Source organism: Phoenix dactylifera, chromosome 16, assembly GCF_009389715.1.
Source record: "Phoenix dactylifera cultivar Barhee BC4 chromosome 16, palm_55x_up_171113_PBpolish2nd_filt_p, whole genome shotgun sequence".
Taxonomy (NCBI): domain Eukaryota; kingdom Viridiplantae; phylum Streptophyta; class Magnoliopsida; order Arecales; family Arecaceae; genus Phoenix; species Phoenix dactylifera.
In genome coordinates, this window is record NC_052407.1 from 2,927,417 (window position 1) to 2,999,505 (window position 72,089).

Sequence of the window (72,089 nt, forward strand, 5' to 3'; positions counted from 1 at the left end):
AAGTAAACCTTTTCTTCCTTTTTCAGGTGAACGCTTATAGATCTATGATGCATGGTGACATGATGGTTGGAGCATTCTCTCATTCAACAGCTGTGGGCAAACTCCGTCAAGAACTTCCAGATGTTCCATTAGATGCCCGTGTCATGCTCCCTCGTTATAATTTGGATGAGGCTGCCACTGTTTGTCATTACTATCTTAGGTATGCTGATAAATGGAGAAAGGTGCCAACACCTTCAACTCTTGAAGTAATGTGTTTTCTTTATTTTTTTATTTTAGTCACAGACCATTCAAAAGTCATACAAGGATAGTTGGTTGACTGGTCTAATTCAATAAGCTTCTTGAATCTGTGCAGTTAAAAGTATTTAAGTGTGAAAGATTTTTGGTTGATGGCTAAAAAAACTTGGCTTTAAATTTGTTCTATAATTTAATTTTCTGCAATTTCATGGTAACTGAACTTGGGGGAAAAAGCGGAACTCAGAATATGCTAAATAGAAACACATAAGTAAGGTCTTAGAAGCTCAAGAAGTAATTTATCATCTATACCTTATTATCATAATTTTTTACCAGCCATAACCAACAAACCTGATCTGGTATATCTGGGGATTGTCTCTGTTGATTCCTCTTGGCTATTCATTGTAATTATAGGTTGTTTCCACAGTCACTGCTGGCTTTTTTGGTTGTTTCAAATCCTTTCTCATAACTTCCTGTTACCTTAGATTGTCAAATTTCATTTCTAGCCCTTTGACATAAGGCTAAGGTTCACTCATATATAATGGTCGCCATATTTTTCCTGCATGTGTTTACCATCTCAGTAATGTGTTCTCTATTTGTCCTCAACTATTGCAATCATACACCAACTATCATTGTAACCTTTTCTTCTCACCATGCATTACCTTGAGCATTAATATCCTCACCACACTCATTTTATTGGATTGTCCTTAGTACCCAGCATTTTGTACTAAACTTTCTGAATGTTATACTGCCTTAACTATGACTCTCTAATGCATGTGGTGGTTACGTAATTTCCAAAATGCATATCATCACATCTATAGTACAACTTATCATTGCGTATTTCTCTGTTCTTTTGTTTGAATGGTCCAATAAAATTAAAATGAGTTGTGTGGGAGAATTTTTAGCCATCAATTTGAAATATGACCTCGTTTTTTTATCTGCTTTTCCTGAAGTTGCATTCCATGCACTTTCTTTCAGTTATATTGATCTTTAGAGCCTTATTGTACTAGATTTCATTGCATTCCTTTAAAATCATTAGAAAGCAAATGACTAGGAGTGCTTGTACCAAAAAAAATGACAAGGAGTACTTTCTAAAACAAATTTAAAACATAAAATTGACCAAGCATCCTCTGTGACATTATGCTTTGGTGATGGCACACTCTGTAACCTTCAAGTTTTGCTGAAATTCAAAAAAATTCAATTTAAAGTAATGATGTTGGTTAATTAGAAAGATAAGATTGCTATGGCACAGCAATGTTAAATAGCATTGCCCAATGATGCTCCTTTTTAATCTTCCACAAAGTCTGGTCATTAATAGTGCTTAGTTTCATGATATTGCAAATCCTTTGTGGATACAGTGCTTATCCTATATGTGATTTCTAGTCAACCAAATGTTAATAAAAAATGCCAGTTCTTGACTAAGAAATTTTTTTGCAGCATCTTTCCTTCCATGAAAATCTCTCTTTGACACAACACATTCTTTTCAGGCAAAGGCTTATACGACATGAAACATTTTCGGAAGAAAAGTGGAAAAAGATTTACTACTTGTCCAATGGAAACGGCTCAGAGATGAGGTGGTTGGCTCCTTTTATATAATGGAGGCGTAGGAACCCTAAAATGGTGAGAAGCAATTTTACATCTCCTGTTGAATATGTGCATGCATACATATGTGCACGTGTGTGCATGTGCACGTGTATAGTGGCCTATGCATGTATAATACTTTTTGAATGTGTTTCCAATAAACTTAGTCTTGACAGAACTTTACTCATCATCTATGAGTTCTTTCAGATGTTGAATGTTGTTCCTTCCACGAGCTTCACCACTAATGTATTTTTACTTTCTTTGATTTCATTTTGAAATCTACATTTACAGCCCAATCAAGAAGTTATATTCCTGATAACCTTGGGATGTGGGCAGCCAGCTGGTGTACTTCATGTCATCTTGTGCTCATTCCACATTTGGCTAGTCTTGTTCTGTAGCCTGTTATTGTTTACTTGAATGGGCTAAGCTTAAGTTTTTCTCTTTTGGAATAATGAAATTTCATATACCTACACCAAGTCTTACAGCTTTTTCTTTTTTTTCCTCTTTCCAAAGATTGCTTCGAGTACATGTAAGACTATTAACATAGTGACTTGTGATTGTCAAGTCCAATTAGATGGTTATAATCCAGAGATGTAGAGAAGTTTGAGTGTGCAAGTTTGGATTTGGGGCTTATGGGCAAGAATGATGTATACTTCCTGTCAAGTTTTTTTTTTGTCCTCTTTTATGAATTTGTCTTTTACGATCTCAAGAGCAATGATATTTCTGCTGGTTACGAAGAACATCGGTGATGGGTTTGAGTTTTGTGGGAGTTTAAAAGTGTCTTAGGGGGTCGAGGAGTTCATAACAATGACTTTATGAATTATTTTATCCAATTTTGTTAGAAGTTATTAGGTTTCTATGAATTATTTTACCCCTCCACCCTAACCTAGTATCGGCCCGTGTTCTTTCTTTGCAAAATTTTTACAAGATAGAGAACCAAAAATCTAGTGTTTCTAGTGTGAATTTTTAAGTTTTTCGTTTATATTTAATTTTCGGGCGAGGCATAGGTCGTAAGGTTGATCAAAATATTATATTCCTGTTCATCAGCGTCAACATCTCTTGGGAGAAAATTGGAAACCTCTTGGCATTACATGCATCGGTCCAATATGACATGGGCGCAACGACATGAAGTTTTATGACAAAGCCAGTGAACATGTTACAGATCACAAACATTGGTGTGGCCGGTGGAGATCCTAAGAATCTTGTTGTGGCCATCCGATCTATGGCGAATGATCCAAGCCCGAGCCCTTTTTGTCCAGAACCAATTTGCCGTGCGCTTGCCGAGTCCTTCCACATCCAGCAAATGAATGATAAAGCAGTGATAGAAGGGAAGCAGTAAACTGGGACTTCATGGTACGCAAAACTTGAAACTGCAACCATGAGGAAGAACTGGAGTCTTGTTAGCTGATCCTTCGGGCTTTTCTCTGTCACATGAATTGCTCTGGATATATCAAAAGAAAGATGTCGCTTTTCATTTGCATAATATGAGAGAGAGAGAGAGAGAGAGAGAGAGAGAGAGAGAGAGAGCAACCCTTTCCTGTCAATGGGCACAAGTGAAAGACAAGGTGGACATGGATCTGAGAATGCCTATAGAAAGATACGTCCACAAGAGTCGCAGGCCACCGCATGTAGGGATTATGGATCTGAGAGGAAAAGAAAACTGTGAGTAACATATTTCATTCATCATCAAATATTCCTAACAAAATTAAGTTATGAAAAGACACCAAAACAATCCTGCAGATGTCCAAGAAAAGGACTTCCCAACAACTAAAAATAGCACATTAATGCGGAATCAGTAAGTTTCCCTGGTAGCATAGATAAGAACAATGAAATCTTAGTTGTAACAAAAGCTTTGCATAATTTTTTTCTTATTCACTAAGTTAAATTGAATTGGTTGTTATACAAAGTTCTTATTTCTTCAAAAGATTAGATGACGTTCGATGATTTTTTTTTTTTTTGGTAGAAAATATTTAGTCAATTACATTCCAAGACAACTGAACAAATGGATGCACATGAGTTGATGAATCTGCTTGTTCTTGTGCATGCGTATGAATAGACACTTTTAAGTACACAAAGTAGGCTATGTTACCAGATGTCTTCTTATTTCTTTGTGCCTGCATTCTTTTTTTGAGCAAATTAGCAGCAGTTCCGCCAGGTTTCATGATGTGACTTTGTATTCTTTTTTGAGAATAAAAGGATTATCCACTCCCACTCAGATTTGAACCTAAGATCTCTCACTTGAGGAGATGGGTACCAACAGAACTACTAAATGCTGGCGACTTGTGCTTGTATTCTCAAATCGCTATTTCTGACCTTTCAAAGGTCACCTTGAATGAAAACTGTCTTAGCATGATTTGCCATCTAAGAACCATTTGAGAACAAGATGTGCAATTTCCAAATCATGCACAATGTTGACCCTGGGGAAAACACATTGTTGCCAATTTTTCAAGCAAATCATGTCAAGGATTAACAGAATTACTTTTTTCTTTGGCGACTTGGTTTTGTTTCTAGTAACTGTAGACTGATTTTAAGTAGTCTGAGTGGCAGGAGTTTGATATATCACAGAGTAAAAGGAACTCGAAAGCCGGCAGAACAAACCACCAGAAAGACACTTCCTACTTCCATTGAGCTAGCATCGATTCCTGTAACAGGGATGACATACATAAAATTTGTTTCACAACAGACTGAAATTTATGAGGCAATAATCAATTATAAGCATGCTATAGTCGTTCTCATTCTCTAGATTGCATGGTATTTTTGGAGGAAAAGGATAATAAAGTTTTAAACCTCAGGATTTAGAGAAACATGATTTGTTTATTTCTTCTTCTTCCTGGTTGGGAGTAGGGTGTTGGGGGGAGTAACGTAGTAGTTTGGAATCTCCGAATGACTTGTCTTATTATTTAGGGCTAATTTGGTTCATAGGAAGAATTTTTCTTCACCGGCATATTTTTCTTAGAAAGTTGATTCTTGGAAATATGGTGCCGGAGAAAATAATTTTGGCGTATTTTGTTGACCATGGAAAAGTGGTACATTTCAAAGTGGCTTATATTTGATCGAGTATCTACTTTCTAAAAAAATTATGTGAAATATTTATTATACCCTTAATAAAGAAAAAGACCTTATCCATGGGTTGTGATGGATTAAGGATAGTTTTAGAAGAAAAAACAAAAATCCAATTTCTAACCAGTGGAAAAGTTGCTTCCCTATGTCCCTCGTAAATTTTTCTTTTCCATGAAACATGGAATTCTTATTTCCATGGAAATGTTATTTCCCCCTTCCTTTCTCGCAAATCAAACGAATCCTTAATATAAAACATTTAGGACGAAATTATGTCACTTTGCTAATAAGCATATCTGAAACATTGAAACTATTAGAAAATATTCAAGGAACTTTGCAAGCACTAGTTTGATATTATTTTGCACCTCGTTTTGGAACTCAGTTCAAGTATTCTAGTGCTGCTCTATACGAGCAAGGAAAGATACAAGAACTCTGCGTTAGATTAATTGTTTCTAATCATAATCATTCACTTTCCTAAGGAAAAGCATTATAATATAAGGAGCAAGGTCATCTAAATAGAAGTGCTATAAGCTAGAAACAAAAAAATTAAATGGTGCAGAAACATATATTATCATCATAGTCCAATCTTTTCCCACCAAAAATAGGGACAGCTGTGGAGGGCAACCATAATTCACGAAGGCTCTATTGATGCGTCGAGCATGGTTTCAATAAACCAACTCCAGTTCTCTCAGAATTAATGCCAAATTTCTTGTCATGAAACTTTAAGCACCACTGGCTCTCCACAAAACGCACGAGGTTGGCTGATGAGTTCGGAAACCAACTTAATTTGGCGGTAGTTTTGGCTCATAAACCAAGGAACAACCATGTGGAAGTCCCTGGATTTCATAAAAGGATCTAGTGGATAGAGAATGTGGATGATAAGGACCACAAGATTTGATACAAAAAACTGCATTCACCTTTTTCGGCAGAAACTATAGATCAAGTAATCAAATTGAGGATACAATTTAACATGATAAAATTAGCAATGTATTTTGGTTCGGGCCAGATGCGCATGAGTACACCCAGAAAGATTGGAAAGAAAAAGTTTACAGAGAGAAAAAGGAACAGACTCGAGACTCTTATAGAGAAACTCTTCTAAATGGCGCACAGCATGCGAGACAACCCAATCAGTAGCACTAGGGGTGGCAATCGGGTCGGATCAGATATAAATAGGTCGGGTTACATATAGATCGTATCAGAAAATCATAAATCTGAACCTGACATATTTATTAAACAGGTCAGAAATTACAATCCGAACCTGTCGTGTTTAATAAATAAGTAACTCGACCCGACTTGTTTAACCTGTTTAATCAACAGGTAAACTGTTTGCCCAACCCAATCTAACATGTTTAACCTGTTTAGCCCTACCTATCCTGACCCGACCGGTTTAACCTGTTTGCCCAACTCAACCCGACCTATTGAACTTATTTAACCTGTTTAAGCTGTTTGCCTAAAGCTATCAGTAATTAAGGAAATCAATTGAAAAAAGGGTTGCTTGGATATAAACACAGAAAATTTCAAAGAAATAACCGAAAAATATAAACCACACCCTGTTTCACCAGAGAGTACCATGGTACATTTTTAAAAAAAATGGAGGGGAAACCTCGCCCAATTCATTAAGATAATGATCTACAAGAAGATGCTAGGATAAACCCCACAGAGAATAGAAGAAGGGAGGAACAGAGAAAAGAAAGAGAAGAAGAGAGGAAAGAACAAGGGAAGAAAGAAGAAAAGATAGAGAAACAAAAGAGAAGAAGAGAACAACAAGGCTGACAACTCTATCCAGAGCCATCAAGAGTTCCCAATGCTGAAATTATTGGCTGCATGGGAACTTCATGCTGGAGCAGAAGCATCTCAAATAAATGAGCTTAAGATGACAAAAAGGCAAAGCTTCATCAACCATCCAGAATCCAACTTTCAAGAACTCCAACTTGCCATTAGTTGCGCCACATCAAAAAATCCCAACTTTCAAGAACCTGAACCCTAAATAGATGGATCTTTCTTACCTCGGTAGAGCAAAGGATTCGATATTCCGACCTCGCACAGATGAGATCGAATTCGAACCCTAAATAGCTCGTATGCATGGAAGACTTTGAACAGAAGAGAGAGAGGGAAGGCGACGGGACCTCGATGAACCGCTGCGGTCGCCGTCAATGGGGAGGCGGAAGTAGTTGGCAAGGGGGACGAGAGGGCGGAGGCGGAGGACTGGAGGAGAGGAGACTCAGGAGAGGGAGAGGGACACCAAACACTGAGGGAATAGAGGAATAGAGCTCGGGCGGCGCCATTTCACAAACCCTAACCCTAAGGAGAAGTCGCGGACAGTGGACCTCGTGCTGAAATCGGGCTGAGGCGGAGAGTTGGGCCGACCCTGGGCCTTATCTTGTGGGTTGTGGCCCTTATCTATCAGCCTAACAGTTAAACAGGTTATACAGGTTAAAGAAGTCAGATATTTAAAATCTGTATCTAACCCAATTAATAAATAGGTTAAACGGGTCAACCTGTTTACGACCCGAACCTGTTTAGGCCAAACCCAAACTTGTTTATGGCAGGTCGAATACGGATCAAGTTGGTGGGTCGGATCATGTTCTACCACTCCTAAGTAGCACTGTTCATCTACCGATAGAAATGAGTAGCTCGAAAGAAAACAAACCCAGCCTGCAAATATCACAAAGCAGCGGGTATTGGTTAATATGGTTGTACTGGCCCTGAATCTAGCCGATCACGGTGGCCTTGAATTCAGGCTTTACAACCCGTTTGGATGAGCAGGGAGAATTACTATGAGATCAATGTAGCCATCTTTATGCACACATACACTATGACATAATCTGGCATTACAACCAAACATGACTAGATCTACGGAGGAAGATCACCAGAGTTGCTGTCACCGCGAGAAGAGCAGGCAAGGGTCGAACATTCCTATGGTAGAAGGCCTTCACTACGGCCACAAGATCAAAGCCATAGGGGGCAACCGTGCCAGCGTTGGCAAGCATGGAGAGCAGGCAATGCTCTTTCATGTTGAAAGGCCCCGTGTTCAGCGAGAACAACCATGGCGTCCCCGGTACCCCCACCTGCTTTCTTGGAGCCCGTTGGCCATCAACTTTCCTGTGAGATACAGCATAATGGCGACGCACAGTGGAGGTATGTAGACTGGTGACTGGCGATAACAACATGGAAAGGATGATGCAGCCGGGGATCCCCAGAAGCCATGTTCGGAATGTCATCGTCGGTCGGCGGCACCGTCAGTCTCACCTCCTCTACCGGGGAATCGTTCTGAAAATTATGCCACCATGTCAGTCTTTCCTTTTTTTATTTAGAAAAACCGTCGCGTGAAGTTAATGATATCTGCGTACAGAGATCGAGATCGAAGGAAAAGAGACATCGACGTGAAAAGTTACCGCCGCGATCTATTTCCTTCTTCTTTCTCTGCCATGGAGGTTGGGGGAGATGGGATATGGCGTGTTCTTCCTGTTTGATTTTTTTTTTTTCCTTTTTCAAGAACTGGCTATTTAAGGATTTTGTTGAACGAGAGACAAACGTTCCAAAACTGGAGACGAAAGGTTTACGGGGACAGACAAGACAAACTTTGGCAAGAATGCAGCAGGCATGCAATGTATCTGGAGAATCTGGACTGGCTGTATTTCCAAGTGAGGCATCACGGTGATTTATTGGGATTGCAATATTTCCTAAAAAATAGAGTACATTGCAGATCCTCTCCAACCCAAGTGCCGGGGAATTTCTACAATCACGACATGTGGTAGATTTTTTATTCATTTGGCAACTTGATTGATTGTAGATTAAAATAAAATCAAGTCTAGGTCTTTTCATTTCACATAACAATTTTATAGAGTTGCAGTGCAGCAGATCATCCCCTTTTAGTCACCGCTTGGTTAATCGGTCTTGTATTGCGGTGTACCCAGAGCTTGATCGAGCTTGGATTTGATCAAGCTGAGTTTGAAAGAAATTTCAAGATCTGCCTAAATTTATTTACCATCATTAATTTCAAGCTAAATTTGAGCTTAATTTTGAGCCCATTTAATCAGCTAGATATTGATATTAATCAAGCGAACATCAAGCTAAATTTAATTGATGCAAAGATTAAAGTACACTGTTAAAGCCTCAATCCAATAATTCATTTTATATATATATATATATATATATATATATATATATATATATATAATTTTGTTATAAAATCTTGACTTTTCATCTTCATCTCTAGATGGATATTCATCTGAATTCATCCATGACTATTTAACTTCTCATAACCCTCCAATTTCATCATTAATAATAAATTAATGTATTTATGGCCTTTAATCTTATGGCCTTTGATCTTTCTCCTTTGGCCTATAAATGGGTGATATATAGTCTTGTATCGGTAGGAGAAAAGTAAGAAAGAATAAAAGAGCTATTTGTATCTCATGCTCTCTTGTGTTTTCTTTCTCTTTATTTTCTATTGCTTTATTACTTTTACTTTTAGTTTCATACCACGTTATCAGCACGAGACTCTAACCAACTAAGGGTCTTCACTTATTTGTGGTAATATATTTTTCTTTCCTTTTATTTCATAATGTCAAATCTCACCAAGCTTGAATTTGTAGCTCTTGACATATCCGGCAAAAATTATTTATCATGGACTCTTGATGCCAAGATCCATTTGGACACAATGAATCTTGGAGAAACTATAAAAGAAGGAAATGACGCATCCCTGCAGGATCGCGCCAAAGCAATGATCTTCCTTCGCCACCATCTCCATGAAAGCTTGAAAGTCGAATATCTTACAGTGAAAGATCCATATGTCCTTTGGACAAATTTGAAAGAGAGATTTGATCATCAGAAATATACGATCCTTCCAAAAACCCACTACGAATAGATTCACCTACGGCTGCAGGATTTTAAAACTGTAAGCGAGTATAATTCCGCAATATTCAAAATTACCTCTCAGTTAAAATTATGCAGAGAAAAAATTACTGAACAGGATATATTAGAAAAAACATATTCTACTTTTCATGCATCGAATGTGCTCTTGCAGCAGCAGTATCGAGAGTGGGATTTTAAAAGATATTCTGAGCTGATATCATGCCTACTTGTTGTTGAGCAAAATAATGAACTTTCGATGAAAAATCATCAATCATGACCAACTGGTTCAGATCCATTCCCTGAAGTGAATGCTGCATCATCTGTTCATCATAGACATGACCGTGGTCATAGTCAGGGACGTGGCCGTGGTAATAGTCGTGGTCGTAATAACCATTGGTATCACGGAGGCTACCACGGCATAAATTTTAAGAAATCAGCAAACAAGGAGGAGAAATCACATAACTTCTCTAAAAATAAAGAAAGTGATTGCTATCAATGTGGCATGAAAGGACATTGGTCACGTACCTGCCGTACGGCCAAACACCTTGTTGACCTTTACCAAGCTTCACTGAAAGGAAAAGGGAATGGTGTAGAAACAAATTTTGTTGAAGATCAAGATCCACTGAACATCACCAATTTAGATGTCTCTGATTTTTTTGAGAATGCTGACGGAAAGTTTGAACATCTGAGTGGTGATGGAAATGTTTAATATGATTAAATCTTGTTTTTTCTTTTAGAAATCTACTTTACTTTGAAGCATGTTATCTTTAATTTTTGTATGATGAACTCTTTTGTAATAAAATATATATGGTGCTCCATTTTCTTAATTGCTAACTTCTATGTTTTATGCATCTTTAATGTTTATACGTACTTTATTTTTATTTTTTGAAGAATATGGATTCATTTGGAATCAATGATGGAGACTTGTGTCTGGTAGACAGTGCAACAACACATACCATTCCCAAAAGTAAAGCATATTTTTTCCAGCTAAAACTAGCTGAAGCAAATATTGAACACAATATCTGGTATTTCAAATTCTAATTGAAGGCTCCGAAAGAGCCTGTATGGTGTTGCCTGGAGCAACAGTATTATCAATAAGCGATGCCTTGTTTTGTAGTAGATCCCAAAGGAACCTACTAAGTTTTAGAGATATACATCGAAATGGTTATCATATTGAGACCATAAATGAGAATGATAAAGAATATCTCTATATTACATCGCTTATTTCTGGCAAGAAGCATGTGGCGGAAAAATTGCCATCATTCTCCTCTGGATTATATTATACTTATATCAATCCAATAGAATCTAATGTTGTAATTAATCCGAAGTTAAGCAATCCAAAGACTTTTGTTCTTTGGCATGACCGCTTAAGTCATCCAGGTGCAATAATGATGAGAAGAATTATTGAAAATTCATATGGACGCCCATTAAAGAACCATAAGATTCTTTTATCAAATGAATTATCATGTGCTGCTTGTGCTCAAGAAAAATTGATTGCTAGGCCATCCCCAACTAAAATTGAGATTGAATCTTCTACGTTTTTAGAACGGATTCAAGGGGATATATGTGGGCCTATTATTCCATCATGTGGACCATTTCAATATTTTATGGTATTGATAGATGCCTCAACACGTTGGTCACACGTTAGTCTATTATCCACCCGTAACGTGGTATTTGCGAGACTCCTTGCACAAATAATCCAATTAGAGCTCAATTTCTGGATTATACAATCAAGAAAATTCGTCTTGATAATGCAGGAGAGTTTACATCCCAAGCTTTTAATGATTATTGTATGTCAATTGGGATTACTGTTGAGCATCCTGCGGCCCACATGCATCCACAAAATAGTCTGGCAGAATCTCTGATTAAACGCCTGTAGCACTATTTAGGGACATGCTATATTACTTATGCGAACAAAGTTGCCTAGTTCTATTTAGAGACATGCTATATTACATGCTGTAGCACTAATTCGAACTAGGCCAACTGCTCATCATAAATACTCCCCATTACAGCTTGTTTCTGGCAAAGAACTAGATATATCCCATCTAAGAATCTTTGGTTGTGCAGTATACGTTCCAATTGCCCCACCACATCGCACAAAGATGGGTCCACAAAGGAGATCGGAAATTTATATTGGATTTGAATCTCCGTCAATTATTAAATATCTTGAACCATTGACTGGAGATCTTTTTACAGCACGTTTTGCTGATTGTCAATTTGATGAAACAATATTCTCCGGATTAGGAGGAGAAAAACAAAAGCTGGAAAAATAGGAACTCTCATGGAATGCATCATCAATATCTCATTTTGATCCTCCTACAAATCAGTCTGAACTAGAAGTTCAGAAAATTATTCATTTGCAAAAGATTGCAAATCAATTACCAGATGCATTCACTGATGCTAAGAAAGTGACCAAGTCACATATACCAGCTGTAAATACTCCTGCTCGAATTGAAGTTCCAAAGGAACAAACTACTAACACATTAGCAAATGAGTCTCTTGCACGCCAGAAACGTGGTAGACCTCTTGGTTCCAAAGATAAAAATCCAAGAAAGAGACGGGAGCGAAATAAACAAGTTAGCACTATTTTAGTTTTTGATCCTCCTAAAGAGGCTATGGCACAAAAGCCAGTAGTAGACATAACTAAAGAAACAACTCCAGAAGAGTATCAGGCATCTAAAAATGATGAAAGAATTACAAATATTGAGAATAAAGAAATCTCAATAAGTTATGTCACTACAGAAAAAAGATGCAACCAAAATAAAGTTGTGGTTGATGAAATATTTGCATATGCAGTAGCTACTGATTTAATAAAAGAAAGCGAGGATGTTGAACCGAAGTCCATTCAAGAATGTCGACATAGAAATGATTGGCCAAAATGGAAAGACGCAATCCAAGCCGAATTAAATTTGCTTGCAAAGCGAAAGGTATTTGGACCTGTAGTCCAAACGCCTGAAAATGTACAACCTGTTGGCTACAAGTGGGTGTTTATACAGAAAAGGAATGAGAATAATGAGGTTGCCAGATACAAAGCACGACTTGTAGCACAAGGTTTCTCATAGAGATTTGGAATTGATTATGAGGAGACATATTCTCCTGTAATGGATGCAACTATATTTAGGTTTTTAATTAGTTTGGCAATTTCTAAAGGACTTCATATGCGTTTTATGGATGTAGTCACAGCTTATTTATATGGATCACTTGATAATGATATTTATATGAAAGTCCCTAAAGGACTAAAAATGCTTGAAGCATGTAGTTCAAAACCCCAAAAAATGTATTCAATCAAGATACAAAAATCTTTGTATGGATTAAAGCAATCTGGACGAATGTGGTATTATCGTTTTAGTACATACCTCCTGAAGGAAGGATATGTTAACAAAGCTATTAGCCCATGTGTTTTTATAAAGAAATCAAAATCTGGGTTTGTTATTATTGCAGTGTATGTTGATGATCTCAACATCATCGGGACTCCTGAAGAGTGATCGGTTCTTTCAATTTTGAAAATAAACCACGCAATAGCACGTATCTTGTAGGATAGTGATTACGGGTGTCGGTCCATAGGGATTGGAGACGAGTTATTTTTCTTTTAAAAATAAATCAAAAAGAAGGATTTGCTAACTTGATTTAACTAAATTAATCTATGAGTACGAATTGAAATTTTATCAAAGTAAATAGATCTAGGGTTTGGAATCCACCACATAGCATTGCATCAAGGATTGTGTTCTTAGTTTTTTATCTTTTGGAGAGGCATGCAATTTTGGCTACAAGCCTTTTAAAATAAAAGCATAAAGAGTGTTAGGAAGATCCATCTTCGGTGTAGCATGAAGTGTCTACCTAAGTATGCTAATCTAGGATGCAGCACACTTCATCTTCCTAGGCATGGATCATCTTAGACTACTTTAGCAAACATGATTAGTAACTAGCATGCTCAAAATTTAAATATCATGAAGAAATATTTCATTGGAAATAAGAATTTAAACAGACTCCAAAATAATAAAAAAAAAAAACTACAATTGCCCTGATACATTGCTAGGGCTTCATCCAGCCCTAGACTAGATGTTTAGCCGAGCATGGCTTCCGGACGACCTCCCATCTTCAAATGAAATTGAGCACCTCTCATTCTTCCCAAAATATCACAAATATTCTCTTTCCCCCTCTCTCTCTTCTTTTTTTTTATTTCTTTCTCTCGGCTGGTGGCTTCTTTTCTTCTTCACCGAAACAGAGTATCCTCTGTTTCTTTTCCCCGAACTCCCCTCTCTTGGACTCCACCCCCAACCGAGCTGCCCTCTCTCTTGCTGATGGCTCCCTTATATAGATCCCCAGCAAGCACGTGGATGGCTAGAATCACGGACTCGCCGGGAGGAGCGTGCGTTGCTGCATCACGGAAGGATGCCATTCACGGACGCGGTGCTGGGAGCTGAAGCGGAAGGAAGAAGGTGGATGCTGAAATCATCGGAAATCTGGGACGCTGGCAGCGATCGCGTTGATGGCTTGGAGGATTTGGAAGGCATGCGTTGCTGGCACGGGATCTTCAAATGGAGAAGGAAGATGGCAGACGAGCGCAGGATCCGTGGAGGGCGCCGTGGGACCGCTGCTGGAAATGGATGATGGCGTGATCCGTGGGATGCTAGAGCGGCTGTGAGGCGCGATGCAGGGGCTCGGAAGATGGGGACGTGGTGCGGGATCGCCGGGAGGAAACAGATCGATTTGCTTTGGTATGCTGGGAAGGAAAGAAATCATATCGGCTGGTTGATTGGGAAGAGGTCTCCCCTGTTTCAATGCTGGGAAGGAGAATGGAAAGAAAGGAATTTTCTTGCTCTGTTTTGACGTGAAATAGGCAGCTGTGAGGAGGCGGGGACGCGGGCCGATGCGGAAGGCTTGCTGGGCAGATCGCGGGATGAGATTCGGACGCTGGGAAGGAATGCAAGATCGGGTTGGATGATCTGCCGATTTTGGGAAGAAATATCCCCTGCTTCGGGCGCTGGATTGGAGGGGAAAATCATTCTTTTTCCTTGCTCTGTTTTGCTGGGAAAGTAGACAGCCGTGGATTTGAAAGAGATCTCCCTGTTTCGCTTGGTTTGGAAGCGTGATGCAGAGATGGGAATTTCTGAACCGTTGGATTACTTGAGGAGCCACGGACAGTGGACAATGTTTGATCTCAATCTGGATGGGTGAAGTTGGATGCATGCATGGCAGCTGGGCATTGGGCTCAAACCCAATGTTATTGAACTGAGACGTGATGGCTGGTATGCTCGGAAGGTGGGGACATATGATTTATTTACTTCTTACCATATTTTAAATTTATTTCAAAGATTGTTCAATTTTATGGTAAAATAAGTAGTTATCCGTTTAAGAACATTGATAAGTGCTGGAAAAAGAATATTAAATTATAGATTAATCAGCACTTATCACACCCCCAAACCTATGTTTTGCTAGTCCTCGAGCAAAATGAAATTAAAGAAAAGCTCTAACTCACTTTCGCAGGCATCGCGATTGCATTTACCATATGCAACAAGGCTTTAAACCCCTAGGTTATCCTAGTGGACGAGTTATAGTCTCGTGAGGGTTTCCAGTGAAGATACCCACAAACTTCAATATCATTTATTGTTATGATTAATTTGTTGTTGTTGTTGTTTTTTTTTTTTTTTTTTTTTTCGATTGATGAAACTTCAAATTCCAAGTGCATACTAGCTAAAAAAAAAAATTTTTTTTTTTTTTAAATTAAAATCTAATTTAAGATACATAAATGATAAGAATTTCAAAGCACACACGGTTTTATTTACTAAGTCAGCCCAAATTCTAGATTAGTATGCAATCTAAGTTAAAGTCATTAAGTTTCCGTTTAGGGAGTTGTAAGACTTATTTATACTGGAGTGCTCGGTGAAATCTGGACCGTACACAAGCTAAGGGTTCGGATCTCCAAAATATTGTTAATACTAGTAGTTTCCAAGGATTGGTCGAAAAGACCTACTCACTGATTCAAAATCATCTTATCTGCAGGATTTCGAGAGTTGTGGATGTTTACTTTAGTACCTCACGGGCTTTATCTGTAATATTCCAGTTTACTCGAATTTTTACAACGACGGCTTTCACACTATTGTTTTTTCGGTCAATACAACATTTTTTTTTTCTTTTTTAAAGAAAGATATATAAATTGTGCACTTTTACTCTTGTGGTGATTTCTCCGTGCAACGAGCAATCAGTCGACAACTCTCACACCAGTTGGCATAAGGTGTCGGGCATCAAGACTCCCCTACGGACTTATGCTCGGAGTCTTCATCACAAGCCCACTTGACCTTTGACAATAGGTAGCCCTTTTCGATGTTCCTGACTAAATCCATTTTTATTGATGTTTTTTTTTTTGGATTAGATAAGTATGATTCATCAGGGTCCAAGGTTGCTACCATACTCTCAACATAATGTCGAGCCTAGACCTTAGAAGAATCGGCCAGTGTGTAGTGAAATTCCAAAGTATTAATTAGCTTACAACTCCCTAAGAGAGACTTAACAAAAAGAACTTAAATTTGTATTACTTCCCACTAGTCATTGGGCTTTTTAGATTTTATATACCTTGTGTGTTTATCATTCTCGCATAAATGTATATAAATTAGGGTTTTTTTTTTAACAAAATTTTTTTTTTAAAAATAACTTTTTTTTATTATTTTTATAAAAGAATGAAAATAAACACATTTTTTTTAAAAAAATAATATTTTTATTTTTTTATTTTTTTTAAAAAAAATGATTTTTTTTAATTATTATTTTTTATTATTTTTTTTTTGGATGAAAATCAAGATGAATACCCCCAAACCTAAACCTAACATTGTCCTCAATGTTAAGAAATAATCTAAGAGAATTGGGTTGCCTCCCAACAAGCGCTAAGTTTATTGTCTTCAGCCAGACACAGTGGGTCCTTAATTATTTTGATAAACAGGGTTCGTTAAATTAAGGGATTCGATCAATTGCCCGTCGGCAACACAGTCTACATAAGGTTTTAACCTTTGACCATTGACTTTTAAAACATGTCCACCATTGAGGTGTTGGATCTCTACTGCACCATAAGGAGAAACCTTTTTCACTACGAATGGTCCATCCCACCTAGAGCGAAGTTTACCCGGGAAGAGTCGCAACTTGGAATTGAACAGCCAAACCTTTTGACCAGGTTCGAAGGACTTACGGTTAATATTTTTATCATGAAAAGCCTTAGTCCTTGCTTTATAAATTTTAGCATTTTCATAAGCCTCATTACGCAATTCTTCAAGTTCACTTAGTTGGAGTTTTCGGTGAGGACCAGCTACTGCCATGTCTAAGTTAAATTTTTTTATAGCCCAGAAAGCTCTATGTTCAAGTTCTACCGGTAAGTGACAAGCTTTACCAAAAACTAATCGGTAGGGGGACATGCCAATAGGAGTTTTGTAGGCAGTACGGTAAGCCCAGAGTGCATCATTTATCCTTTGAGACCAATCTTTCCTATCGGGACGTACCGTTTTCTCTAAGATGTGTTTTAACTCTCTATTGGACACCTCGACTTGTCCACTCGTTTGGGGATGGTATGGGGTAGCAACTTTGTGGGTGATGTTATATTTGCGAACCAAAGCCTCGAAAGATCGGTTGCAAAAATGAGATCCCCCATCACTGATAATGGCTCGGGGTGTACCAAAACGACAAAAGATGTTTTCATGTAAAAATTTAATCACAACTTTGTGGTCATTAGTTTTAGTGGCGACAGCTTCTACCCATTTTGAAACATAATCAACCCCTACAAGAATATATTCGAAACCAAAAGATGGTGGGAAAGGGCCCATAAAGTCAATACCCCAGACATCAAATATTTCTACAATTAAAATAGGATTGAGAGGCATCATATCTCTACGGGAGATGGTACCCATCCGTTGGCACCGTTCACAAGTTTGGCAAAAGTTATGGGCATCTTTGAACAGTGTGGGCCAATAAAATCCACTTTGTAAAACTTTTGCTGCAGTTTTTCTACCCCCAAAATGTCCCCCACAAGCTTGTGAATGGCAGAATGAGAGAATACTTTGAAATTCACATTCAGGGACACATCGACGGATGACTTGATCGGGACAATACTTGAATAAATCAGGTTCATCCCAATAATAGAACTTTACTTGTGAAAAGAATCGGTTCTTATCTTGAGTTGACCAATCATCAGGAATTCGTCCTATGGCAAGGTAATTCACTATGTTTGCAAACCATGGCGTTTTTATTCTTTGTACCTCAAATAATTGTTCATCTGGAAAAGAATCGTGTAAGGGTGAGGTATTTTTAGAAGTGGGCTCAAGAAGGATCCTAGATAAGTGGTCTGCTACGACATTGGCAGTTCCTTTCTTGTCACGAATTTCTAGGTCAAATTCTTGTAGTAAAAGAATCCATCGAATCAGACGGGGTTTGGTATCCTTCTTTGCAAGAAGGTGTCGAAGGGCAGCATGATCAGTGAATACGGTAACCTTGGATCCTAATAAGTAAGATCGAAACTTGTCTAGTGCGAATACTACCGCTAGCAATTCTTTTTCAGTGGTGGTGTAGTTTAATTGTGCATCTGAGAGTGCTTTACTAGCGTAGTAGATGACATGAGGTACCTTATCTAGCCGTTGCCCTAAGACTGCCCCAATAGCATAGTCGGATGCATCACACATTAGTTCAAATGGAAGTGTCCAATTAGGGGGCCGTATGATAGGTGCAGTGGTCAATTTCGAGCGAAGATTTTCAAATGCCTCCTCGCATGTTTTATCAAAGACAAAGGGAGTGTCCTTGGCAAGAAGATTGCACAAGGGTTTGGAAATCTTACTGAAATCCTGAATAAAGCGACGGTAGAAACCAGCATGGCCAAGGAATGATCGGATTTGTTTCACAGTTTTGGGTGGAGGGAGATTGGAAATAAGATCGACTTTGGCTTTATCTACTTCAATGCCCCTCTTGGACACGACGTGTCCTAAAACTATGCCTTCTTGAACCATGAAATGGCTCTTTTCCCAACTTAATACTAGGTTGGTCTCCTTACATCTTTTCAAAACTAAGGTCAAATTGTTCAGACAATCATCAAAAGATAGGCCAAAAACTGAGAAATCATCAATGAACACTTCTAGAAAGTTTTCCACCATATCTGAAAAGATGGCCATCATGCATCGTTGAAAAGTTGCGGGTGCATTACATAGTCCAAAAGGCATCCTCCTATATGCAAATGTCCCAAATGGGCAAGTAAAGGTGGTCTTTTCTTGATCGTCCGGGTAGACAGGTACTTGGTTATATCCAGAATAACCATCTAAGAAGCAGTAGAAACCTTGACCAGCCAGCCGTTCCAGAATTTGATCTATGAAAGGTAGAGGAAAATGGTCCTTCCTAGTCATTGAATTAAGTTTTCTATAGTCAATGCACACGCGCCAACCCGTGGTTGTGCGTGTTTGTATCAATTCTCCTTCCGTATTTTCAACCACAGTGATACCTGATTTCTTGGGTACCACTTGTGTCGGACTCACCCACTTACTATCAGAAATTGGATAAATGATTCCGGCATCTAATAACTTCACCACTTCTTTCTTGACTACCTCCTTCATGTTAGGATTGAGTCTTCTTTGCATTTCTCGAGTAGGCTTTGCATCATCTTCGAGATGAATTCGATGCATGCAAACAGAGGGGTCAACCCCTTTCAAATCGGCTACAGACCATCCTATGGCATGTTTATATTCTTCTAGCACCCTCAAAAGTTTACCCTCCTGTTCAGTAGATAAGTTGGCTGCGATGATTACAGGGAGGCTATCTTCTGGTCCTAGAAAGGCATACTTAAGATTTGTTGGAAGTGGCTTTAACTCAAGTTTAGGTGGTGAATCAATGGAAGGACAAAGTGGCGCGCTAGCAATGGGAGGAAGAGGTTCAGGTCGGCTCTTCCAAGGAAGGGAACTCACAGGAGATTGATTGTCAAGTAAGATGTTAACTTCTTCTATGGCCTTGTCTATATCAAAGTTGTCAATGTCAAAATGGGCCAGACATGCCTCTAAGGGGTCATTGGCAAAGATATAGGGAAGGGCTTCCTCTACAAGATCATCCATTTCGTCAATTAGGCAACACTCGTCTTCCCTCACATGTTGGTCAGCGGCATGAAACACATTCAATTTAATTTTCATGTTCCCAAATGATATATCCATTGCCCCAGTTCTACAGTTGATGCATGCATTGGCTGTCGCTAAAAAGGGACGACCAAGAATCACAGGGATTTGTTTTTTTAGGTTGGGCACATGTTCCATGTCAAGGACGATAAAATCTACTGAAAAATAGAATTTGTCTACCTTGACCAGAACATCTTCAATCATCCCCCGTGGTATCTTCACAGATCGATCAGCCAATTGTAAGGACACCGAGGTAGGTTTTAATTCACCTAACCCAAATTTCTCATAGACTGAATAGGGTAGAAGATTCACACTTGCCCCTAGATCTAAGAGCGCTCGGTCAATGGAGTTATCTCCTATGACACAGAAAATAGTGGGAGCGCCAGGATCTTTGAATTTTGGAGGGGTGTTGTATTGGAGAATGGAACTTACCTGTTCAGTAAGTAAGACCTTTTTAGGCACATGTGTCCTAGATTTCCGCTTTTGGGTGCAAAGGTCTTTGAGAAATTTGGCATAGGAGGGAACTTGTTTGATGGCATCAAGGAGTGGGAGGTTGATTTTAACTTGTTTGAACACCTCCATCATCTCTTCTAGTGAAGTTCCCTTCTTGCCAAAGGAAGTGGGTGCATTAAGTGCTTCAGGAAATGGAGCCTTTGGAGTATGGGTTGTGACAGATGGTGGACTAGCTGAAGAAGGTTTTGGGTTTTCATGTGAAACATTCCTCTCCTCTTCTTCATCTTCCTTATTGTTACCCTCCCCAACCTTATTATCTATTATACGTCCACTCCTTAGGGTAGTCAAAGCATTAGCTTGCTCATGATTTAGGCGAGTTTCTTGAGCCACATATTGTCCCCTAGGATTACTCATTGGTTGACTTGGAAGCTTACCTTCCTCTCGCTTGTTTAATGCATTAGCTAGTTGACCCATTTGGGATTCTAACTTAGCAATTGATTGCATGTGAGAGTGCAATAGTTGTGTGTTTGCCTCCAAACCTTGAAGGGCAGTCAACACCTTCTCCTCAAAGGCTGTATTTCTTTGGGTTGGAGGAGGAGGATGCTGAAATTGGGTTGAGGGACGGTAGGGATGAAAATTCTGAGGGTTTTGAAAATTTTGGGAGAAGGGTTGGGAGGTATTAGAAGCTTGCTGCCTCCAAGAGAAATTTGGATGATTCCGCCATCCCGGATTATATGTATTGGAAAATGGATCATTACCCGGTCTGGGCTGTGTTTGGGCAGCATTGATGTGTTCTTGCACGAGTTCGGAAAATTGGGGTGCTGAGGGGCACTCATGAATAGAATGTGATGGGCTAGAACAGATAGCACACACTTGTGCTTGGGAAGAGCTAATGACATGTCCCCCTACCATCAGTTGGTCAATCTTATGGGACAATGCATCTACCTTGCTAGACAGGTCCATAGAATTACTTATTTCACAAATGGTTCCTCTTCTTTGAGAATTCGGGGGTGCTTGACGAGAACATGAAGCATGGTGGAGGGAGTTTTCATTAAGATTTTCAAATAATTGCCATGCTTCATGCTCATTTCGAAGCATGAAAGTCCCCCCGCATGCAGCATCAATCATATGACGGTTTCGTTCAGTCAATCCATCATAGAAGCATTGCACTAGCTGCCACTTAGGTATTTGATGGTGTGGGCATTTACGGATTAGGTCACGAAATCTCTCCCAAGTTTCATGAAATTCTTCTCCCTCGGTTTGGGAGAAGCTTGTAATGGCACGTCTAAACTGGTTCGTTCTTCCTATGGAAAAGTATTTTTTAAGAAATTCTTGTTGCATTTGACCCCAGGAATTAATCGAATTGGCCTCTAAAGAATTCAGCCATTGCTTAGCTCTATCTTTAAGGGAGAAGGGGAATAATCTAAGTTTTAAAGCATCATCAGTGAAATTCTGAATCTTGACAGTGGTGCAAATCTCAAGGAATTCATCTAGGTGTTTATATGGGTCTTCATTGGTGAGCCCATAAAAAGATGGAAGCATTTGGATCACACTAGACTTTATTTCATATTGTACAGCTGCTACTTCAGGTATTCGGATGCAAGATGGGGAAGTGTAAATAGTGGGAGTAAAGTACTCCCTCAGGAGTTTGGGTTGTTCTTCAGCCATCTTAAGAGGTGGGGATGATCCTAATGTTTTGATCTTAGCTCGAATGTTCCTAAGGGTTCGTTCTATTTCAGGGTCAAAAGGTAATAGGTTTTGTACTCTAGAACGACTACCGTGCATACACTAGTACTCGATCAATCAAGCATGCAATAAAAGAGAAAAGCATATCAATCCTAGTCTTTGTCCTAAAATCACTAGACAGCTCCTAACTGGTTTGAAGAGAGCACCTAAGCCTCCAATCCGGTCTAATGAACCGAGTTGACCAGGTAAGCTCCCAGGTAAGTGGAGGGGTCACGATGCGTTCGCAAAGGTCCCACTTAAAACCCACTTGCCTCGAACAGATGAACTGTCTCCCTTATAGGGACAAAGCTTGCCTAGACATCAACTAAGCCACAGAGCGAAATTGGTGCAACCTTCGGTGATCTTCGTCCTATTGAGCTCGAATGTCCCTAGGGGCCAACGTCTAATTGATTTTAATTAAAGATGACACTATGTGAGATTGAGTTCACCTAAGTTGGGCAAGAGTCCGGTGATGAAATCCGGCTCTTATCTTGTTGGGGTGATTGCCCTTACTATGTGCAAATTGATTTGTGTATGTGTATCAAGCATGCATTCACAATTTTGCTATAATTAAAATCAAACAATCACCACAAAATTTCAAACCAATAATTAATTTAAATAAGAAAAGTTTAGAGGTTACCAAAGGGAATTTCCCCAGCAATTTATTTTTTTTTTTTTTTTTGCAAACCTCTACAGCATTTCTTTTCCGGCAGTTCTCCTTTTGATCATCCCAGATTTTTTTTCCTCAATTCCTGATAAAAAAAATAAATAAAAATTAGTAAGGGAGAAAAAGAAGATAAGAAAAGTAATAATAATAGAAATTTTTTTTTAAAGAAATTTTTTTTAATTTCTAAATAATTTTTTTTAATAAGAAAAATAACTATGCTAGCAATCCCCGGCAACGGCGCCAAAAATTGATCGGTTCTTTCAATTTTGAAAATAAACCACGCAATAGCACGTATCTTGTAGGATAGTGATTACGGGTGTCGGTCCACAGGGATTGGAGACGAGTTATTTTTCTTTTAAAAATAAATCAAAAAGAAGGATTTGCTAACTTGATTTAACTAAATTAATCTATGAGTACGAATTGAAATTTTATCAAAGTAAATAGATCTAGGGTTTGGAATCCACCACATAGCATTGCATCAAGGATTGTGTTCTTAGTTTTTTATCTTTTGGAGAGGCATGCAATTTTGGCTACAAGCCTTTTAAAATAAAAGCATAAAGAGTGTTAGGAAGATCCATCTTCGGTGTAGCATGAAGTGTCTACCTAAGTATGCTAATCTAGGATGCAGCACACTTCATCTTCCTAGGCATGGATCATCTTAGACTACTTTAGCAAACATGATTAGTAACTAGCATGCTCAAAATTTAAATATCATGAAGAAATATTTCATTGGAAATAAGAATTTAAACAGACTCCAAAATAATAAAAAAAAAAAACTACAATTGCCCTGATACATTGCTAGGGCTTCATCCAGCCCTAGACTAGATGTTTAGCCGAGCATGGCTTCCGGACGACCTCCCATCTTCAAATGAAATTGAGCACCTCTCATTCTTCCCAAAATATCACAAATATTCTCTTTCCCCCTCTCTCTCTTCTTTTTTTTTATTTCTTTCTCTCGGCTGGTGGCTTCTTTTCTTCTTCACCGAAACAGAGTATCCTCTGTTTCTTTTCCCCGAACTCCCCTCTCTTGGACTCCACCCCCAACCGAGCTGCCCTCTCTCTTGCTGATGGCTCCCTTATATAGATCCCCAGCAAGCACGTGGATGGCTAGAATCACGGACTCGCCGGGAGGAGCGTGCGTTGCTGCATCACGGAAGGATGCCATTCACGGACGCGGTGCTGGGAGCTGAAGCGGAAGGAAGAAGGTGGATGCTGAAATCATCGGAAATCTGGGACGCTGGCAGCGATCGCGTTGATGGCTTGGAGGATTTGGAAGGCATGCGTTGCTGGCATGGGATCTTCAAATGGAGAAGGAAGATGGCAGACGAGCGCAGGATCCGTGGAGGGCGCCGTGGGACCGCTGCTGGAAATGGATGATGGCGTGATCCGTGGGATGCTAGAGCGGCTGTGAGGCGCGATGCAGGGGCTCGGAAGATGGGGACGTGGTGCGGGATCGCCGGGAGGAAACAGATCGATTTGCTTTGGTATGCTGGGAAGGAAAGAAATCATATCGGCTGGTTGATTGGGAAGAGGTCTCCCCTGTTTCAATGCTGGGAAGGAGAATGGAAAGAAAGGAATTTTCTTGCTCTGTTTTGACGTGAAATAGGCAGCTGTGAGGAGGCGGGGACGCGGGCCGATGCGGAAGGCTTGCTGGGCAGATCGCGGGATGAGATTCGGACGCTGGGAAGGAATGCAAGATCGGGTTGGATGATCTGCCGATTTTGGGAAGAAATATCCCCTGCTTCGGGCGCTGGATTGGAGGGGAAAATCATTCTTTTTCCTTGCTCTGTTTTGCTGGGAAAGTAGACAGCCGTGGATTTGAAAGAGATCTCCCTGTTTCGCTTGGTTTGGAAGCGTGATGCAGAGATGGGAATTTCTGAACCGTTGGATTACTTGAGGAGCCACGGACAGTGGACAATGTTTGATCTCAATCTGGATGGGTGAAGTTGGATGCATGCATGGCAGCTGGGCATTGGGCTCAAACCCAATGTTATTGAACTGAGACGTGATGGCTGGTATGCTCGGAAGGTGGGGACATATGATTTATTTACTTCTTACCATATTTTAAATTTATTTCAAAGATTGTTCAATTTTATGGTAAAATAAGTAGTTATCCGTTTAAGAACATTGATAAGTGCTGGAAAAAGAATATTAAATTATAGATTAATCAGCACTTATCAAAGAGCTTGCAGAAGCAGTCATGTACTTAAATAGAGAATTTGAGATAAAAGATCTTGGAAAAACAAAATTTTGTCTCGTCCTGCAGATTGAGCATTTATCAGATGGAATATTTGTTCATCAATCTAATTACATAGAAAAGGTCTTAAAATGTTTTTATATGGATAAAGCTCATCCATTGAGTGTCCCAATGGTTGTTCGATCCTATGATATAAAGAAGGATCCTTTTCATTCTCGAGAAGATAACGAAGATATTCTTGGTCTTGAAGTGCTGTATCTTTGTGCAATTGGTGCACTAATGTATCTTGCTAACTATACGCGACCGGACATAGCTTTTTCTGTTGATTTATTAGCAAGATATAGTTCGGCACCAACATAGAGACATTGGAATGGTGTTAAACACATATTTCGTTATCTTCGAGGAACAACTGATTTGGGATTATTATATTCAAAGCAACCAAAATCGAAACTGGTTGGATATGCAGATGCTGCATATTTGTCTAACCCACATAAAAGGCGATCACAAACAGGATATTTATTCACATATGGTGGTACTGCTATATCTTGGCGATCTATAAAGCAAACTATCACTGCCACTTCTTCCAATCATGCCGAGATACTTGCGCTTCATGAAGCAAGTCGAGAATGTGTAGATTGAGATCTTTGCTTCAACATATCTATGAAGAATGTAATCTTTCAACAATCAGCGAGAAGTCAACTATAATATACAAGGATAATACTGCATGTATTGCTCAAATAGAAAGAGGATATATTAAATGTGATAGAACCAAGCACATCTCACCAAAATTCTTTTTCACACATGAACTTCAGAAGAAAGGTGAAATAGATGTTCGGCAGATTCGCTCAAGTAAAAATCTAGCAGACTTATTCACGAAAGCATTGCCTGCAACAATATTTAAGAAACTAGTACTGAAGATTGGTATGTGTCAACTCAGAGCCATTTGTTGACATGCTCACATAAGAGGGAGGCTTATACTCTTTTTTCCTTCGCCTAGGTTTTGTCCCATTGGGTTTTCCTAGCAAGGTTTTTAATGAGACCGTTTGAGAAGCGTATAATGAGAATATTGTACTCTTTTTCCTTCATTAGGATTTTTGTCCCACAGAGTTTTTTTTCCTAGTAAGGTTTTAATGAGGCATATTCTTAAGAGATGAATATCCTAGGGGGAGTGTTATAAAATCTTGACTTTTCATCTTCATCTCTAGATGGATATTCATCTGAATTCATCCATGACTATTCAACTTCTCATAACCCTCCAGTTTCATCATTAATGATGAATTAATGTATTTATGGCCTTTAATCTTATGGCCTTTGATCTTTCTCCTTTGGCCTATAAATGGGTGATATGTAGTCTTGTATCGGTAGGAGAAAAGTAAGAAAGAATAAAAGAGCCATTTGTATCTCATGGTCTCTTGTGTTTTCTTTCTCTTTATTTTCTATTGCTTTATTACTTTTACTTTTAGTTTCATACCAAATTTAAATATATTCAAGAATTTTATGGAACCAAGTTTGATGGAGCTTTTAAAAAATAAGCATGACTAGTAATTAATCCATTACCATTATGAGCCCCTCTCCCTCTCTCTCCCTCCCTCCTCCACCCCAATGCTCCCATGAGATCAATGGCTTGAATGCAAGACCTTCAATCTCTTTTTTTTAATGGTGGTGTGTTTCCGCAAACCTCTTCTGTGTAAGCTGTCCACCATCCAAACAAGCGAGGCATACCGTACTTAATAGCAATGTCACGTTCTTACTTCAAACATTTGTTTTTCACTCGAAAGGTTCAGAATGCTGCAAGAGTTCCATATTCTATAGCAAATCTTGGTCGCATGGCAGGGAAAGATGCACAGCAAAGTTATAGCCCTGATATCAATTAATAGATGATGGTCACTGATCACAAGCACTCCTCGCTTGGTATGTTAATGCATTCAAGAAATGTACATTGTAGAAAGATAGTTTGGGGAAGCCCTAGGCCATGACAAGAACTAAACCAAAAAAAGTGAACCACCACTATCTAATCTCTTTGGCGAGAATCAAACATAAACTATCCAAAACTTTACGCTGCAATCTTCTTTCCACAGTCCACCCTATTGATCTTCAGAGAAACATGAAGCAGAAGATCAGAAACCTGTCTCGAAGTAGGCCGCTCAGCAGGAGCTCTCCTGGTGCACTGCAAAGCCACGTCGAGAAGCTCGAACATGGATGACTCCTCGTGTGGTGCCGGAGGCTTCAGAGAAGGGTCCAGCAGCTCCTCGCGCCCTGAGGCCGGCAACCCAATCCGGGACTGCACCCACTTCACCATGTCCATATCTCCTCCGAAGGTCCTGTCTGTGGGCATCAGCCCGCTCACAAGCTCCATCAACACTATACCCATGCTGTAAACATCACTCTTCTCGGTAGCTTTCATGGAGTAAGCATGCTCTGTCCACATTGCAGAATAATAAGAATTCAGCGAACATCATGGATTCAGCGCATTCTGAATTAAAGTAGTTTGTAAAGTGTTTGTGGTGTACCTGGAGCTATGTACCCGTAGGAGCCAGCAAACCAAGAGCACGACTCAGTGTGTCCTTTCGAGTCGGCCTGGTGGCTCTCGGCGACTGCCTTAGCCAGCCCGAAGTCTCCCAGGTGTGCCTCCAAGTCTCCATCAAGTAGTACATTGCTCGACTTGATGTCTCTATGGACGATCTTCGGCACGCAGTCATGGTGCAGATACTCCACTCCCTTGGCAAGCCCAATGGCAATCTTTAACCTCCTCTCCCAGTTGAGCTCCCCCTTCTTCTTCCGACTCACTGCCGGCCTGTGCAGCCAATCCCAGACGCTGCCATTCTCCATGTAGTCATATATCAGCAGATTCTCACCGTTGTTGCTGAGAAATCCTAGCAGCTTCACCAGATGCCGGTGCCTGACCCCGCTTAGAATCTTCACCTCCCTTGCGAAGCTCTTATCCTGAAAGAAAAGGTCCCACTCCTTGTGTACAATCTTCTTTACCGCCAGGGTCTCGCCGGTAGGCAATTCAGCTTTATAGACGGTGCCCGACCCTCCCGACCCGACGGCGTACTCATCACTTAGATTGCTTGTGGCTTCCATTATGGCTTCCCACTTGAATTCCCGCCTCGCGGAACCTTTCAGCATCAACAAATGCCGGTAGGTTTGTGAGAAGCTCTTGGAGGAGTAGGCGGCACAATTGACTTCGCTTGACCTTCTCAAGTGATGCCTCCTGATTGATATCGCCAGGGCGATGAGGAGGATGACGGCGACGAGCGTCACCGAGGCAGAGATCAGGGCTATGAATACAGACTTTAGAGTCGAGCGGTGAGCGGTGGAATCGGACGTGGCACATGGTGGGAGGGGGCTGCCACAGAGGGCGAGGTTTGCAGCGAAAGACTGCGACGGCCAGCGAGAGAATTGTTCATCCAGTCTGCCTCGAAGCCCGTTGTAGGAGAGGTCAAGCCTCACCAAGCTGCTCATTTCGCCAACTTCGCGAGGGACTTCCCCGCTTAGCAAATTGTGAGAGAGGTTCAGCTCTTCAAGCTTGGAAAGAGATTTGAGAGACGATGGTATCTCCCCTATCAGTTTGTTGAAGCTGAGGTCTAATGTGCTCTGTAGCTCCTGCAGCTGTCCGAGCTCCACAGGAATCTCCTCAGAGAAAAGATTCCGAGAAAGCTGGAGCTCGTAGAGCCTGCTTAGCTTTCCAATGGAAGCAGGGATTGCTCCAGAGAACTGGTTATGGGCGAGGTTAAGGACATTGAGGGAAACAAGGTCGCCAATTTGATCGGGGAGTGAGCCATTCAGCAGGTTGTTATCAAGAGACAGCTTCAATAGATTGGAACAGTTGAAGAGTTCTTTCGGAAGCGAACCTGAGAAACCATTGGAAGAGAGTCTGAGCTCCCCTAGCTGAGGCAAGCTCCCAAACCATGTCGGAATGGAGCCACTCAGATGATTGTCATTCAGAACAATGTGGCTTAGCTTCCTGCATGATGCTAGCTCCTTGGGTATTTCTCCGGTCAGCGAATTGCTTGAGAGATATAGAAGCGAGAGAGATTCTATCTCTCCAAGCATGGGAGGAATTTCGCCAACCAATCGATTGCTCCCAAGACGAATCCTTTCAAGCATGGGTGAGTTACCTAATTGCGCAGGAATCTCAAAATTGAATGAATTGTTAGTGAGATCAAATGAAAGCAGAGAGCTCGAACCGCAGAGTGGAAGAATGCTCCCATTGAGTCTGTTGTTGGATAAATTCACTCTGGTAATGTTCCGGCAATTGAACATCTCATCAGGGATGCTACCTTCGAGTGAATTATTGTACAGCATGAACTGCTCGAGAGATTGCAGGAACCCGAAGGTGGCCGGAATTCGGCCAGAGAGTTGGTTATCTGCCAAGTCCAGGATTGTGAGCTGCCGGCAATTCCCCAGCGTCGGCGGGATTGCTCCTGACAGTCCATTCTGCCGAAGGTGCAGAAAGCTGAGCTGCTTCAGCCGCCCGACGGTAACCGGGATGCTGCCCGCGAACTGATTCCCAAAGAAGTCGATCATTCGCAAGCTCGAGCAATTGCCGATCGCCGACGGGATCTCGCCGGATAACTGATTCTCATACAAATAAAGAATTTCCAGCTTCCCGAGTCTGCCGATCTCCTCCGGCAGCTGGCCTACCAATCCATTGTGGTAGAGAGTCAACATCTGAAGATTGGTCAAGTTCCACAAGGTGCGAGGAATGGAACCCGACAAGCTGTTGTTGTTCAGCACGAGATCAGTCAGATTGGAGAGCTCGCCGAATTCGACCGGGATCGCACCGGTGAGGCTGTTGTTGGCCAAGTCCAGCTGCATTAAAGACCGGCATTGCGCCAAACTTGCGGGGATTCTGCCGGAGAAGTTGTTGGTGGACAGAAGCAAGTGCTGCAGATTTGGTGCATCCCGGCAGAGGTTTCTTGGCAGCCGGCCGGAGAGATTGTTTTGGGACAAGACGAGGAAACTGAGCTCACCCAGTTCCTCCAGCTCGTCCGGAATCTCGCCTTCGAGCTTGTTGACGGACAAGTCGAGCGTTTGGAGGCTGGCGAGTTTGCCCAGGGATTTGGGGATCGGTCCTTGTAGGTGGTTGCCCCCCAGGTTGAGGTAGACGAGTTGATTCAGCTCGCCGAGCTGACTCGGTATCGCCCCCTGGAGCGAGTTGTCCGCGAGGTTCATGATCCGGAGCCTCGCCAACCGTCCGAGTTCCGGCGGGATCGAGCCAGTGAGTTGGTTCTCCCGGAGGACCAGGTTCTCGAGATGAGACAGCTCGCCGAGTCGACGCGGCATCGAACCGGTGAGATTGCAGGCGGCCAGGGCGATCGTGGCGAGGTTGCGGAGGTTTCCGAGCGAGTCTGGAATCGGTCCCGAAAGGCCCGGGTTGTTGCCGAGCCGGAGGACTCGGAGGGCGGAGAGCGAGCCGACGGAAGGAGGAATCGGACCGGAGAGAAGGTTAGAGTAGAGGAAGAGAGAGGCAAGGTCGGAGAGGTTGGCGAGCTGAACCGGGATGGAGCCGGTCAACCGGTTGGAGGAGAGGTCGAGGGCCTGGAGGCGGGCGAGCCGGCCGAGCGCGGGCGACACCTGACCCCCGAGCGACGCGGCGGAGAGGTTGAGGCCCACCACGGCCGAGCCGGGGTCGCAAGCCACCCCGGTCCAGGAGCAGAACACCGGGTTGTCCGCGGTCCAGCCTTCCAGCACTCCGTACGGGTCGTCGAGGAAAGACTTCTTGACCTCCAGAAGGACATCCATATCTTCCAAGTACCGGCCAGAGGCCAGCACCAACAAAAGAAGAAGGAGTAGAAGGGAGAAGATGGCCATCGATCTCTAGAGCTTGTACTCTCTGAGGTAGTTTGCAAAGGTGCATGCATGAATATTTAGAGGAAACGAAGATGGTGAGAGAAGGAGGCTTCTTTGCTTGTAGTCCCCTCGGCAAGTGGAAAAAGGCCACCCTGTCAGGGGAACGTAGCCAACGACATTAAATGAGACCGCCCACGTTGGCCAGTAGAAAGACTAGTTGGTTTCGAGAGAGACAGAGAGAGATGATTTTGGGATATCGCGAGGAGATATAGCGGTTGGTACTTGGAGTCACACTTTGGGGAGATGTTAAAGCGACGTCGGGCGAGCTTTTGCGGGTTGGGTCTCAGAAAGGGAACGGTTGGGATCCTCCATTTGCATTTGCATCGCTCATTGTCACGCCACGCTCAGGCGGAGCGGAGTGCGGATTAGGTGCGATTCAGTTTCCGGCCTGATCTCCGGCAGGGTCCACGTAAGGCAATTGCAAGCCAGCTATAGGCTATAGCATGCGGGTCCCAGTTATAATTACATACCTGGCAGCCATGGGGCGAATTGTAAGTTTCTGGCCAAGTGGGCGCTCACGAGCTGATCCTTGGGAAACTCTGACTTGGTGACGTGGGTGAACGCGGTCTGACGTAATATGAGGATGTTTGGCCTGGAAGGCGTTGCAGCAAACCACCTCCATTATTTCGGTCAGTTTATTCTATTGGATTGGAGCCGAAGAGGCATTTAATATGAGGGGTGGTCAAGCAGAGCAGTCCGCGAATAATTCCGAAGCATAAAACAAGAGTCCAACTTGCTGTTTTGTGGTGTTACGGTTTTTAAAAGTCTCTCCGTTCTCTTTGTTTATGATTCTTCGCAAACTAATGCGCATTGGAACGTCATTGGGTTGAGCCACCGAACCCAGGTGTTTTTTTATGCACCATTGCTATTCGGGTGGGGAGAGGGAGGGAATGTAGCAACTACTCGATTAGAATGCTGTGAAATAAAATATGGAGTGGTGTTGTTTTGTGGCTTTGGTCTATTCATGGGCGTACGACACGAAAACCTCCTTCCGAGCACTGTGGATAAGGACGGGTATGGGGGGAAGAAATTGATTCGATGCTTGGTTTTTGTGGTTGCGAAGACCACCATTTATTTGGTAAACCACCCCTCTTTGGCTTAAGCTCTACGTTTTTTTTTAATGCAGTTATTTATGTGCTCAAAGCTAGCTCGATGATTGAGGCTTAAACCTGTATCTTCAAAGCTTGCTTAGCTTAATATATGTTCTTAAATTCCTTGGTGTATCTATTAAATTTTCAATAAATCAAAGATTGACAAAAATAACAGCTTGGTTTGAATACCTCCTACAAGACGATAAGTAAGGTCAAGATGGTTGTGACCAAGGTAACAATATCCAAATACAGACGTTCGATTTGCAACATTCGTAATTATATAAATACACACACACTATATATATATATATATATATATATATATATATATATGACAAGGATCCTAAGGTGGCCTTAAATTTTTAGTCAGACATTGGCAAGAATATTGGACACAAATCATTTGGCAGATAATGATTTTTTTGAATTTTTGCAATTCGAAAAATTTAGAAATCCACCGTATTTACTTAGGGTCACTCCAAATTGGACATTGGCGGGGAAGATGATGTATCTTAATCGGTTTTGCAAGATCAGGTCATGCAACTCAACAGATGATATAATAGGTTTTTTTTTTAATTAACAATTGATGTAACAGATTGAAAAACACAAAAACAACCAAGGTTAGGTATGGAATTTTTCCAATAAAGAACTTCGCGTACATGAAATATTTCCATAAAGGTGGTTAAATTTTTTCCGCTGTTAAGAAATTGTGAGAGCATCATACACAATAGATTGAGTGATGACAGTACAAATAATGCCAAGCATAGTTCAAATAATTTAGAAATCTAAGCGTACTTTGTCAACGATTCCAACTAGGCCATGGATATTGTTGACATTATGTCACTTACGTCCAAATAGAGAACTTCAGGTACACAAATATTTGCATAAAGATGATTAAATATTTTCTACTGTTAAATAATTGAGAGTGCATCATACACAATAGATTGATTGATGACAGTATAATAGTGCCAAGCTTAGCTCAAATAATTTAGGAATCTGAGAGCAGTTTTGTCAACGATACCGAGAGCGCTGTGGATTAAAACTGATCATGGGCAAGGCTTATGCATAGAAAATATCAAATTTTATTTATATCCATGGACCACTCCATGATCAGCTCTGCTATAAATATTGTTGCTGCTTATTTCCTTGTACATACATATACATATGTAGCATGTTACACCACTAGAATCGGCACTTCCACGGGTCAAATTACACAAGGAAAAATTAAAATCCAGTCCATGATATGCAATTCCTAACCCAATAATATCCTTTTCTCAAGGGGGGAAAAAAATCAACCTAATAATGTTATTTTTTCCGATTGTGCTCCAGATAGACCTGCCAGTCCAGTCGCGTTTCGTTTTTCACGGTACATTTAGCAGTCCGTCCACAAGCAGGACAACCAATGCAGAACAACACATGGAAGGGGGTGGAGGAGGTCGGTGCGAGAGAGAGAGATTGGTGCGAGACCAATGGTTGTATGAACTCGTGAACTAGAAAGCCAATCACAAGGCATTATTTTCCTGAGGCACAAAACCACCAGAGTAATTATATAAAACGAGAATAAATGTCTCACCTACCATGTAGCATAGTAATATTATTTCGAGCTGGAGTCATCGTCCGGTCAGGCTCAAGTGTCGTCGGGTTGTGTCACGAACCGTCACACGGCCGGCCCCATCGCAAACAGGAGTCACGAGACGGCCAAAGCCCCGACTCCTGCCGTCACACCGCCAAGGTTGACTCTTGCGAAATGGGACAAGCTTGGACGCGTCATGGCTTTAGTCCCTTCCTTTTCTCACTTGGATCCACGCTTCGGCAGCTGCTGCTGCTTCTTCTTCTTCTTTTCTTTTTTTTTTTTTTCTTTTTTTTCTTTTCTTTTTTTTTTAGCTAAAACGGACAATTCATATATCATGGGTAGAATTGATCAAAACCTGAGCCGGGCCGGCTCTACAGCAGAAATTAGGCTTGATGGCTATGCCCAGGCCCGGCCCGGCCCGACTGTCGGGCTTAATTTTTTGTTCAGACCCGATCCGACTTTATAAATCTGGTTCTAGGCCCGTGTAGCCCGGCCCGGCATGACCCGATAGGCCCGACCCGACAGGTCCGATTTTTTCTTTATTTGGAATCTAGAAATGGGCCAGAATGACCCGACCAGGCTCGGCCCGATTTTTTTGGTCGGGCCGCTTTTCTTGTCCAGGCCTGACTCATAGGCCTTTTTTAAATGCCCAAGCCCGAAAAATTCCGACCGAGCTGGGCGGGCCAGAAGGCCCGTGATCAGCTCTAATCATGGGTACGAATACACCCAATAGAACTAGAAAACAAAAGATCCCGAAGTGCTCCGAACATCTCTCTCTCCAAACTATAGGGTACCTCCTGAGTGGCTCGCAACATATGCTGCTATCCAGTCGGCTGCCCCGTTGGCCTCACGATATACATGCATGGCCTATGACACTCTCCCTCGCCATCTCCCAAATATCACGGAGCAGGGGGTGAACTCTCCTATAGTTGCTCGAGCCCTTTCGAACCCAGCTGATCACAGTGGTTAAAAGGCCCGTTCCCCGATCGTTTCATGCCACAACTTTCGAGGAGCCAGGACGCACACAAATATCGAGCTGTTCAAGTTTTGTTTCCTCATTTTAAGTTGAGCTTGGCTCGGACTCGAGTGAGGATTAGTTGTTACTAGATGTGTGCGGTATTCCTACCATGTTTTCCATCAGTTTCTTTTAAAAAAAACCACGGGTGCGCATGATATTAGCAATTAGTAATGAGAAAAAAAAGGGCTGAACTTACGAATAAGATTACTAGATTATCCCATTAAAAAAGAATATATGATTGAAACCTTAAATCGGAAACTGTTTATGATTGTCACGTAAACACGATGACACCACACGCCCATGGTAACTTGGATAAATAGATAGAGCATCTCCACGAGATCGGCGAGTGTATTCTAAGCAAAAAAGGGCACTTACCGTCTGCCTTGATTTGTACTCGTAGTTTTATGAGAAATTTTTTAGAATAAATTTTCTTGAATATTAGAATTGAAAATTTTTTGACCTCGTGATTTTGTATAGCCTCGTGAGGCCTATTTTTTTATTATATCTAGGGCACCACTGAAGAATTTTAAAATGCTTCGTTGACAGTTTGGCACTTTGGATCCAAAACAATTTCCTTTTTCTACTTTTTTGGAAAATTAGGAAGCAGCAGCTCTAAAGAAGAAGAGAAGGAGAAGGAAGAGAGAGACGAAGGCAAAGTACCCTGTGGCCTCGTCCCCCTCGGGGGGATTAGTTTATTCCGAAGTTTCTCCGATCCAAATAGTACTTCGAACTTGGAACGAGCATGAAGAAATTAACGATACTTCTTTATCTTTTGAGTTGTTCTGCCGGACCGGTCGCTCAAGATCTAAAGAAAACCAATTCTTTTCAAATAATAGAATTGTTACCTCGTAACTTTTATTTTTAAACGATGGTGATGATCCTTCATGATTTGATTCTCAATTTTCTGTGACCTTACCAATATCTCCTCAGAGTCACCATGCCGAGAACATAGGACAAGAAAAAATAATTCGAAAGATTCTTCATGACATTAGTGTGAGCTCTGGCAACAAATGGATCATTTGTTGGGCGCTAGAATCTCTAATTGTCTCGAGAATTTGATTTCATCTTTATCATCCTCTGTGCTAGGCAAAGTTTTACATGTTCACCATTTACAAGAATGCTTACAAGAATGTATCATGTCTGAATCATCATCATCAAAGGAGTAAAGCACAAGCCGGGGGTCAGTCCCAAGCCAAACACCAAACTCTCTCTCTAGATACAGCAAATTAGAAATGGGGAAAAGAAAAAAAGATACAAGTAACAACAGAGTTCCTTTGTACACTTATCACCCCCAAAGGGTACACTAAACAGCTTTCAGCAAAAAGAATGATGGGGTACATTCTTTTATTTCCGATCACTGGGTGTACCATACATGATTCATGGAAGGAATACTAAGTATTCCATTTTTATCTTCTATTAAAGAAAAAAGAATGACTAGATTTAACGACCTAATATACAGATTTGAAGACCTCCATTCTATCATTAGTAAAAAAAATTAATGATAGTATCACCATTATATCATAAAGTCTTTCCTCCATTACAGAAGCTTGCTTGTTCGCCGCTTTGCCGGGCCTCCAGGGAAGAGCTTCATTATCCAACCCAAGACCCTCTCAACTACCTGGAATTGGCAAAAAAAGAACAATAGCAACCAAAGTTTTTAGCAGCATACAAATTGATCAGTAGTTGATTTTTCACATAACATTGCCAAACTATAGAAAAGCTTAAGGCCTTTTTGGCATCATTATTATTTCTTTTTCTTTCTATACAAATTACTGAAATATCACAAGGAGATTGATGTTGAAGATAGCATTTGCATGAAACTTTCTGGCATCCCTTGCCTCCATTTTCACTCTTTTTCTGGAAGCAATAAATCTTTGCTTTCAAAAGCTTTAAATATTTTACAAAAAATTAAATAAGCAAAAGGGTTTCATCATACATGCTGTTTAATCTAGTTAATTTTTCTTCAGTTCTTGAAAACAAATACAGAAAGCAAAGAGCAATACCAAAGGGGCCCTTTCTGCTGTGTGAGACAGAGTGCTGCCAATTTAAAAATGGTAAAACAAGGAGCAGCTGGCTGTCCAAACCAGCAATTTTTTAAGGGGTATAATAGTAACTGGACTAGCTTTCTAACAGACATTTGAGTCTTCTCAAACAAGACAATTCTTCATAAGCTAGAGATGAAACTTTTAAAACCCGCATAAATAGATACGCATACATGCATGCCTGCCTTATGCCAGTCTGCTGCCTACAATTTTCCACAACCAAAACGAACAGCTGTCATCTAGCATTTGACACTGGAGCTCAGCCACTCTAATACAAATGCCGGGATCCAGAGCATTGAAAGTCCAGAAACAAATGAATGTCAATAAAGTCTTATTGCAATCTGATAAGAGTTCATTTTAATACCTAATTAATTAAAAGTTAATCACTAATCCGACCATTTGTACTAAGGAGATGGCAGTACTGGCAAAGAACTCCAAGAAACCGGTTTTGTACATCAAATAGTGTGGAGTCTCTGCTGTGTCATATTGAAACTACATAATTCAGTTGTGTTCCCCACCATTCCCCACCAATTCTTCAATGCTGAGCTCACACAGAAACAGTAATGAAGGAATGGTGCAGAGCATGCACAAATGCTTTTATCCACACACCACAAATGTGCTCATAAGTTCACGTGTGCAGCTGCCTCAAGGAATCTCATCAAAATTTGAATAAGGGCATTAAATCAATTGAAGCATGCTATGCAGTTCGTGATTTCTATAGCCTGGCCAGAATTCCCCATTAAGTGCACATTATCACTAAATAGCATGTATATGAAATAATTCTTCGCATGCAGGAGCCCCATTAAGTGGGTGGGAAAACAGACCTGCTAAGAGAGAGAGAGAGAGAGAGAGGCAGAGTTCAGAAAGCATGGGAGCTTAGTACTTCTCTAATCAATGGAGAAAAAAGTAGTGCTGTTTACAGTTATTATCCGGAGCTCATTCTGATCAAGAAGTTACATATGATAGAGCATTGAATAAGCATGACAAGGGCAGGAAAAAGAAAGTTAAAGCAACCCACAGTATTTCATTAACTGATGACTGATTTGACCAGTTTACCCAAGGATCACAAATTGTGATTACAACAACAATAATAATAACAAAACAAACTTTCTGCCTGAAAAAGCCATCTAGTAACAAAAATTAGAACTAAATCTTCAAATTAGCAATATCAAACAAGCAAGTGGACACTTATAAACAGTAAATCATGAAAGCATCTAATAATACCATACCTCATAGATATTTAAATTATCACAATCACAAGCACGAGTGGACACTTATAAACAGTTAACCATGAAGGCATCTAATAACTATCATACCTCATCGCCTTCATCAGCATATTCTATTTTATCATGCATGATATGGGAATCTACAGGCTTTGCCAAAACATTCTCATCAGCCATCCGTTGAGCAGTCATGAGCTCTAACCTCTGGGTCTGTGCCTCCAGCTTTTGTGATAGATCCTTGTTCAAGTCCTACAAAAATTGCAAGAAAAAAGTATTTAGTTGCAATTTTAGACCTGTGCTGAGGCACCTTTGGGTTGAGACATCTAACTACATGATCCTAATAAATGTCCAGATTCACAGATCGTCATATCATGTGATAATATGATAACAGTATGAAATTTAAACATTATACTTGTTTTGTAACTTATCACGGTTTAGTATTTAGTTGCAATGCAAATAGCAGTGCTATATATTTAAATTACCAGCAATCATTGTCAGAGTATATTACCTTCAGCTTGGAACAATTTGATGATTCAATTTTGAGAGCTCGCACCACCTCTTCTTTCTCCAGTGCTAGCTGCAAGTATCCAACATAAAGTACATATATTGAAATAAAAGATTTCAGCAGTGGAATGGGAAAAGGGGATTTCTGACTTCATCTTGTGAACAATTACATGCACGGTAATTAACATATGAAATACACTTAAATACATACCTCAGATATCAACGTATTGATGTTGTCAATCATTCTAAGCTGATCTACTGGAATACCACCAGATCCATCTGGAAGATATAATCTTCCATCTTCGGGAAGAGACATGAATAAGCTGATATCTTGCAATGCATTTAGGCTATCGTTGAGCATTGTTTCTGGACCAGTAGCCTCCCCATCAACCAGATTCACATTTTCAGCACCTAAAAGAGAAATCTAATGGTTCAGAATGGAATATATATAGCAATAGAAAAAGTACAAATGATGGTAAAGATCCCATAATAATTTCTGCAATTCAAGTCAATCAAGCACTCACTGGAATGCAACAACCAGGGAGCCTATTGACAGTCCTTGTGTTAAAGTAGCGCCCAGAATGGATGTAGTTGCTGGACTTCTTAAACCCATGGAATACCGAAGGAAAAGAGCAGAGAAATCAATTATCCGCTTCTATCCTTTTTACTTTGTTTAGTTTTATGTACCCTACTATAGATGCAAACTACTTTCATGGCAAGTATTCTTGCTTTCATAGTCACAGCAATCTTTACATTGAAACACTTCCAAATTAATAACAAAATATTCTAATCTGAATGATTATCCAAACTTAAAATTGTTCAATAATTCATAAACTCTATAAATTAAGCATGTTGATGACTAATGATGCATCTGTTAACAATGATGTTCATCACCAGTGTTGCAACGTTGTAATCTTCAACCAAACAAAATTTTCTAGAGGAGCAAAACTCTATCATCTTATAATGCTCGAGATCTTAGATGATCAAAACAAGCCCAAGAGATGAGGTCATAGATGCCAATTATTCAAGTACCTTCCTCTCTATAAATTAAAAGACTAAATGAAGATGATGTAATTTGTTAATCAATAGTAAAACAAATTAAAGTAACTAAGACTTTATTGATGTAAAAGCACACACCATCAGATATTTATGGAATTGAAGATGTTTATTATGATGTGCGGTATTGATAAACATGGCATAAATAACGCAAAGTTAACTTCCCCATGTTGCTAACAAGCCTATGTTTTTAAAACCAGACCGGACAATGAACCGGCAAGCTGCCCGATTCCCATGTTGACCAGTTTGATCTCCCACGCCTCACATGCCTAGGGAGTGCCCTCACGTACGGCGAGAAGCCCCCATTCCCCACATCTCACGTGCCTGGGGTGCGCCCCTCCCCGCTCCTCGCGCATGGCTAGTGCACCTTAGTTTGACCGATCCACCAGCACCATTGCACATCTCACGTGCCCCCTCCCCGCCGCCACATGCAGCGCCGTCCTCCCCTCCACATCCCCTGCATCCACTCCCCACTCCTCTATTGCCCTCGAGCTCCTCGTACTCCCCCACAATTGTCGCTGCATTCACCATTGTCCACTATCTCAGCACCACCACCACCGCTTCCCGTTGGGCTTATCTTTAAGAGGCTTGGAGGAGGGGGAGGGGTCACGTGGAGGCCGGAGTCGAGGAGGGGGAGGTGGGGTCAGCAGAGCAAGGCTGCGGAGTTGGTGTGGAGTGGGGGGACGGGGAGGGATGGGGGCTAGCAGCAGATGGCAGCAAGGTCAACGAGGGCAACAATGTGGCAAAGTAATGGCCCAACATAGGTGACCTTGAGGTGGGTATCGTGTGTGGTGGCGCAGCGGCGAAGGAGGAGAAGAGGGAGGCTTTGATGAGGAAGCGATCGGAGGGGGAGCAGGGGAAGGAGGGAGGGGAGAGGGGCTGGGGGCAAAAAATGACTTGAAGGATGGTAGAGAAGTGCGAGGGGGAGACTGTTGGAGGGTTGATGTGAATCTTGTGAAGGCCGAGGTCTAGACTTTCAATGCCACAACCGCCATCGGGTGGAGCGACTGGAGATGGAGGTCGGACTGGTACTTCACTCCCGGCTCGAACTCGATCACCACCTCCATCCCCACCGCCATTCATCCAAAAATAAAACCCAAACCAATGAGAGAGAGAGAGAGTGAGAGAGAGAGAGAGAGAGAGAGAGAGAGAGAGAGAGATTGGGTGACCCGATCAATGAAATTTCCCCTCTCTACTCAACCCATGAGAGATTAGGTCAAAAGTCCTCTAGCAACCCATGAGAACCGAACTGGACTGGCTGGTTTGTTCAGTACGTTCGGTTCTCCCTGGTTTGACTGAGTTTTGACTGCTTCTAAAATCTCCTCTAGACTAGACCGGACAGGCAACCGGTTCCCAATTCAACTAGTCGAACTAGCTGATCTGGTCTAGTTTTACAAACATTGAAAAGAGCTAGTGTTCCTACTTACAAGTACGAGTTTAGTAATAACACAGAGAAGCATGTGTGAAATTCATAACTGAGATTAGCATGTGTTAGTTTCATACCTAAATCCTCTGTAGAAGTAGACGCATCTCTTCTACTAGGGGAAGCTTTTTTTGAATCTTTGATTTTCCCATCTGTAGATGCTTTCCGTAGTTTAGACTGCAGAACTTTTTTCTCTGTGTAATACAAGTATAATCAAAACCAAAGGAGAGCTTATTCATGACATGTAATGTGCTTGTCTATAAGCTTGCATGTGAAACATGCAAAGCTAGAAGGATATATTTTTTCTCATATAATGCACTAAGAAAATAAAACAAGGTAAAAATTCTGTAAACAAGATAAGAAATTTACAAGGCATGGAAAGGAACAATTTATTAGCAATAATTGTTTTTATAGCATTTTTCCCCTTAAGTAGAGGGTGACAAAGAAGTAACCACTGCACATATTTAGATTAAAAAAAAACGTCATTGCCATGATAAACACTATCAGCAATCACAAGATTCTGGAGCTGTCATATTTTAAAGGTAATGGTAAAATCTAATTGAGAATATCAAGCTACAAGTTGAGAAAAATTATACCTTCCTGCAAAGCATTGATGGTGGACTGGAAATCCTGGCGTTCTTTCTCTAAAATAGAGACCTTACGTCTGTATGAGTTCAGAAAGAACTATTGGTTAGTGATATTATAGCCATGGAACTGCACACCACACTTAATAAGCTTTATCCTAACTATTTGGGACCAACTTTTAGGAAGCTGCTGTGTCATAAATTCCTAGGGCCAACAAAAATCATTGCCAGCATAAAATGTTGGTTATATGCTACAAATTCATGAAACTTCAGAATTTCAAGAATGGTTATGATAAGGGGTGAAGCTCAAGAAATGTTTCATTTTAAAAAAAAACGTAACTAATAGCCAGATCTTAAAGTTTTAAACATTAATTGAGCTTGAATGCTTAATGTAGATAAAAAGCTAACAATCTTAATTAACTACTACAGAGATTACTCTTGTTCTATTGGACCACAGAAAACAACAACATAAGATGTAATCATTATAAACACTGTTATACTTCTTTTCATGTCCATCTTAAAACAACTCACTGTGCATCTAAGCAACATACCCAGTTCATTTCCAATTAAGCATCCATCATTAATAAATTAAGACATAATACGTATAATGTCAAACTTACCTGTATGAAGGGATTTCAGAACTCAAATTCTCCAGTTGTTTTTCCAGCTTTAGCTCATTTGACCTCAGTTTGAGTGCCTATAAAAATGTAAACAAAAGTGTACAAGATAATGAACAAGATGATCAACCAAAGCATGCATTCCTTCATCATAATACATATTGGTCCATACCAGACCATGATATTCACCAAGACGATGTCCTTTACCATGCGATATCATAGCAAATCAACAAATACTATTAGCCTTGATCAAGAAGAGAACATGTTGATAAATTCTGATCACCAGCCTATTCTCTCATCTGCCTGGGATGATGCAATAAATAGGCCGGGGTTGGCTAATTAAAACCCTGAGTTTAAGGCCAAGATTGTAATATGGATGAAAAGGATTTAGTTTTATCTTCTGATTCTTAAAAATAGGTTTAAGTTTTGGCTGCTAGAAATTTTTAGCAGACCACAACAATCTAGCAAACCTGAATGATAAGTAGGATCATAAATAACCAGATAGTTTGAAATGAGAGTGGATGATGAATAGATGGAAGGTTTTCTGACTGGCTAGATCGAAAACTAAACAGATAGATATGGAAGTGATGAAATAATATGATAATAACCATAACATTTAAATATTGCTACCATCGCCAATTAAGGGAGAGCAACCTCTAAAGTATTTACTAAAGCTTCTGAGTAAATAGTTGCTATCATAGCGAATGATCTTAGCTAAGGCTCAACCACAGCCAATTGCTACTATTACAAAATCCCACAATACTCCAAATAATAAAGGAAAGCTACTTGATGTCATCACACTTAAAGAAAAGAAAAACTAGAACATATGTATCTGTTACAATCATATTTATGTGTCTCAAGCAGCACATCTAAACCATCAATCACCTCTTGTGATACAAAACTCATATTAATCCCAGGACTGCTGATTTACATGCCTTACCATATCCTATGTTATAATAAAAAGGCAAGAGGCTCTTCAACATGCACAAGCCTCAACTTGATCTAGAGCTGTTTGCGAGCCCCTATACTTGAAAAGTTTTCCCCCTGAACTGAGTCAATTTCATTTTGTTGTCTTTTCTAAAGCCTATCAAAGATGGACTTGTCACCTCGTGGATATGAACCTGAACTCTGCAAAAATTTAGTGCACAGTGGAAGGTTGTACACATTTGATCGGAATTCGGTTATGGCATTTAGAAGTTCAGAGTTAAGGTTCCTACACCTCTACTGCTATAATGGGAACTTGAGAGAAGGACTCCACCCTCCTTTTGACCGTCCAATAATATTACCAAACCACTATGCAGCACCGCACAGCAGCTTCAGGGATATGACAGTATTTGACTTTTTGACCTTTTCCCCTCCACAGACACGTGTATTGCGCATGCCTGACACCAGTATCTTAAATATTACAGTTCATATTACAAGCAATATGAACTAACAAATAAAGGATGAGATCCTTTCGACTAAACTACAAAATAGAAACAGAAGGATGCTAGCCAACTATCATCAGGATAACACAGCTTAGGATTTATTGATTAGCTTGAAAGGTTCGTCACCTTCAAAAGATGGAGCCATCACTGCTATAAATAAGAAAAGCAATGGCTGCAGATTCTCTGACTAAATTTTAAATTGTTTTACTACATGGGTACTAGGTGTTGAAGGCTCTTTATGCGGGATATCTCATCCTGATAAAAATAGAAAAATAAGTAAATCATGACTACTTTACCTATGATGGAAAAAGGAAACAACAGTTACTGGCCATAACATGACTCACCATAACAGCCATAAGCCCATAACTAAAAAATTTGATATGAAACTTCCCCTAGGATAAAAATAAGATTTAATAGTCTTTGATCTCTGACCTTGTTCTCCAAAAAAAATGTGTGTAGACTGTACACCCATAAAAGACAAAAAAATAGATCTAAGTTGGGTTCACATACATAAGCAAGAAGCACTTCCATTTATATGGGATGGACTCTATAGGTCATGTTACGAACTAACACAATCATGTTTAACATCTTTTACAACCACATATGCAAGCTACTATGAACTAGCACATAACATAAACAGGGGAAAGGAAAGAAAGGAGAACAAAGACGTGAAAGATAAATGCTAGCATTGGAAAACACAAGTTTATTATTCTTTATGCTAACTGGAAAAACTTTAAATTACATCCTGAAAGTCCTTTCAACAACTGATTAAGTGTGGTATCCACAACGTTTGTGCAAGATAGCCTCCTTTTAAGAAGTCTCAAACTGATAAAACAAGCTCTATGGAGAAAGTCATTGAAAAAGAACTAGCATAAACATAGGACAAAGAAAAAGAAGAAAACCGGCTACCTTCTCTTCTAAGCTAATGACTTCAGATGCAAGTATTTTCGCTCTTTCATCAGCAGCATTGCATTCTAGCTGTGCATTTGCATATTCCATTTTGACAGACTCAAGTGCCAGCTGTTATAAATACCGAGAAAATGATGTGAATAACAATTTGCTTGTGAAATGAATGTTAGAAATTGTAGAATCACAAGAAAATAATCATACAAAAACCTTATATAATACGAGAACATGAACAAGAAGCACAAGTACAGAGTTTTTTTTTTTTTTTTTGCTATGAAGAATGTGTTCATATAAGACAAAGACATTAAAATTTGAAAAATGAATAACAGCACTACATCATTCGGCCATATACTGAAAACTCTTCATTCTCAAATAGTGAATAAATCTTGCACATATCTGTTGCATACCTAGCAGAAAATAGAAAAGAAAATAATGCACACAACGCAAATTACCGAGTGCTCCTTTGTTGACGTGGTGGAGAACAAAAAAGGATGCCAAACATCTATATGTGCATGAGGTTCCACTAATTATAACCAAGGTTTGCAATCTCAACATCAAACTCTGTACCATTACCATCTTGTACAGTTTGGCATATCAATACTCAGTATGCCTCTGTACCATGTACCAATTCCATATCGATAACATACCGGTACAAATTGGTATGTCATTCCATGATTATAACTGACCTATCTCAGATTTTTTTGAAGCAGATCTTGTATAGGTTGGTTTTGACTAGAAACTTTAAGCCAATTTGTGTCATGAGGGCAGAGATTTTATGGGTCAAGTTGGATCAGACCAGGTCAGGTCAACTTGGATCATTTACATTTATTTGCTATTAGTTGTGTCATTTTCAGTGGAAATAAAATCATTAACATGTATCAAATTTTAACAAAACTAAGTCAATTCATGACTCCTTATTTTCCTATGTTTTTATATGGTTTAGCACAACATGGATAGGACAGGTCAAGCTGGGTTGATACATGTCTGGTCAAAATAGGTAAAGGTAAGTTAGAACAAGTTACAGTCAGGTTGGGACTGGAATAATTATTGGAATAGGAAATTAAGAGTCGGCTAGGTTGAGTCCAGTCCTAGGGATTAACTTGTCGTCAAGTATGGTCAAGCAGTATCCAGGGGCGGCCCAATACATTTGGGGGCCTAAGGCGAATCCAATGAACGAGGCCTCTTTTTTTTAATAATAATTTTTTTAATAAATATAAAATACTTAAAAAAATGATATGAAAATAGATAGCTATCAAGTATACTATTTCAACAAAGATACATGAATCTAACAAAGATAGACAAAAAGTCTTTTCAATTTAATATAATTCTTGAATGGAAGCACATAAAAGTAATTACTCAAATGAAGAGCCATGAAACTGATTAAATAACTGAGATAATGCTTGGCAATACTGTTTACCATGTCAAGCAAGAGCCGAATAGGAAAAGGTCATCCCATGGCACTTCATGCTCAAGGTAAAGAAAAGAATTTGTCCATAAAGGAACCTCTCTATAAGAGAAAGTAGGGTCATTATGGGAAATTCACTCCATCTAATTAATAAAAGTCCCATCCCACCATCTCCCCTTTTTTCTTTTTTAGTAAATAACCATCTCCCCTTCAAGTGAGTACCCAAGCAGCAACTGAACATCACGGCACACCAGCCATTCAACCCCCTCCCTCCTTTTCTCTCTCTACCACCCAAGAGGGGAGAAGAAACCGAGAGGAGAAAACTAAAAGAATCTCCACCCTCCAAGAAGTCCATCTCCAATCCCCCTATCTTTCTTCCGGATGGCCCAGCTGGATCAGGAGTAATGTGAGGGAAGGAAAACCAAGACCAAAACCAAAAAAGAGAAGGGATGAAAATTGAAAGATAAGAGTGGCTTCAGGCGTGTATCAAGCCAACCAAATCCCTCCTCTCTCTCTCTCTCTCTCCACCCAAAACAAAACTACTGTCCCCAACTTCCCAAATTGCCCCTCTGCAGGCCAAGAAACTCTCCACCTCCCTTCCATCAAGGGGGAAGACTTGTAGCCAGCTCCTGTTCCCGTTTTATATGGGGCTTTTGCTTCCTTTTGGTCAGTCTCCCGAGGGCCTTCCATTGGCCCGGAGCCTTAGGTGACCGCCTCGGTCGCCTAGGGCTCGGGCCAGCCCTAGCAGTATCGAACCGGAGATAGTTTAAGTTGAGTATATATTGAGCTTGCAAACATTATTATTCTATCTCGGACCAACTAAAACCAACCAAACCCAACACCTTTTCAAGTGCCAACCTACTTCAGAAAAACACAAACCATATGCATTCAGACAAATGTACCAATGCAAGTTCTTAAACATCAAATGCCTAAAGATACCTATGTATATAGCAAATATTTGAATGTGTGCATGCATGCATACGTGAATAAAAATATACAATAAATACAAACATGCGTGCATGCAAACCCACTTCCACAAACTGACCATCCACCCTCCACTTCCAACACACACACATGCACACACGCGCACGCACACAGACAGATGGAATCTGCTCCTTTCAAAAGTAGAGAGCTATCTACTTCTCTCGAGTCCAAAATCAACAATGGAGTATCCAAATTAAAGATCCATATCATTCATCATGATGTATACCACTAAAGATGCTAACAAACCAAAAAATCAAGTATTTTGATAGTCCCAAACTTTTGCATCAAGTGGGTGCAAAAAAAAAATGGTTAAAATAATGCAAGATGATGCTTTGGTATGATCTAAGCATTAAAATCTAGTGATCTTCAATCTATATATGTTGTAACATGTGTGATCATGATTAATAATATTGATTTTCAATTTAAATGCCTTATTATGCATTTTAGCACATTAGCACAGTGAAAACCGTCCATTTTTGTGCCCACTTGATGCATGGTTAAAGAACACCAAAATAAGTGATTTGTGATTTCTAGGCATTTTTAATGGTACGATCATAATTAACAGGGTGGATCTTTGATTTGGATGCTTGAGAGGAGAACATAGTCCATCCCACACATATATAAATTATATATAACTGGTAAAATCCAAATTAGTTTGGTGATGTCCTGAGGATGGAGTGAAAGACCACGCAAAATTCTGATCAGCCGGATCCCGTGATCCCTTGGACTTTTTCTGGAAGAATTTTCAAGAGTTCAAATAATACATCACAATGAGAGTGGACTTCTCTATAATGTAATGGTTTAGAAGAGTCACCGTCTAGTTCACCGCTAGGACTTTTCCCTTCTAGATTAGTGGAAGGAGATACAAATTCCAGTTAGGCAGATGAGGAAGTGCAGCTTAATATATATGCATGTATTTAACACACACACACAAATGTATGTACATATACATATAGGGTGCAAAGAAAGAACTTGACACCCACTACCAAATTTAACATTGCGATCCAAAAATGAAAAAGTGAGCCATTGGATGTGATGCCTAAAATTTCTGTATAAAAAAATCATCTATTCTCTAGGCCCTTACACTATGCATCAAGTCGCCCCAAAATCAATGTATAACATTTCATTATAACTATATATTTGAGATAACTTGATGCATAGGCTAGATGCCTCCAAAACATATGATTTTTTGTATATGGATATTTTTTAGGCCTTATAAAGCACATCATCAGCTCAAATTTCCATTTTTGGCAACCAACATTGGATTTGGAGGTATGTGTAAAGTTTTTTCTTTATACCCTGTGTGTATTGTAACCACACACACACACACACACGCACACACACATAGGATGGACTATTCTCCTCTCAAGAGGAGAGGGTATTTGCTCTTGAATCTAGAATCAATAACGGGATATCTAAATTGAAGATCCACACCATTGATCATGATTTATGCTACTAAAAATGTTGAGAAACCAAATATCACAGATTTTAGTGGTCTCTAGTCCATGCATCATGTAGACACAATAATAGACTATTTCCATTGCTCTAATATTGCTAAAATACATGATAAAGCATTTAAATTGAGAATCTATCTTACTGATCATGATAAACATACATTAAAACATATATAAATGAAAAATCAATGGATTTTAATACTTAGATCATAGCAAAACATAGTTTTGCATCATTTTAACCACTTATTTTTGTATGCACTTGATGGATAGGTTAGAGACTAAAAAAGCATATGATGTGAATCTCTAATTTCGATGCCCCTTTGTTGACGTTAGACTCAAGAGTAGATACCCTCTCCTCTTCAGCGGAGCAAAGTCCATCTCACTCTTTATACATACATATATATAGCATCCTTCACATCTATTATGATAACACACAATGAGAAAAAGGGGAGGGCACAGAGGATTAACTAGTTGAGCCTTGATTTCTTCCTGCAGCCCTTCCATGTCGAATTTTAGCTGGCTGATAGCCTTTCCCTGAAATAAAAAATCAAAGCTTAAATTTAATACTAACTATAGAGCAATAAATACAAGATGCTTGATTTATCAATTTCTACATACCTAAAGATGTACTGCAACAAAAGTAAAAGCATAATCTTAGGATGACTACAGTGAATATTCTTTTACATTCTAAAAAGAATAGGGATCCCAATATCCGACCATATAATACTTATTTTCCTTTCTATTCCTACCTAAATATAGTGATGGAGGGTAATTAAATCTAGCCTTATGCAACATGAAGACCGGTCCATTACGGTGGATATTCCTTTGCATGAAAGATTTCAGTAGTTATTTCAGGTAAAGAGGAACATGAAATCCCCACCATGGGGCTGCACATAACCAACCAGAAAAGTAAGACCTTCTTCTCGTTCAAATATAATTGATGTTCTAGTGACATCAAAATCTTCAGGTAGTTATTAGCCTCTTTATTGTTACTAAACAGAATTTGGCTGCTAGATGTGTTTACAATCACTGACGAGAAGAAGAGTTAATGGGAGTATACTAGATTTTGTTATGTCGATCAATAAGCATATTATGCAGAAAATATGCATGCTCCACATCAACCAGAAAGAAAGTGGCATGTCATTTAAGAGACAAGCAGCATTCACTACGCCTCAAGCAACATGTGACAAGTACCAAATGAGATCAACCAAGTCAGAATGGCCAGGGAGAATATGCATAAAATCAAATCTTTAGTGTTTTAACTTTTAAATAAAGGGCTACATTTTCAGGCCAACTCACAATTAGATAACACACCTGTTGGTTATAGCTCTCAGTCAGAGATGAATTCTCAGCAGCCAACGACTCTGCTAGTGTTCGTGATGTGTCCAGAGCTCGTTGCAGAGAAAACTTTTCTTGTGTCAAATCTTCAATGTGCTGCAAAAAAGAACATTATGGACACCAATGAAAAAGATCCCTAGCAGTTCAAAGTGAAGATTATAACAAATGCATGATGGCAATAATTCATCTATAATGAAGTACACGGAGAAGTGCAAATTCAAAGTAAGGATTATTTTTTAAGAAGTCATATAAGTAGGTCCAAGGCAAAGTTTTCTAATTTTCAATTAATTGGATTTCCATTTCACATTCAAATGCATCAGATTGAACTACAACTATAGTTTTGGTGGGTCGGAGAGATCTGGTTGTCTAGTGAACAGCAGCTCTAATATCTTCTATTGTAACTATGAATTGTTTAATCAATGAACAAGAATCCCAGTGGATCAATGTATATATATATTCACTTTTTGCGAAACGGAAACTAAAACAGTGACCTGACTCCTTTTTTTCTTCAATCCTCGTGTATTAGCCTCTAAAAGGAGCAACGAAATGCTAATATAAAGGTGCCTAAAGGTGAAAATTAAAAACAATAAATACAATCACCTGCTCCAATGCTGCAAAATCTTCATCTTTCTTCAGAATTGGGATATTATGGTCACTCTGCATATCATGATCCTCCTGCATATCCTGATCCCCTACTCCCAGATCCAAAAGTGGTGTATCATTAGAAACAGAAGTCAAGGATGGCTCCTTTTCAATATTAACATCCATAGTTCTCGAATCATAAGATTGCTCAATAGTGACGAGCTCCGCAGACAGCATTTTCTGAGAAGATGATGAGTGAGTCTCTGTACTGTCAAAATTTGAACTACTAAAAGATGATGGAGGATTAGCTTTCTCAGGCTTGTCATAAGGCATATAAGATACCCTAGGCACACCAAGGGAGTCAAGAAAAGATGGGCGAGATCGACCAAAAGTAGTTCCATAGCCAGATGAAGGAAATTGATTTTGGTTAGAAGAACTTCTAAAAGCTAAGCGAAAATCTGCAGATGGTGGTTCTGATGCATGCCAAGGTGCACTGCCAACATTGAGGCGACGACTAATGGCATCAGCAATCTGCCCCCCTCCTGTATTTATACCCAAAGCACTATGATAGTCCATGTTGCCACCACGAATAGGTTGCTCCACTCCAAGAAATGAGTCTGTTTATTTGGTGGTTGAGCATAAAGCAGCAGGCCTCACATCAGAAGTTAAGTCAAAGAAAATAGAATCATCAGTAACCAGTTTGATGAAAAGTATGAACTTTACATATACCTTTACGTACTCCAGATGTGTCGGTTGAAGTGCTGGGAAGCCCCAACCTCTTATGAGTAGAAACACTTTCTGACCTCTCAGGAAGAAAACCTGAATGGTTTGTTTTCTCATCAATGTTTGGCTTTGCATGAAGCGAATCTAAACTAATAAGCTGATCTCCTGTAATAACATCAGTTGGCTCAGATTTGGTACGAGTAAACTCAGTGTTCTCTCTAAAGTGGTCATAATAACCATTGTCCAGCTGAGAAAAGCCTGAGCTTCCATATAATTTAGAAACCTCGTCCCTTGCAGGTTCTTGCTCTGAATCTCCATATAATGCATTATTGCTGCTAAGCCAGGAGGAAGAGGTTGCAGATGTCCCATTTGAGGAACCAGCATCAGTGCTTTGGGAAGGACTAACTGTCTTATTTTCATGAGATGTAACTGACCCAGAAGGATTGGTGACAGTAATACCATCCCTACCAGATACAGATCCATCTCTCACATGCTCACTATTTTGAGTATGTTTACCATGTTGGTCAACATCAGCTGGCTGCAACTGGCCAGTAGATGCTGCCTTCTTAGCAGCCTTCTGCCTACGGAACTCCTCTAGCTGGTCATGGAAAAACAATAACCTCAGATATCAGTGTTGTCACTCATTAAAGAGTACAATCTGAATAATACATCTAATGTCCACACAACAAAAGGTGCATGTGGTGCAATAATATTCAATATCTATTATGTCAAAAAAAAAAACCGAGAGGAGCAATTTAACTCATTAAATACATGATACAAGTCTCATATACACGCAGCAGCAAAATGTCTTCTAAACATTTATGCTATTTACACTGCAATTTTCAAGCAGATCTGGGAAATGGGGGAGAAATGAAAGATTTCAAATTTACAACCCCAACTCAAATCCTTGTATATTCTACGATATCCCAAATTAGCTTTTTTTTTTTCATCACCATCATTGTGTTTAGTGAGCAGAGTTTAATAAAACTGTGACACAGATGCATAAAATACTAAATCAGTGAACAAGTGAATTGTGCAAACATTACCAATATTTTCCCAAAAAGAGAAAAACACATTTAAAATTTGAACTTTGTCAAGGTTCACTTCCTATCCTGGTGGAATATGCCAAAATTAAGCAAATAACTTCGTAAATTTAAAGGGATAAAATAGTGGCAATTAGAGTTTCCATATTATTTGTAAATGAATGAACCGTCTAGCATACAGTTGAAGAGATCCATGGAAAAATGATCAAAAGAACAAGCAGTTAATCTGGAGGTAGAATTCCATAGGCTATTCTAATGCCACATCCATCCACCTTAAGCTGTCTCCACTAGTTCATCATAAGTACAAGCTTACAAACTTAAGAATCAGAAATTTGAGGACTGTTGGCATCATTGCTGTTTTTTTGTTTTTATTTCTCTATAAATTAGTGAAATCTCCCGTGGAGATTGATGTGGAAGCCAGTTTTCAGGCCCAACTTCCACTATTCCAAGTTTCTGTTTTTGATCCTTTCTGAAGCAATCAATCCTTGCTTCCAAAGCATTTGAAGATTTTGATAAAAAAAATCTTGAAAACGCAAAAGAGTTCCATCATGAAGGGGACTGGTCCAGTACATTTTCCTTCTTGGGACTTTGTAAACAAAAACAGAAAACGAACGCAATACCAAACGGGCACCCTAAGAAAGAGTCTTTATAAGAGTTGTTAGAAAATCACTAGATTAAAACCTCCAAATTTCTCCCTCAAATGAGATTTGTTGATCCGCAATTCAGAAACTATTCTTTATTGTCTAAATTCCCAGAATTTTCAAGATTTGCAATCAAAGATGAGTATTTTGGTAAAATCTTGATAAGAAATCTCAGAAAACTCCGCAAACGACAGGAAAGAAATCAAACCGGAAAGCAAAACAGATTGAGATCGTACCCGTTTCTTCCCAGCTTCGAGATGGCCTTTGCGTGAAGAAGCGGCAGAATTTGGCAGGACGTGCGCCGAAGCCATGCCCAAACCCCAAGACCCGCCCGATTTACACCAAAATCTCTGATGCTTCCCGTAGCACCGGCCCAAGGATTCCAACTCCGACGCCGCCCGGCAACGAATCTCAAAACAAAGAAAAACTCACACAAAGAATGGACAAGAAGCTCAGATCTCCGAAAAAAATACACGAATCGAAAGAAAAAATAGTCGAATCACAGAACGAATTAAGCGACGATATCTTGGAGAGGGGCAGAGGAGGGAGAGCACAGGAGAGAGGGGGAAAAAGCCCTAATTAAGGCACGGATATAACAAGAACGTGAGACACCCTTACAGATCTCTCCCTCCTCCCCTCTCTTCCCCCCCCCCCTGTTTTTTAATTTTTGTTTTACTGTTATTGCGTTTTCTTATGGAAACGTCGGCTTTCTCCCCCCCTCTCTCTCTTGCGGTGGGTGGGATCCGCTCCAATGTTTGAAGATCGGACCGGAACGGCCGGGAAGATGGCATCTGGTTCGGTCTGACATGGCAATTGAACCGGACAACGTTTTGCTTCAAGTTTGAAACAGACACTTATATTTGTCCCCATTTTGCTTCCTCTCACTTGAACGCATATAGCTTTGTAAGGAAGCAATTACACTAAGGGCTCATTTGGTCCGCGAAAAAAGAACGAGAAAAAATTATAATCAACGAAAAAATAATGAGATGCCTCTTGTTTGATTGGAGTTTTCAAAAAAGAGAAATAAAAAAGTTGTATTCTTATGAAAATATAATTCTCATATTTCATGAGAAAGTTTTTTCCATGAAGATCATGAAAAAGTTACTTTTCCATTAGACTTGAATCACTCCATCTTTATTTTTTCTCAAAAAAACCCTTCAATATTAAAAAAAACATTAAAGACCTAATTTTTATTAAGGGTATAATAGGAATTACACATAACTTTTTCAGAAAGATGGATGGTCAACCAAACATAAGCACTCTATAAATCTATCGTTTTTCCATGTTTAACCAAACATGCCAAAAGTACATTCACAGGCATTCTCTTTTTTGGAATCTTCTTCTCAGGAATCATATTTGTAGGAGGAAAAATGCTTCTTGCGAACCAAACAAACTCTAATTGTGTTCACTCTCATATAAATGCATGTGTTCCTTTGTTGCGGAAAACAAAAGGAGTAAAAAAATAATCAAATGAATGATTAATTAATTAGATAAGAGAAAAAATTGAGAGATTGATCTACCCATTTCAATCTCGTCCAGCCAATAAGAATCCGAAATCGCTTGCACTATTTTTTAATAAGCTAGAGGCATCATGCCAAAAAGGTTGTCACGATAATATTGATGACCTGCAAAAGCATTACTTGGTTAAGTGCTCGAAGGTCAAGGTAGTAGACTACATTATCTTGAGGGCAAACTAGATCATCAGTCTCCACTGTGCAAATAGCAAGCAAGGCAATATTCAATTATGCCATAGGAATATTAGGTGAAACTTTGAGTAGGCTAAGCAAGGCACCTCTAAGTCAAAAGTCCTTGATGCAGGCAAAACCTATCAATGTTTATTTGATCCAAACTCTTCTGCTAAGTAGAATATCCCAATTGAATCCATTTTCTCTTCCATTCTATGCTTTCACTATTTTTTGTAATAAATTAATCCACGTGTTTTGATGTAAGGGAGATTCAAGTGGAGAACTCACACAACTAAGTTTATTTGGAAAATACGAACCGTCTGTTGACACCTTTCAGATCATAGGGCTTGCATGGCAAAGGTTAAGTTAAATTTAAAGAAAACATTCTCAAACCCACCACCAATCAAACCTAGATAACAAAATCAAACCTATTGAAATCACCTCTAAGAGACCCCTTAAACTTTATTTCGTAGACAAGGATGGCTTCCATATGTAATTGTGTTATTGCAGCTGCACTCAATAACGAACCTCAGACCAGGTCCAACTGCAACCTAAGTTTATTTCAAATTAGCTACCATAAGGGCTAACGTCATGCATATTTTCATGTTCGACTTTTAGGACAATTAAGCAGGGGGCCAAGATTTAGAAATTAGAAAGAACCCAAAAATTTTGTTATAAATTATGAAAAATAATATATTTGATTAAAAAAAACAAACAATTATCTTAAAAAAAGTATAAAACCAGAAATTGAAGGTTATTGACTTTGTTCAGCACTCACGGCCTCTTCCTTAGGGTCAATATTTGCCTCAAGAAAAATGTGTTTAGATAATACACCATAATGATAACAATATAACTACTATAGAAATTAGGTAGCCAATGAACTCTTAAGTAATAAACAACAGTGTAATCGAGATGTTTCAGCATCCAATACCTGAGCGGCAAGGAGAATAGCATCCATATTTTGTTTGCTACCAGGTCTAACCATTTGAGACAACCAAAGTAGAATAAACTATCCTTTCTATAAGTTCATTGGGGAATAAATTGCTGAACAGATGTTTGCATCAATTACAACATTTCAGCTTTAGTCAAGATCAGCTGTAAGTTTGTAATGTGCTCCTGTAGCATTGGAGCAGCAACAAAAGTAGTTACAACAACGAAACAGCAGTCACTGAATATTTGATTATAGACAATAGCATGATCAAGCTTTCCATATTATAGATGGGTAATAAATCCCCCTGCCAGCAGGTCAGGGTGAAGAAAAGAGGAGAGAAAAAAAAAAGGAGGGGAAGAACCTCATGTGCACATACAAACACAGCTACAAAATCTTGCTGGGTTACAAGAAGATTGCCATAGGGTAATACTTCAACTAGCGCAGTGGATATACACGGTTAGGACAAATTCTGCATTGTCATTTGGGCCATCATAGTCCCATGGTGCATTGCTAGTTTAAATCTCAGGCTTTAAGTCCCAGTGTGCATATGCAGGGTGTTGCTCTGGATAGCCAATCAGCATGACTTCCACAATAGTTACCACTCACAAATTAGCACCATCTAGTTACTTCTATTTAACATCAGCGGAATCGGTACCAGGCACTGTACCAGTTGCCCGATAGGATGAGTCGTTACGAGCCTGCCAATCGGACGAGTCGGTACAGGCCCGTGCTGTGCCATGCTGGGCCCGTACCGACATAGTAGAAGAGGCGGGGGAGAGGACGAACAAGAGAAGAAAAGAGAGAGAAGTCGGAGAGAGGGAGGGAGGCCGACGAAAGGTGGTGGAGGCCGGCGGCGGGGCAGCAAGCGGAGGTCGCGGCCGTTCTCCTGTCTCGTTCAAAACAGGGGTCCGACAACTAAAAAAATTGCAATTTTTATGTGAAGTTGGCAAGCCATCCGTTGGCCCTCCGCCGGCCTCCCTCCCCAACTCGCTCTCTTTTTTTCTCTTTCCTTCTCCTTCTCCATCTTCGGCAACAGTTTTTGTTTCCGCTGCCGGAACCGTCCCGGTGAGCTGCTGGGATGGCTGGGAATGGCCGGAACCGTGCCGGGACGGCTTGGAACAGCCGGAACCACTCAGTTCAGGACGATTCCGCCGACCCTGCTCCCAATAGATGTGATCTTTGCCTGTTGAGTCACACGCATCGCATGTGCTTCATGTCCCAATATTTGCAACAAATGGCACAAGATGATTCTAGTTCCTAGTCTTGCACACGCTGAGTGTTCTGCAGTGCCACTTCTCTTGGTGACAACCCACCTCCGGTTATACCCCCACCAACCTGCCCCAGCCCTGATCCAACTCCATGCTGCAATTGTTTGCTCAGCCTTGAAAGAGCTCTGAGGTGCAATTATGCCTTGCAAAACCTTTTCTCCAGCACCCAACCCATTCGCAGTTGACACCAGTTCATCCATGACTGCTACAGCTCTGCAATAGTACTTCCAGCACACTCAGTGATCCCAACACAATGTGCTTTCCACAAGCTGCGACACAGTGGCATATACATGTGGATTCTGAGCTGCATCCACAGGAGTTTGCTGGAGCAGTGCTATAAGCATCAAGAGTATCACTTGCTGGTCATCAACTGGAACCCTCTCAGAAGCCTCAGCAAGTGCCCAAATGCTAAAAATGAGTGTTTTTGAAACCATTGTGCACAAATTGGTGTTGATGCACAGTTAAAGAGATCTTCAATAGATGTGATTTCACCATGTGTATAAGCTAGAAATACTTCTGCAAGATCTTCTAGCGATTTTGCATGGCGCCAAAATGAAATGTTCGATGAACATAGCATGTTTTCTGGTACTGCTCTTGTAGAGGTGAAGCTAAGCCAGTGGAGACTGGTAACCTCACGAGCTGTAATCTATGCCATGGCAGCAAGCCTGTGATGTGCATCAAAAGCCATTCCGAATTCCCAAATATCAAATCACACGCGGAAACTGTAATTCGAGATGGTACCTCAATAGCAGACCCATGGCTCACAGGGTCATGAGCCCTTTCAGCACTAGCAGCTGCACACCTTCAAAGGCTCACTTTTCCACTCTCTGCTGGCATTGGTTCTCCACCAGTCCATGTTTTGTGCCTGTGAAATTCCGTTGCATCACAACCATCGGTATCAAACTCGCCATGAGGCATGCTAGATAGTAACATATTCTTGTGAAATATCGATTGTTTGTTGGACCCTGTAAATCATGTGAAAGTAGGATACTCCAAATTCAGGGGTCAGAGAGTTTCATAAAACATTCTTGGTATCTGTTCACAGAATGATAGCCAATCAATTACTCGGGCAAAGAGCTCCAGCATCTGACAATAGATATGCACAAAGTCTATAAATGCAACATGACAATGCAGCCCAGAAAAGCTGCGAGTAGAGTATCACCTTCTCAGGCTCCATATTCTCTACCATCATTTGCAGTGTCGAGAATCTCCATTGCAAAGCCTAAAACTGCAGGAACAGAATTTCCAAGACATCTATGAAGGCACCGGAGGAGCATTACACAACCATCACTTTTTACGCTAGGTCGTATAGCTTGGTATATCTGATGAGAATGGCATGCAAGATGCCTGGATGTACATACCATAGCCCACTTCAGTGCCTCGGCAAACCATGTTTCACGAAGGTTCCCCCTTCGGGAAAAAAAGGCATCCGCCATGCTCACTACAAGTGTCGACAGCAGTGCAGTACTAGGGAGTTCTGTTCTCATAGGCGTAGGGCCCTCATTCTCCCACATTAAACTGCCATGCTTAGACTGAATGTACTTCCTTAAGCTCACCACTTGCTGCTTATTCTCCCCCTCACTGCTCACGACCTCCCATAATTCTAACAAGCAGGCGAATAGAGAAGATTAACAAGCAGATGCTGACAGTGCTCAAGCACAATATCTTATGAGCTATCCATAGAAACACATGTAACATGGAAGAGTCGAATCAATGTTATTTCTGCATGGGAAAGCAAGTGTTGATGGTTCCCCTGCAAGGCTCATTGGAGCTCAATTGCATTAAACCCATGAAGGCCACTGCTCCCAGGATGCAAAATATCCTCACCAGAGTTTGGTGCATCAATTAATCAACCACCACTGTCCCGAGACATATGGCGACTCCTTAAGTTTGCAGTTGATCTCCGGACCCATCAACAGCCCTGACATTCTCAGGACCCATCCTCTAAGATATATAGCTCCAGAATTTGTGGCTCCAGAATTTGACCTGATCTATAGCACTCAACTTCTCTGCATAGTCACTGATGCTTTCCTGGCCCCATGTGATGCCCATGTGATGCCTGTATCATCAAACCAGGTAAGAAGGAGATTAAAAAGCTTCTTTCAAGTTCTGACATCAAACCTTTCAGACTTTGACTCCACAAATTCTGGAGCAAGATATCTTAGAAGAGCAGCTAATGCACAGCAAAGAGGTTGTAATTCCTGAAAGCTATCAGAAGATGATGTGTTGATATGACAGTATGTCTCTTCAATGAATCTCAGAAAATGTTAGCACAAAACCTTTGAGGCTAAGCATCCTCGGCCAAACCTTCTCAGCAATTGTCCGGCATATCTTTGCAATGCGAGCAAGAAGTTCTTCATGGTGGACCTTATGATTCTGCATGCATATGAACATTGTAAGGCTTTCTCTATCATGATAGCATACCAAATGCTCAAATAATACTTCGATTCAGTTGGAAAAATTATGAAATGAACTAGAATGGGTTTGTCCTTTTTCTTTCACTCAAATGACTCAGCCCACTGATTTGCTCAGGTTATACATACATATACATATGCAAAATAAGAAAATGTAAAATCTTCAGATATATTTTAATAATTGAGACTATAGTTGTCTTTGTTTCTATTGATCAAATAATTCTGAAATAATGGCATTTTAATAATCTAAAATGCACATTTATAACCTGGAGAGTTGATATCACTATGAAATGCTAATGAATTGATAAAAAAAGATCACAATGCATATTTTAGCAGCTAATAGGAGCACATTTCCCCGTAATAGCATAATTCAAATGCCAAACTTTCCAAAATATAATGTTCTATAGGCCTGACTAGCTAAACACTTGCTCGTTAAAGTAACAAATAACTCAATGTAATTCTTTAAGAACTAAAATCCAAATTCAAAATAAGCTTTAAGAAAGAATATCCATCCATCGGTGAGTCAAAACTTCCTTGTGACATTACCAACGGGCACCTACAACACCAAAAGCTTAATCAAGGATGATATTCAAAATATTTCATGCCATTACCGAAGGGCACCAAAACAACCAATAAAATTATACCCAAATTGATCAATAACCTGAATTGCTTGACCAACCGAATGTAAATGATGCATTTAGCTAAAAAAACCTAATAACTATTTTGACATATTTGTGTGTGATAACAAAATGTGGCTCAGTCAGCTATATTTTTTCCTTCATCTCCGATGGAACTGATGGAACTTCTTCAACAAAGGTTGCAAGCTTGCCAAACATGAATGCATACTTCCAGGTGTGAGTGACCAAGAGCAGTGGCAGCAGCTTGCAAGAAAAGATAAAAAGTTGATTTTTTGTTACAAGTCATTCCAATTTTACACAAAAAACTCAAGATGCAACAAAGAAACTTACAATTAAAACCTCTTAATTTGTAAAACTGCTATACAATTGGAGTAAAATAAAAGCTCACATAAGATCATGCAAAATTTTATCATTTATACCTACCCGTGAGGTATAGATTCAACAAAGTAATATCTAGATATCATCCGAAAAACAATTTTGAGGATACAATACATAGGGAGAAGTGAAATAGTAAAATCCATTTCATATCAATTTGGATGTGAACCCATCAATATAAACAAGTATACCCTGCTTTGGAAAGAAAATGATTGTAAAAAAGGTACATGTTTTGGCATCGGAAAGAATTAGAGCTAGATACTGAAAGTTAGTTGTTGGATTTTTATTTGCTTTACTCGCCTCTTTAAACTTTTCTTAAAAAAATTGAGGAAGTAAATAATTTTGTCAGATTTCAGCATAAATTAAAAAGCGAGTATCTACACTGATGCTAGAGGTTATCAAAAATTATAAATGAATTGAGATTTTTCCTAAAGGATAACAAAAGATTTTAAAATAGGAGCAGAATATCATCCCTGCTGTAGCAAGCATAGTGAGAGATGGCTCCAATGCCAATTAAATAAAAAAAAAAATCGGGTGGTTTTACACAACTAGATGCCCTTATAGGGAACAAAATGGTCTGCATGGCCACTGGGATAGGGATACAAAACAGAATTTTCTGGTATGCCTCTAAAAGGGGCTTTGAGTATCAACCATCAAGGTTATCAAATGCCTAGGCAAGGACAAGTGGTGGACTGCCACCATACCCTAGGAAGCCATCTACCAAGGAGCCCACCAAACATTAAATTATGCATGTCTTCAGTGCCATAAATAAGAAAATGCACAAATACAAATTTTATAATCACGAACTTCCTTTTCTTGTACCTATTTTCACAATCCAAAAAATCAAGACATGGTCATAACTCATAACCAAGATTCGCATCTTAGTACTGGACCCCATACTGGTGCCACACAAGCACAATATCGGTACGGTATAGTACGAGATTTTTTGATGTACCAAGTGCCGGTATGCCATCCATATCAAGTACCAGTATCGAACCAATACGGTACAGTATTGTACGCCCCATACCGTCTGGTTCGGGCCGCTACGGTGAACCATGGTCAGAACCAAGATTTTAAGTCTCGATAGGACGGTGGGTGACCCAACCATCGTGTCTCGTTCCTATGAGAAAATGAGACCGGGGCAGAGTTGGGACTCCGAAACCCATCCATGCAAAGAAAGAAGAAGAAAGAAAGGAATGAAAGATGAAGAAAAGAAAAAGTGAAAGAAAAGAAGGGGAAGAAAAAAGAAAAAAAGAAATGAAGGGAGAAGAAAAAAGAAAGAAGGGAAGGAAAGAAGGAAGAAAGGAAAGAGAAAGAAGAAGAAAAAGGAAAAAAGAAAAAAAAGGAAGGGATAAGAAAAGAAGAAAAAGAAAATTAAAAGAAAGGAAGCTAGAAAAAAAAGAAAAGAAAGAAAGGAAAGAAAAAAAAAAGAAACAAAAGAAAGAAAGAAAGGAAGGAAGGAAGAAAAGAGGGGGAGAGACAGAGGATATCTATTAAGATGCATGACTGGGATTGCCGCCAGGATGGGGCGGGACAGCGGGGTGTCCCATTCCTTAGAGAAACCGGGACACCCTCATCCCACAAAATTTTAAACCTTGAGAACATGAAACACTTACACAGCCATAACTTGCAAGAGTTGTAATTATAGGCTTATAGGCCCTAGCATACACCACATGGTATTCCATAAAACAACATAAAATTGGGGGAAAATAGGTCTATATCAAGCTGAAATACTCACCGATCTATCTTCCAAATTTATTTCCATTTCATCCTATATCCATTTTGCAGCATTGGGTTCCTCACCACCAGCAAGTCATACATTTTCTCTCGAAATAATCTTCATCAGCATACCCTTCACCCTCAGTCACATTTTCAAAAGCAAATTATCTCTCTCTTTATTAATTGGATCCAATATCTGACATGAGAATTGAACTCCGTCTTCACTTCTACTATTCATAGATGCTCTTGTTGTCCTTCTTGGTTATCGTGACCCTTCAACGCTTGTTTAGCTTTTAAAGCTTCAACAACTTGCATACATATTAGATCATCTAGTAGATTACACCAAATACATGTTCGTTAACAGTATTTTTCACATCAGTTAAATCTGGTTCAGAGGTTTGACTTAAAAAGAATGTGTACTAGGTCTCCATCATATGACTCACACAAATATAGTTGCAAACATGGGAGCAGTCTATACCTTGAGGGGGACTCCTCTGTGGGGATCGTCTGGGTTCGAGGATTGGACAGATATGGTGATGGCTATCCTCTTATCCGTGATACTCGTAGGTTGGCTCAGGAGTTGAGCGATTTTCAGGCTTTACACGTTTTTCGGGAGGCAAGTAGCGCAGTAGACTGGGTTACCTCCTATGTTGCCCGACACTCCGGAGAGATCTTTTGGACATTGGTAGGAGAGATACCACCTACTCTGTACTCTTTTCTTTCTTCTGACATGGCTGGATGTACTCACGTTAAAGCTATATGAAATGCCGTTTTTACCAAAAAAAAAAAACATGGGAGCAGTCATCGAGCCAGTAGCCAGTAGGGTTGATGGAGGTGAGGGAGTCGACATCAACACTGACATGGTTGGCATTGATGTTGGCGTACTCCTGATTCTGAAAGACATCAAGCAAGCGTAACGGCAACGATGCAGGAGGTGAGGTCATCATCGGTGCCAAGGGTGTCGGCGATGGGGGCAAAGAGGAAGGTGAGGTCATGGCAGGGAAGGATGTCGGGGTTGTGGGCCATGAAGAATGGGAAGCCACCCCTTGTTTGCTCCTGCATGAGCTTCTCGAGTGCTGCTGACCTCGGTCTTCATTGCTGGCTTCACGTAGTCCTCATGATTCTCCTCCAGCTTATGCTCCAGAAACTCCAGCGCTAGGTTCCCAACCAAGCTCCTGAGACCACCACCTTCGCCACTTGGCCCCTTATGGAGCTTGTCCATGATGACCTTCATGAACTTCTTGACCTTAGGGCTGGCTTCCTCGCCAAAGACATCAAACAAGGTTGGCCTGATGCTTCCCACATGAATGTCTTGCCTGCCTGCCTTCTGCTTCAAGATCTCTTATCAATGCGGACAGGGGGAGGGAGTTGTTCCTTATGTGACCATGCTCGTTGTACTGGCTGCTGATGTCATCATCCTCGGCTTCATGGTAGCCGTGGTGGTGATGGCCCTCATGATCAGGGATGTGGATATCACGAAACTCGAAGGCCTCGTGGATTTGTTGTTTCAAGGCCATGAAGCTAAAGCCGGAATCAGAACTTTCTTTCCCTTGCTTAGTGCTCTCGCCTATTTGCTCCTTGGATTCATCGATCAGGCCACCACTGTGGCAGGAATCCAACACAATGGTGATGTCGCAGCCCTCTGAGACTTTGCCAACAAACTCTCTGAAATTATAATCTGCACAAAAAAAAAGAAGACGTTCTGCTCCATTATAATTGTTACAAGTGCCAAGCCCCAAATCCAGTACTTAGGTCTGGTACGCGACCGGCCGCTTGAGCCCTAGAGCAGTGCTCTTAAGATCATGCAAGACCTAAGATGAACAAAAATTTGATAATTCTATAATTAATTAATTAATTTAAATAGATAAATCCATCGTATTCAAATAATTAAATTGTTTCAATTACAAGATATATCAAAATAAACTAACTAGCTGATGACTGTGACACTTGCACGCTGCGCCCATCCCATCTATGTCTATGCATCCTGCAGCTCTGAAAAAGAGAGAGAACGGGTGCCGAGCTTTACAGTCCAGTAAGAATTTTCACACATCCACACCAACACAATAATAATATAAGTTTGAAAAACCGCAAGAAATCGTTGCACACGTTATGAAATCACAAACCGACTATCAATAATACTCGAATAATCATTATAAATATGCATATTATATATCAGTAGAAATCCAGCTACTCAAGAGTGATATAGCATATGATATCTCATAATTCTTCATTAGTGTTTTCAATATTTTCATTCCATTCCTTTTCAATTTGATTCGGATCAATTATCTTATCGACTTTGGGCCAAATCTCGGTCACATTCTCCAACCTGTGGTGGGGCTGCCAAGATAACATTTTCAGCCTATGGCAGGGCTGCCAATTTTAGTTTTATATTTATCAGCCTATGATGGGGCTGCCACATATCACATTTTCAGCCTATGGCGGGGCCTGCCAATTGTAGTTCCATATTAACAGCCTGTGATGAGGCTGCCAAGTACCACCTTTTCAGCCTGTGACGAGGCCTGCCACAATAACAAAATAAGCCCGAAGTTCTTGTTTATTCAGTCAAGCTCACATCCACATATCAATTCCTTTTTATTTATTTCTAACTTTAGACTAACAACAGTCACATTTTTAGCCCATGACAGGACAACCAATATCATATGGTTAGTCCAGAGCAACACATCCATTAGTCCGATTATGCAAGTATAGGTTATACATATACATACATCCATTATAATACCAATCACAAACAAATACAATCAAAATACAATTTAATATAAACTATTCTTGCTTTTTACTTATCTGGATCATAGCATTCATAAGTATATAGATACAAAAGAATTTATATCATACAGGTCGGCGTAGAAGAATTCTTACCTCTTTGCTGACAACCTAGATAGACTACTGTGATCTATGAACTGGGGCACATAGAAGCCTGCTCAATGTCTCTTTGTCCAACAGATTGTTTCCTTATGTAACCAAGTCAATATTAAAAATTACCTGAAGTATCCGACAACCCAGAACCCTCTATTAACCCAAGACTATCCAGTAGTCCTTACAAACAGTGGTCTCCCCAGATCAAACTAGAGATAAAAATAGTTCAAATAGAGAAAGAAAGCCTAGAGAGAGAAAGTCCAGTAGAGAGAGAAACAAGAAAAGAGAAACCAAGAGAGAGGAGAGAGAACGAAGAGAGAGGGCTCTCTTTTCCTTCTCCAAAACAGGGGAGACGTTCTCTCCCTTTCCTCTTCTCGGACCAGGGGTGGCGCGGCCAAGGGTGGTCGGCTCCGGCGGCGGCGGCCCAGGGTGGTCTCCCTGCTAAGATATCGCCGGCGATGGTGGTCGGCCGGCGCAAGGAAGAAGAGAGATCAAGAAGAAACGCAATCAATCTCAGCCTAGATCATGGATGATTCCATAGAGCAACGACCACTTGAACTCAGAGCACTCGGGAGGTGGGGAAGCTTGGCCAAACCCGGCAGGCGGTGGCGGCAGGGCTCGGAAGAAGAGACTGAAATAGGGCTCCCTTGTTTCGGACAGTCCTCCGGCCATTCGCCGTTTCAAACCCCAAGTAACAGGGTGGCCTAACAACAGAAAGCAGGAGAACAAGATGCAGGACACGTACCTCGGTCCGGCGAGTGGTCCGGCGTCGGAAGAGGCAACTTGGAATCGGCGGCAATTTTCGGCGATTTGGGTGGAGGAAATCAAAGGGGAAGGAGGAGGATTTAAATAGGCAAATTCCTCGAGTTCTACTCGAACTCGGATTGCCTGGTATCCTCGATTTCTGCCGGAAATCAGAGAAGAAGAAGAAGACGACACCAACTGAGTCTCTTCTCTGTATCGTGCCTGTGGCACGATTTGCCCGAGGACTGGCCTCGTCAGGGTCGGCCCATAAGCCCAAGGGCTGGGCTGGGCGCTATTGGATTGGGGCTGCCCACTCCAGGCTGGCCCACGAGCCCTGAAAATCAGGGTTATTACAACAAGAATCACAGCCAAGCCCTTTTACGATATAACTAGCTCAATCGTCTGAGAGAGAAGGCATTAGAAAACATTGTTATTTGGGTTGGGGCTTCCCTGGTTCAGATTCAAGTGCATAAATTAGCAACAATTTTGAAATGAACTAGGTCTGCTTGTGGCAGGATAAGAAAATTAATTTTCATTTATTTTTGTAATCTATTTTCTTTTTTTTTCCCCTGATTTCTGCAAAGTTCGTTGACAAAATGCTCGGGGTTCATAGCACATACGTGTCCATTTATACATGAGAACATTTTAAGAGACGGTAAAAAAGAAAAGATGGAGGGTTTTATCATGTTAAAGTTTTAACCAAATACACTTATATGTAAAATTTCTAATACATTATTTTGTTTTCACATTGTCCAAAATTGTAATCTTAATGACTTCAACCGGTATGAATTTGCGCTTCTTTCTGATCAAGTAAATTAGCTAATTATGTTACAGAAACTATAATCCAAGTTTGAATTCAGTGTATATTCCATCTCATTCACATTGCAACCAGAAAAAGGAAAACAAACCAGACATATCCACTGGAAGAAATTTCAGAACGTCCATACTCGAATTCTGAAAGAATATTACTTTGTCTTTATCCAGAAAATTTTTTTAGTGAGTCGATAGTGGTGAATACACAGCAAAGGATACATCTAAAGCAATCTATCTTTACTAATCTAAAGAGATTTTACGAGAACAAATATCGGCCGAGCAAACCTCATTTACTACAAACTTTTCATTTCATCCATCTATCTACTTGAGCAAAAGAGTGGCAAGCCCATCGGTTCTCCATTCCATTCATCTATATATAGGAAAGAGAGAAAAACGAAACCGAACGAGAGGGAGGAGGAGAGGGTTGTATCTTTCGACGTTGCCTGTCGGATTGCGACATGCACGGATCTGAAAGCACTCCGATCTTTCCTATTCACTGCCTACACACATCTCGAAGCATCAATCGCGGAAGGGTCAATTCGCGCGAAAGAAAGATGCAACCCCGTCCCGAGAGGGAGGGGGTAAAAAGATTAAAAAGAATGCATGGAAATTTCCTAAATATCAAATTTTTCATAAATATTTTTTTAAAATTAATATTTGGATGTATACTCTCATAAAATACTTATTTTGCTATTTTACTTATTTTTTTATCTTTATTTTTGTATATACGCACATGCTATCTAACACTATTAAAAAATTAATAGTTTTAAATTAAAATAACTAAAATATTTTTATTAAGTAAATACATAAAAAAATATCTATAAGATGATCGTAATAGAAAATAAAAAAATAATTTCAAAATTTTAATTTATTTTTAATTAAAATAAATATGGTTTTTATTAACGATATTAGAAGAACCATTATATTAGGAGTATTTATGCAAAAACTATGTTTTATGAAGGTACAAATATTTATATAAATATGAAGAGAGTATTTACGTAAATTTGAATTGTTAGAAGGGTATTTATGAAAAAATCTCCAAGACAACAATCAAACCAACGCCCGACGAAGAAGGATGGATGGGACAGACCGGCAACAAGGTTCATATCCAAGGCTGGCCCGACCCTTAGGGGACCTAGGCGGTCGCCTAAGGTTCCGGCCCAAAGAAAGGCCCCGCAGGGCATAGGCTCAAAGAAAAGCTACAGTAAAATTTTAACTTTTCTTCGTTGTTACAGTGCTACGGCTACTTCCATCGCACTAGGAGCTACTCTCCATTGCATCGGGGGCTACTTCCCATCGCACCAGAGGCATCAAAGGCAGAAAAGACGTGGAAAACAATTTGAAAAGCATGGAAACAGAGTGAAAAGTAGAGGTTCTGTCGCACTGTTGTAGGCTTGCAGCCAGAAAAAAGAAACTTCATCGACTCTTCTAGTCTTCTTTCTCAGTTCCTTTATTGTACCTTTGAGGACATCCTCTTTGAGGAGGTGGCGAAGAGGAAGAGCACCGTGATCTGGTCTATCCACCGGCCAACAACCATCTTTGGCTTCTCCCCATCCAAGCCTCATGAATTTGGTGGAGACTCTCTACGTCTACGCTGCAATTTGCCGGCCAGAGGGGGCACCTCTCCTGTGGCCGGGGAGCCGGGTGGCTCGGAAGGGGTTTAGCAATGCCTCCGAATCTCCGATGCCGACCTCATCGTCGAGCAGTAGATCTGGACGGCAGTCGATCCGTATGCCAGGAACGAGGCCTTCAATTATAGCAATGGGGATGTGTTCAAGTGGAAGCACTTCTGGCTGTTGCTGGCGAAGGCGTTTGGAGTGGAGTAGGTCGGATACCGAGAGGAGGAGGCTCGATTCAAGCTGGTGGACGCCATGAAGGGGAAAGAAGCATTGTGGGAGGAGATGGTGGCGGACCACAGGCTCTTACCGAAGAGGCTAGAGGACGTTGGCAACTAGTGGTTTGTCGATCGACGCAAACCTCTGCAACAAATGTGGGTATAAATTTTTCTCTCTCTTCTCTCTTTTTTGAATGTTAATCCGTGATCTATATGTTTTATCTGATGTTTTTTAGTCCTAAGAATCTTGAAGTGTCTAGCTTTTTCTTTAAGTAGTATTTGGAGGTGGTTTTTGTTTCTTTGTTGGATATGATTGAAAGTTTGGATTTGGGGGAGGGTGGAGATTTGGATTTCAGGTTTTATTGTTCTCAGGTACAAGATCTTACGGCTTGCGTTTGTTCTCTTGTAGTGTTTGTTGGTCGTAAGATTATATAGAGATACTGATAATGTTATTGGTTTCTTGATGTACTGAATTGTCTGAATTTATGATTTTTGTAGGTGTGCATGGTTTATTGTATTATGAATTTCTAATCTGTTTTACTCTGGTTACTCCTTTTTCAATATGTTTAGGGCTGCCATGTAGGCTTACATGATTATTTTTTACCTCTTTGAAATTTTGAAATGCACAAGTGTTTTTTTCCAAAAAGTTTGATCACAAATTTTGCATGACTAATTATTTTTAAATAATTTTTTAAAGTATTTTACATTTATTATTTTTTTATTATTAAAAAAATTTTATTAGTGAGGCCGCATTTGGCCGCCCCTGTTCATGTCGCAGGGTACGATGCATTCGTCGTAGCCAGTGTCGTCGTCGTCGTCGTTGCCGGTCTCGGAGGGGACGCGGGTGCCGCGGCCGCTGTAGTGGAAGAAGAGGTAGTCGCCGGGGCGGGTGAAGGCGACGAGGTTGGCGACGGCGCGGCGGATGTTGGCTCCTGTGGACTTGGGGTAGGACTCGTCGGTGTCGATGAGGATGGCGATGTCCTCCTCTGCGAAGCCGTAGCGCTCCACCAGGAAGCGGTGCATCCGCCGCACGCCGTTGATGCACCCCTTCAGCTCCGCCTTCGTCCCCGGGTAGTTGCACCCCACCAGCAAAACCTTCTTCCCCATCTCCGATGCGATCTCCTCCTCCGTTTGCTTTGAGTTGGATGGATTTGGTGGAATTAATTCGACTTTATGGTGGTAGCCGGTGATGGCATTGGTTTTTATTGCCCTTCGCATAGCTTGTAATCACTTTCCCATCTCTGGTTCCTTGGTTCAAGATTTCCCACAGGAGAATGTTTTCGGTGGGTGGTCTCATTTCATTCCATGGACGCCATCTTGTGACCACATCCTGCCGGCTGAAATGAGCCGGGCCGGGATAAGATTCTGGATGATCTTACGATGCTAAAGCCTTGCTGGGCCAGCCCAACTTCACATCAAATTATGCGACTACTATTACTGCCTTCAGTTCTTGTCCACTTGGCCCCAGCTCTGCATAATTTCTTATTTGAATTGAAAACAAGCTGAGTTATCCTGGATTATGACTACTAAACTTGCACTCAAGATCATCAATATCAAAGGAGCATCCAGGCTTAACATGAGATTAGTTAGAAATGTTAAAGCTTGCATATCATCCAAATGACCCTGCTTGAGGAGAAACTATATCCTACATGGCGTGCACCATATTGCCGTGCATGCTACCAATCACAACCCGTGTTCTTGTAATAGTGCATCGAGATGGGCACTTGATGAATGAGTCCATAGAAAAGAGCGGCTATAACTGACGGCATGCACAACCATACGATGCATGCCATGTAGGGTATAATTTCTCGTGTTTGAGAGCGTTGAGGCAGTGGGAGTTATCTCTTCCTAGCTTCTTTATAATATGAGCCATGGAGTGATGATTGACTCTCGACCTAAGTTTTGTTTCCGACTCGAACAAGCTTGAATGGTGTCGCTGTCAAGCCAAGCCCGAGTTCTTCGTTAGTTGCTTAGTTCATCGATAGTTGTATGAAGGGGCAGCCTAGGCATTTCATTAATCATTCCACATTTACATCACACATTACGTGAATTTAAGCCTTTTAGGAACTGTCTAAATATCTTGAAGGATTAAGGGAGCAAGTGCAACCCTTTTTTTCTTTTTCTTTTTCCGTAGGAAAGGAAAATTACCTACATGTGCGAATGAAAACCGGAAACAAGTGCAACTCAACCGACAACCCTGCAGCCATATCCGCAATCAGGTTGAGTGCACGTATATGATACGTAACCTATTGAACAATTGGGCCATGTGGGCTATTGTGTTGGCCCAGAAAATTCTTGCTTTAGCTCATGCTGCTCATCTGACTGGAAAGTTGGGGCGGAAGTTCCAGGTATAACCTTTAACGCACTAAATTAGTACCATGACCTAGTGGGCCTAACATATTGGTTGGGTACAGTGATCCATGGGCTGGCCCAAGTTAATATACCTTCTCACTCATGCCACCAGTAATTAACGCTCTTAAAACAGGTTCAGAAGTTAAGAAGTTATCCTACCGTTCCAAATTGGCTCAACTGGTTGGTTTCCTCTTTTTATTCTTCACATTGATAGAATGTGCTTAAACAAAATTAACAAGCCATAAAATCTAAAAAAGTTTTTATGAAAAGTAAGTCTCCCCTTAGTTTTCAGAAATCTATTTTACATAGAATTATATTTTATGGATATTACACTAGATGATATGCAAACAATTATTAGCATAATCTATCAAAGATTACATTTCGACTTCGAAATCTACCAAAGTTGCACTTCTTTTATTTTTACAAGATACATGAGCATAGTTATAAGTTTCTCAAAATACCCTTATCATTATTACTGAATAAAAGAAATCAAAGCAAAGATATCTTGGTCATTCAAGATTTGTACATGGAGACCAAATCCAATGATGATATACATTCTAGCGTATCTCATAGCGTCAAACCTAGAAAAGAAAATTTTTATTACAACCTTAACGAATAAATATAGGCAAGGAAATGGTGCTCGAAATAATTTATGTGATAGGAATATCCTTTTGAGGGACAAATAATTGAAGGTAACGAATGGTTTCTTAGCAAAAAGGGACAAACAATGGATTGTATTTTTGTTCATGTCATTATTTGTGGACCTAGTCAAAAGGATCAAATTTACTGAATGTACACATTCTAATATACCAAAAAATTTAAAATGAAAAAGAACTTTCATTGTAACCTTATCTAATACGTATATATAAAGAGGGAATAGCAATAGAGTGAACCTGCTCAAACAAAACATAACCACCAAACAGTTTTAGGTAGAAACCCAATGGCCATCCATTAGGTTACAATACAGAAGGACGTAGTAATTGTGGGAGGAGCCTCTCAGGCCTTTCTGTAGCTGTTTGTCTAAATCGCCTCTTCATATAATAGATTACTTGGTTAAGTGAAGCATCAAGCAGATGTACATCTCTTCTCTTTCTTCTCCAATATGATATTACTTGTTGCTGGAAATTGGACCCGGGGGCAGTCGCGGGGCTGAGGCGGAGGAGCTCCAATGGGAATCAGCGGGGCACAGGTGGCGGCGGTCCATCGGCGAGCGGCGTCCTCCGGAAGGCCTGTAAGAAGCCGGTGGCCGGGATTTACGGCTCCGGCCCTCCGATGCTCAAGTCAGAGGGGGAATATATCAATAAAAAGGGGGTCCTCCTTAGTGCGGTAGAGGAGTTTTCCTTTTATAGTGGGGTGCCGGGTTACCTGTGATGCGACAGGACCGGGTTGCAGTATGGCTGAGCATGTCGCCTGTATTAGTGCACGGTCACATGAATTAATGCCTTGCCGTAGAGGATGAGATCGGAATCATGAAGTTGTTATGGCTGATTGATCGCAGCCAAGCTAATTTGCCGTGGAGGACTGAAGATCCGTAGATAATAGGAGCCACGCGCATTAATTGTTAAGTGAATCGGAGATATGCATTGATTGTTGAGTGAGTCGGGGGTTTGCAGAGACCATGCGCATTAAACGCTGGAGGCGACAGCAGGGTATGGCCCCTGACTGGACTTCAGAAGGATGTAACCGCGGTAGGTGGGCGGCGAGGTCGGACTTCCAAGGTCAAGAGCCCTGAAGCTAGACGCCTGGTGGGGCGCCAGGTCGGGCGTCCGGGGTCGGGCGATTCCGAGGCCGTGGGCCGTTGGTGCGCTTGGGTGCTTAGGGGACGGCTTACATTCCCCCAACACTACCTCCGACTTCCGAGTTCGAGTCGTTTCGCGAGCTCGGGCTCAGGAAGTAACTGTCATTATTACACTAGTGGGGGCCGGTAAATCTTAAATTATTCCAGCGCTCCACGCGTTTCGGGGCGTCTTTAATGGGAGGAGAGGGGGCGACGCCCCTTCGCCCTTCGAGGTCGCTTCGTATAGTGAGCTCATGATGGGGTCCCAGGACCTGGTGGGGCGGCG

General features: G+C 40.5%; 3 protein-coding genes and 2 pseudogenes across 3 annotated transcripts in view; 1 reads left to right on the forward strand and 4 right to left on the reverse strand.

Annotated features, from left to right (window-relative positions):
* Positions 1 to 2,521, forward strand: part of LOC103711426 (28S ribosomal protein S29, mitochondrial) — a 10,449-nt gene extending 7,928 nt beyond the window's left edge. The window contains 3 exon segments of the mRNA XM_008797561.3: positions 27 to 199; positions 1,719 to 1,851; positions 2,104 to 2,521. Of these exon segments, the coding sequence (XP_008795783.2) occupies positions 27 to 199; positions 1,719 to 1,827 (282 nt within the window). The 3' untranslated portion in view covers positions 1,828 to 1,851; positions 2,104 to 2,521.
* Positions 2,522 to 26,738: 24,217 nt separating this feature from the next.
* LOC103711425 (LRR receptor-like serine/threonine-protein kinase GSO1) lies at positions 26,739 to 31,578 on the reverse strand. The gene is made up of 2 exons (XM_008797560.4): positions 27,403 to 31,578; positions 26,739 to 27,310 (listed from the first exon to the last, which is right to left on the reverse strand). Exons 1-2 carry the CDS (start codon positions 30,707 to 30,709, stop codon positions 26,946 to 26,948), a joined length of 3,672 nt encoding a protein of 1,223 aa, XP_008795782.2. The 5' UTR covers positions 30,710 to 31,578; the 3' UTR covers positions 26,739 to 26,945.
* A 3,891-nt stretch (positions 31,579 to 35,469) lies between these two features.
* Positions 35,470 to 53,108, reverse strand: LOC103711424 (protein BLISTER-like). Its single transcript, XM_008797559.3, has 13 exons — positions 52,616 to 53,108; positions 50,702 to 51,293; positions 49,991 to 50,589; positions 49,367 to 49,486; positions 48,521 to 48,586; positions 44,213 to 44,323; positions 41,880 to 41,956; positions 41,272 to 41,339; positions 40,756 to 40,869; positions 38,408 to 38,607; positions 38,201 to 38,269; positions 37,786 to 37,941; positions 35,470 to 36,045 (listed from the first exon to the last, which is right to left on the reverse strand). Exons 1-13 carry the CDS (start codon positions 52,688 to 52,690, stop codon positions 35,965 to 35,967), a joined length of 2,328 nt encoding a protein of 775 aa, XP_008795781.2. The 5' UTR covers positions 52,691 to 53,108; the 3' UTR covers positions 35,470 to 35,964.
* A 1,956-nt stretch (positions 53,109 to 55,064) lies between these two features.
* LOC103711422 lies at positions 55,065 to 57,235 on the reverse strand (annotated as a pseudogene).
* LOC103711423 lies at positions 55,210 to 69,076 on the reverse strand (annotated as a pseudogene).
* Positions 69,077 to 72,089: the final 3,013 nt, after the last annotated feature.

Bases quoted from the DNA above. Each gene is read 5' to 3' on its own strand.
- LOC103711425 (XM_008797560.4), bottom strand. From the start codon at position 30,709: ATGGCCATCTTCTCCCTTCTACTCCTTCTTCTTTTGTTGGTGCTGGCC. The intron at 27,311-27,402 runs GTACACCACAAA...CAATGTGGACAG, and splicing joins CTACGGGTACATAGCTCCAG to AGCATGCTTACTCCATGAAA.
- LOC103711424 (XM_008797559.3), bottom strand. From the start codon at position 52,690: ATGGCTTCGGCGCACGTCCTGCCAAATTCTGCCGCTTCTTCACGCAAA. The intron at 51,294-52,615 runs GTACGATCTCAA...TTCCATGACCAG, and splicing joins TCGAAGCTGGGAAGAAACGG to CTAGAGGAGTTCCGTAGGCA. The intron at 41,957-44,212 runs GTAGCCGGTTTT...ACATTTTTATAG, and splicing joins TCATTAGCTTAGAAGAGAAG to GCACTCAAACTGAGGTCAAA.